General features: G+C 53.2%; 1 protein-coding gene and 1 long non-coding RNA gene across 2 annotated transcripts; one reads left to right on the forward strand and one right to left on the reverse strand.

The window, feature by feature from the left end:
* Nucleotides 1-3,497: 3,497 nt before the first annotated feature.
* Nucleotides 3,498-17,013, forward strand: LOC144677034 (calpain-1 catalytic subunit-like). Its single transcript, XM_078537304.1, has 7 exons — nucleotides 3,498-3,576; nucleotides 6,721-6,785; nucleotides 10,484-10,552; nucleotides 14,188-14,266; nucleotides 14,983-15,102; nucleotides 16,581-16,639; nucleotides 16,732-17,013. The coding sequence occupies exons 1-7, from the start codon at nucleotides 3,498-3,500 to the stop codon at nucleotides 16,753-16,755; spliced, it is 495 nt and encodes a 164-aa protein (XP_078393430.1). The 3' UTR covers nucleotides 16,756-17,013.
* A 976-nt stretch (nucleotides 17,014-17,989) lies between these two features.
* Nucleotides 17,990-34,956, reverse strand: LOC144677035 (uncharacterized). Its single transcript, XR_013575481.1, has 3 exons — nucleotides 34,862-34,956; nucleotides 28,845-29,049; nucleotides 17,990-18,225 (listed from the first exon to the last, which is right to left on the reverse strand). It is a non-coding gene; the product is annotated as an uncharacterized LOC144677035 (long non-coding RNA).
* Nucleotides 34,957-54,894: the final 19,938 nt, after the last annotated feature.

The raw sequence follows: 54,894 nt of genomic DNA on the forward strand, positions 1-54,894 counted from the left end.
GGGGTGTTTGGGGTGATGTTTAGGGGTGTTTGGGGTGATGTTTAGGGGTGTTTGGGGTGATGTTTAGTGGTGTTTGGGGTGATGTTTAGGGGGTGTTTGGGGTGATGTTTAGGGGTGTTTGGGGTGATGTTTAGGGATGTTTGAGGTGATGTTTAGGGGTGTTTGGGGTGATGTTTCGGGGTGTTTGGGGTGATGTTTAGAAGGTGTTTAGGGTGATGTTTAGGGGGTGTTTAGGGTGATGTTTAGGGGGTGTTTGGGGTGATGTTTAGGGGTGTTTGGGGTGATGTTTAGGGGTGTTTGAGGTGATGTTTAGGGGGTGTTTGGGGTGATGTTTGGGGTGATGTTTAGGGTGTGTTTAGGGTGATGTTTAGGGGTGTTTGGGTGATGTTTAGGGGTGTTTGGGGTGATGTTTAGGGGTGTTTGGGGTGATGTTTAGGGGGTGTTTAGGGTGATGTTTAGGGGGTGTTTGGGTTGATGTTTAGGGGTGTTTGGGGTGATGTTTAGGGGGTGTTTAGGGTGATGTTTAGGGGGTGTTTGGGGTGATGTTTAGGGGGTGTTTGGGGTGATGTTGGGTGTTTAGGGTGATGTTTAGTGGTGTTTGGGGTGATGTTTAGGGGTGTTTGGGGTGATGTTTAGGGGGTGTTTGGGGTGATGTTTAGGGGTGTTTGGGGTGATGTTTAGGGGTGTGTGTTTAGGGGGTGTTTAGGGTATTGTTTAGGGGGTGTTTGGGGTGATGTTTAGGGGTGTTTGGGGTGATGTTTAGGGGGTGTTTGGGGTGATGTTTAGGGGTGTTTGGGGTGATGTTTAGGGTGTTTGGGGTGATGTTTAGGGGGTGTTTGTGGTGATGTTTAGTGGTGTTTGGGGTGATGTTTAGGGGTGTTTGGGGTGATGTTTAGGGGGTGTTTGGGGTGATGTTTAGGGGGTGTTTGGGGTGATGTTTAGGGGGTGTTGTGGGTGATGTTTAGGGGTGTTTGGGGTGATGTTTAGGGGTGTTTGGGGTGATGTTTAGGGGTGTTTGGGGTGATGTTTAGGGGTGTTTGGGGAGATGTTTAGGGGGTGTTTGGGGTGATGTTGGGTGTTTGGGGTGATGTTTAGGGGTGTTTGGGGTGATGTTTAGGGGGTGTTTGGGGTGATGTTTAGGGGTGCTTAGGGTGATGTTTGGGGGGGTTTGGGGTGATGTTTAGGGGTGTTTGGGGTGATGTTTAGGGGGTGTTTGGGGTGATGTTTAGGGGTGTTTGGGTTGATGATTAGTGGTGTTTGGGGTGATGTTTAGGGGGTGTTTGGGGTGATGTTTAGGGGTGTTTGGGGTGATGTTTAGGGGGTGTTTGGGGTGATGTTTAGGGGGTGTTTGGGGGGATGTTTAGGGGGTGTTTGGGGTGATGTTTAGGGGGTGTTTAGGGTGATGTTTAGGGGTGTTTGGGGTGATGATTAGGGGTGTTTGGGGTGATGATTAGGGGGTGTGTAGGGTGATGTTTAGGGGGTGTTTGGGGTGATGTTTAGGGGGTGTTTGGGGTGATATTTAGAGATGTTTGAGAAGATGTTTAGGGGTGTTTGGGGTGATGTTTAGGGATGTTAGGGGTGATGTTTAGGGGTGTTTGGGTTGATGTTTAGGGGTGTTTGGGGTGAAGTTTAGGGGGTGTTTGGGTTGATGTTTAGGGGTGTTTGGGGTGATGTTTAGGGGGTGTTTGGGGTGATGTTTAGGGTGTGTTTAGGGTGATGTTTAGAAGGTGTTTAGGGTGATGTTTAGGGTGATGTTTAGGGGTGTTTGGGGTGATGTTTAGGGGTGTTTGGGGTGATGTTTAGGGGGTGTTTAGGGGATGTTTAGGGGTGTTTGGGGTGATGTTTAGGGGGTGTTTGGGGTGATGTTTAGGGGTGTTTGGGGTGATGTTTAGGGATGTTTGAGGTGATGTTTAGAGGTGTTTGGGGTGATGTTTCGGGGTGTTTGGGGTGATGTTTAGAAGGTGTTTAGGGTGATGTTTAGGGGGTGTTTAGGGTGATGTTTAGGGGGTGTTTGGGGTGATGTTTAGGGGTGTTTGGGGTGATGTTTAGGGGTGTTTGAGGTGATGTTTAGGGGGTGTTTGGGGTGATGTTTGGGGTGATGTTTAGGGTGTGTTTAGGGTGATGTTTAGGGGGTGTTTGGGGTGATGTTTAGGGGTGTTTGGGGTGATGTTTAGGGGTGTTTGGGGTGATGTTTAGGGGGTGTTTAGGGTGATGTTTAGGGGGTGTTTGGGTTGATGTTTAGGGGTGTTTGGGGTGATGTTTAGGGGGTGTTTAGGGTGATGTTTAGGGGGTGTTTAGGGTGATGTTTAGGGGGTGTTTGGGGTGATGTTTAGGGGGTGTTTGGGGTGATGTTGGGTGTTTGGGGTGATGTTTAGGGGTGTTTGGGGTGATGTTTAGGGGTGTTTGGGGTGATGTTTAGGGGGTGTTTGGGGTGATGTTTAGGGGGTGTTTGGGGTGATGTTTAGGGGGTGTTTGGGGTGATGTTTAGGGGGTGTTTAGGGGATGTTTAGGGGTGTTTGGGGTGATGTTTAGGGGGTGTTTAGTGTGATGTTTAGGGGGTGTTAGGGTGATGTTTAGGCATGTTTGGGGTGATGTTTAGGGGGTGTTTGGGGTGACGTTTAGGGGGTGTTTAGGGTGATGTTTAGTGGTGTTTGGGGTAATGTTTAGGGGTGTTTGGGGTGATGTTTAGGGGTGTTTGGGGTGATGTTTAGGGGTGTTTGGGGTGATGTTTAGGGGGTGTTTGGGGTGATGTTTAGGGGTGTTTGGGGTGATGTTTAGGGGTGTTTGGGTGATGTTTAGGGGTGTTTGGGGTGATATTTAGAGATGTTTGAGATGATGTTTAGAGGTGTTTGGGGTGATGTTTAGGGATGTCAGGGGTGATGTTTAGGGGTGTTTGGGTTGATGTTTAGGGGTGTTTGGGGTGATGTTTAGGGGGTGTTTGGGGTGATGTTTAGGGGTGTTTGGGGTGATGTTTGGGGGGGTTTGGGGTGATGTTTAGGGGGTGTTTGGGGTGATGTTTAGGGGGTGTTTGGGGTGATGTTTAGGGGTGTTTGGGTTGATGTTTAGTGGTGTTTGGGGTGATGTTTAGGGGGTGTTTGGGGTGATGTTTAGGGGGTGTTTGGGGTGATGTTTAGGGGGTGTTTGGGGTGGTGTTTGGGGTGATGTTTAGGGGTGTTTGGGGTGATGTTTTGGGGTTGTTTAGGATGATGTTTTGGGGGTGTTTAGCACGTTGGTTAGGGTGGTGGTTAGAGGTATTTGGGGTGATGTTTTGGGGTGTTTAGGATGATGTTTTGGGGGTGTTTAGCACGTTGGTTAAGGCGGTGGTTAGGGTATTTAGGGATGGCGCTTTGCGTTGGGATGGTGTATTGGGATTGGGAGTTTGCAGATGGGGGTATTGATGCAGCAACAATTTGTTGTGGGTCTTGTGGAATGGTTTGTTCTGGGATTGGGAAGGAGTTTTGAGGATTTTGATTAGGGTAAAATTCATCAGGTTGAAAATGAAATTTTCTCTCACTCAGGGACAAGAAATTTCTGCTTTTGGTCTGCAGCGAATTCTAAACAAAGTGGTTTCAAGTCGTAAGTGAAAAATTGGTTAGGGTTATTGGGGCTCGGGCTGACAACGTGCTGTGTATCTCCGTACTGACACCGTGCTGTGTATCTCCGTACTGACACCGTGCTGTGTATCTCTCCGTACTGACAACGTGCTGTGTATCTCCGTACTGACACCGTGCTGTGTATCTCTCCGTACTGACACCATGCTGTGTATCTCTCCGTACTGACACTATGCTGTGTATCTCTCCGTACTGACACCGTGCTGTGTATCTCTCCGTACTGACACCGTGCTGTGTATCTCCGTACTGACACCGTGCTGTGTATCTCCGTAATGACACCGTGCTGTGTATCTCCGTACTGACACCGTGCTGTGTATCTCTCCGTACTGACACCGTGCTGTGTATCTCCGTACTGACACCGTGCTGTGTATCTCTCCGTACTGACACCGTGCTGTGTATCTCTCCGTACTGACACCGTGCTGTGTATCTCGCCGTACTGACACCGTGCTGTGTATCTCTCCGTACTGACACCGTGCTGTGTATCTCCGTACTGACACCGTGCTGTGTATCTCCGTACTGACACCGTGCTGTGTATCTCTCCGTACTGACACCGTGCTGTGTATCTCTCCGTACTGACACCGTGCTGTGTATCTCCGTACTGACACCGTGCTGTGTATCTCCGTACTGACACCGTGCTGTGTATCTCCGTACTGACACCGTGCTGTGTATCTCTCCGTACTGACACCGTGCTGTGTATCTCTCCGTACTGACACCGTGCTGTGTATCTCCGTACTGACACCGTGCTGTGTATCTCTCCGTACTGACACCGTGCTGTGTATCTCCGTACTGACACCGTGCTGTGTATCTCCGTACTGACACCGTGCTGTGTATCTCTCCGCACTGACACCGTGCTGTGTATCTCCGTACTGACACCGTGCTGTGTATCTCTCCGTACTGACACCGTGCTGTGTATCTCTCCGTACTGACACCGTGCTGTGTATATCCGTACTGACACCGTGCTGTGTATCTCCGTACTGACACTGTGCTGTGTATCTCCGTACTGACACCGTGCTGTGTATCTCGCCGTACTGACACCGTGCTGTGTATCTCCGTACTGACACCGTGCTGTGTATCTCCGTACTGACACCGTGCTGTGTATCTCCGTACTGACACCGTGCTGTGTATCTCCGTACTGACACCGTGCTGTGTATCTCCGTACTGACACCGTGCTGTGTATCTCCGTACTGACACCGTGCTGTGTATCTCCGTACTGACACCGTGCTGTGTATCTCTCCGTACTGACACCGTGCTGTGTATCTCCGTACTGACACCGTGCTGTGTATCTCTCCGTACTGACACCGTGCTGTGTATCTCTCCGTACTGACACCGTGCTGTGTATCTCCGTACTGACACCGTGCTGTGTATCTCCGTACTGACACCGTGCTGTGTATCTCCGTACTGACACCGTGCTGTGTATCTCCGTACTGACACCGTGCTGTGTATCTCCGTACTGACACTGTGCTGTGTATCTCCGTACTGACACCGTGCTGTGTATCTCCGTACTGACACCGTGCTGTGTATCTCCGTACTGACACCGTGCTGTGTATCTCCGTACTGACACCGTGCTGTGTATCTCCGTACTGACACCGTGCTGTGTATCTCCGTACTGACACCGTGCTGTGTATCTCTCCGTACTGACACCGTGCTGTGTATCTCTCCGTACTGACACCGTGCTGTGTATCTCTCCGTACTGACACCGTGCTGTGTATCTCCGTACTGACACCGTGCTGTGTATCTCTCCGTACTGACACCGTGCTGTGTATCTCGCCGTACTGACACCGTGCTGTGTATCTCTCCGTACTGACACCGTGCTGTGTATCTCTCCGTACTGACACCGTGCTGTGTATCTCTCCGTACTGACACCGTGCTGTGTATCTCCGTACTGACACCGTGCTGTGTATCTCTCCGTACTGACACCGTGCTGTGTATCTCTCCGTACTGACACCGTGCTGTGTATCTCCGTACTGACACCGTGCTGTGTATATCCGTACTGACACCGTGCTGTGTATCTCTCCGTACTGACACCGTGCTGTGTATCTCTCCGTACTGACACCGTGCTGTGTATCTCCGTACTGACACCGTGCTGTGTATCTCCGTACTGACACCGTGCTGTGTATCTCTCCGTACTGACACCGTGCTGTGTATCTCCGTACTGACACCGTGCTGTGTATCTCTCCGTACTGACACCGTGCTGTGTATCTCTCCGTACTGACACCGTGCTGTGTATCTCCGTACTGACACCGTGCTGTGTATCTCTCCGTACTGACACCGTGCTGTGTATCTCCGTACTGACACCGTGCTGTGTATCTCCGTACTGACACCGTGCTGTGTATCTCTCCGTACTGACACCGTGCTGTGTATCTCTCCGTACTGACACCGTGCTGTGTATCTCTCCGTACTGACACCGTGCTGTGTATCTCTCCGTACTGACACCGTGCTGTGTATCTCCGTACTGACACCGTGCTGTGTATCTCCGTACTGACACCGTGCTGTGTATCTCTCCGTACTGACACCGTGCTGTGTATCTCTCCGTACTGACACCGTGCTGTGTATCTCTCCGTACTGACACCGTGCTGTGTATCTCTCCGTACTGACACCGTGCTGTGTATCTCCGTACTGACACCGTGCTGTGTATCTCCATACTGACACCGTGCTGTGTATCTCCGTACTGACACCGTGCTGTGTATCTCCGTACTGACACCGTGCTGTGTATCTCTCCGTACTGACACCGTGCTGTGTATCTCCGTACTGACACCGTGCTGTGTATCTCCGTACTGACACCGTGCTGTGTATCTCTCCGTACTGACACCGTGCTGTGTATCTCTCCGTACTGACACCGTGCTGTGTATCTCTCCGTACTGACACCGTGCTGTGTATCTCTCCGTACTGACACCGTGCTGTGTATCTCCGTACTGACACCGTGCTGTGTATCTCCGTACTGACACCGTGCTGTGTATCTCTCCGTACTGACACCGTGCTGTGTATCTCTCCGTACTGACACCGTGCTGTGTATCTCTCCGTACTGACACCGTGCTGTGTATCTCTCCGTACTGACACCGTGCTGTGTTTCGCTGTGTAATTATACTGTGCTGTGTTTGTTCACGTCTAGGCTCGGACATTAAAACTGATGGATTTGGCCTGGAAACCTGCCGCAATATGGTGAACCTCATGGATGTATCCTTAACTCACTATTGCTGATAGGCCATCTCCTGTTGCCTGGCCTGCTATTGTGCAAGTTTCTCAACGGGCTGAATGGCCTTCTCTTCTTACTTTCAAACTGACCCAAGCGACTGGGTGGCCTTCTGCTGTTCCTGTGCAACAGGTTTGAGGGGTTTAATGACCTCACAGTCCTCTGTAACGATAACAGGGACCTGGCTGAAGGAAGGGCAGAACTGGGTGTTAAATATTCCTGGGTACAAGGTGTTTAGAAAAGATAGGAAAGGTAGGAAAGGAGGAGGGGTGGTGGTATCGGTTAAGGAGAGCATTGCAGTGCTGGAGAAAGAGGATGTCCCAGAGGGTTCAAGGACAGAATCAATTTGGCTCAAGCTAAGGAACAAAAAGGGAGCAATTACATTGCTCGGTGTAGTCTATAGACTGTCAAACAGTGAGAAGGACCTAGAGGAACAAATCTGCAGGGAAATTACAGACAGATACAAGCATTATAGAGTAGTTATAATGGGGGACTTTAATGACCCGAATGTAGACTGGGACAGTGGTAGTGTAAAGGGTGGAGAAGGGCAAAAGTCCCTAGATTGTGATCAGGAGAATTTTCTACAGCAGTATGTGTCCAATCCAACAGGAAATGACGCACTGTTAGACCTGGTTCTTGGAAATGAGGTGGGCCAAGTAGATCAAGTGTCTGTAGGGTAACATTTAGGAGGCAGTGATCATTGTATTGTATGTTTTAGGATGATGATAGAAAAGGACGATAGGCAATCCAGAGTAAAAATAATTAACTGGACAAGAGCCGACTTCAATGGGGCAGGAACGGAGCTGGGCCAGATAGACTGGAACGAAAGATTGGCAGGAAAAACTGTAGCTGAACAATGGGCTACCTTCAAAAAAGAATTGGTTCAGGCACAGTCAAGGTATATTCCATCGAAAGGGAAAGGCAGGACTAACAAATCCAGAGCTCCCTGGATGAAAAAGGAGATTGAAATTAAGATAAAGAAGAAAAAATGCACTTGTGACAGGTGTCAGGTAGAAAATACAATTGAGAACCAAGAGGAGATTCACCAGGATGTTGCTGGGATGAAACATTTAAGTTATGAAGAGAGGTTGGATAGACTTGGGTTGTTTTCATTGGAGCAGAGAAGACTGAGGGGCGACCTGATCGAGGTGTACAAGATTATGAGGGGCATGGACAGGGTGGATAGGGAGCAGCTGTTCCCCTTAGTTGAAGTGTCAGTCACAAGGGGACACAAGTTCAAGGTGAGGGGCAGGAGGTTTAGGGGGGATGTGAGGAAAAACTTTTTTACCCAGAGGGTGGTGACGGTCTGGAATGCGCTGCCTGGGAGGGTGGTGGAGGCGGGTTGCCTCACATCCTTTAAAAAGTACCTGGATGAGCACTTGGCACCTCATAACATTCAAGGCTATGGGCCAAGTGCTGGTAAATGGGATTAGGTGGGTAGGTCAGGTGTTTCTCACGTGTCGGTGCAGACTCGATGGGCCGAAAGGCCTCTTCTGTACTGTGATTCTGTGAATACAGAAGGTTCAGAGGGGAGGTGAAAAAGCATATTAGAGAAACAAAGAGGGATTGTGAGAAAAGACTGGCAGCCAACATAAAGGGGAATCCCAAAGTCTTCTATAGGCATATAAATAGTAAAAGGGTGGTAAAAGGAGGGGTAGGGTCGATTAGGGACCTAAAAGGGAATTTACACATGGATGAAGGGGCCATGGCTGAGGTATTAAATGAATACTTTGCATCTGTCTTTACCAAGGAGGTAGATGCTACCCAGGACATGGTGACAGATGAGGAAACTCTGTCACGAGAAGGGTGCAGAATTGATAAGGAGGAAGTGTTGAATAGATTGTTGGTACTTAAAGTTGACAAGGCACCGGGATCGGATGAGATACATCCAAGGATATTGAAGGAAGTGAGAGTAGAAATTGCAGGGGCAATGGCCATAATCTTTCAGTCTTCCCTAGACTCAGGGGTGGTGCCAGAGGACTGGAGAATTGCAAACATTACTCCCTTGTTCAAAAAAGGTTGTAAGGATAAGCCCAGCAATTACAGACCAGTCAGTTTAACTTCAGTGGTGGGCAAGATTCTAGAAACAATTATTCGGGATAGAATTAGCAGTCACATGGAAAAATATGGGTTGATAAGGAAGAGCCAGCATGGATTTCTAAAGGGGAAATCGTTTTTAACTAACTTGCTGGAGGTTTTTGAAGAGGTAACAGAAAAGGTCGATGAGGGTAATGCTGTTGCTGTGGTGTACATGGACTTTCAAAAGGCATTTGACACAGTGCCACACAACAGACTTGTGAGAAAAGTTATTGCTCATGGAATAAAAGGGACAGTAGCAACGCGGATACAAAATTAGCTGGAAAATAGGAAGCAGAGAGTAATGGTCAATGGATATTTTTCAGGCTGGAGGAAGGTTTGTAGTGGAGTTCCCCAGGGGTCGGTATTGGGACCCTTGCTGTTCCTGATATATATTAATGACCTAGATCTTGGTGTACAGGGGACAATTTCTAAGTTTGCAGATGATATGAAGTTTGGGAGTGTTGTGAACTGTGAGGAGGGCAGTGGGGAACTTCAAAAGGACATAGACAAGATGGTGGAGTGGGGAGATAGGTGGCAGATGTAGTACGATGCAGAGAAATGTGAGGTGATGCATTTTGGTAGGAAGAACATGGAGAGACAATATAAAATAAGGGGTGAAATTTTTAGGAGCAGAAATACTTGGGTGTATATGCTCATAGATCATTGAAGGTGGTAGGACAGGTGGAGAGAGCAGTTAATGAAACATATGGTATTCGAGGCTTTATTAATAGGGGCATAGAGTACAAGAGCAGGGAGGTTATGCTGAATTTATATAAGACACTAGTTAGACCTCAGTTGGAATATTGTGTACAGTTCTGGGCACCGTGTTATAGGAAGGATGTGAACACATTGGAGAGAGTGCGGAAGAGGTTTACAAGAATGGTTCCAGGGATGAGAAACTTCAGCTATGAGGATAGATTGGAGAGGTTGGGACTGTTCTCCTTGGGGAGAAGGCTGAGAGGGGATTTGATAGAGATGTTCAAAATCATGAGGGGGCTGGACAGAGTAGATAGAGAGAAGCTGTTCCCACTTGTAAAAGGATCAAGAACGAGAGGGCACAGATTTAAAGTGATTTGCAAAAGAAGCAAATGTGACGTGAGAAAAAAACCTTCACCAGAGAGTGGTTCGGGTGTGGAATGCACTGTCTGGAAGTGTGGGGGAGGCAGGTTCAATCGAGGCATTCAGGAGGGCATTAGATGATTATTTGAATAGAAACAATGTGCAGGGGTACGGGGAAAAGGCAGAGCAATGGCACTAGGTCATAACGATCATTTGGAGAGCCGGTGCAGACACGATGGGCTGAATGGCCTCCTTCTGTGCCATTAAAATTCTTTGGTTCTGTAACACTCTCAAGGGGCTGAATGGCCTCCTCCTGTTCCTGTGTAACAGGCTCGAGAGGAGCTGAGTGGCCTCCTCCTGTTCCTGTGATTACACTCGAGGGGCTGAATGGCCTCCTCCTATTCCTGTGATTACAGACTCGAAGGGCTGAATGGCCTCCTCCTGTTCCTGTGATTACAGACTCGAGGGGCCGAATGGCCTCCTCCTGTTCCTTGTGATTTAACTCTGTGCCACCAAACGTTTTGCTTAACTGAGTGACCAACAGAAAGACGGAAATGGCCAACTGGGATTGGTGGAATTCAAGACGCTGTGGGACAAGATTCAGAAATTTCTGGTAAGGTTGGTGTGGTCAGATTGAAACCAGTAATGAGGGTGTGGGAATTGTGAGTTACAGTATTAACCTGTGTTTCTCTCACCCTTTAACATATCATAATGTTGCAGGGCATTCACTGCTGTATCGCTATCACCTAATTTAACACAGAGCAACATAAGTGATATCAAGACAGATCTTTTCATTTTTACATTTAAATTTTTAAAAATTCATTCACGGGATGTGGGCTTCTCTGGCTGGGCCCAGCACTTATTGCCCATCCCTAATTGCCCTTGAGAAGGTGGGGGTGAGCTGCCTTCTTGAACCGCTGCAGTCCATGTGGTGTAGGTACACCCACAGTGCTGTTAGGGAGGGAGTTCCAGGATTTTGAACCAGCGACAGTGAAGGAACGGCGATATATTTCCAAGTCAGGGTGGTGAGTGACTCGGAGGGGAACTTCCAGGTGGTGGTGTTCCCATCTATCTGCTGCCCTTGTCCTTCTAGGTGGTAGTGGTTGTGGGTTTGGAAGGTGCTGTGGAAGGAGCCTTGGTGAGTTGCTGCAGTGCATCTTGTAGATGGTCCACACACTGCTGCTACTGTGTGTCGGTGGTGGAGGGAGTGAATGTTTGTGGATGTGGTGCCAATCAAGCGGCTGCTTTGTCCTGGATGGTGTTGAGCTTCTTGAGTGTTGTGGGAGCTGCACTCATCCAGGCAAGTGGGGAGTATTCCATCACACTCCTGACTTGTGCCTTGTAGATGGTGGACAAGCTTTGGGGAGTCAGGAGGTGAGTTACTTGTCACAAGATTCCCAGCTTCTGACCTCTTGTAGGCACAGTATTTATATTCAATAACCTGCTCACTGATGCCCAGTTTGGGTTCTGCCAGGGCCACTCAGCTCCTGACCTCATTACAGCCTTGGTTCAAACATGGACAAAAGAGCTGAACTCCCGAGGTGAGGTGAGAGTGACTGTCCTTGACATCAAGGCAGCATTTGACCGAGTGTGGCATCAAGGAGCCCGAGCAAAACTGGAGTCAATGGGAATCATGGGGAAAACTCTCCACTGGTTGGAGTCATACCTAGCACAAAGGAAGATGGTTGTGGTTGTTGGAGGTCAATCATCTCAGCTCCCGGACATCACTGCACGATGATTGGCAGACAAGTGGCAAGTAACATTCGCGCCACACAGGTGTCAGGCAATGACCATCTCCAACAAGAGAGAATCCAACCATTGCCCCTTGATAAAACAAAAACAGAATTACCTGGAAAAACTCAGCAAGTCTGGCAGCATCGGCGGAGAAGAAATCAGTCAACGTTTCGAGCCTCCATGGCCCTTCGGCAGAACTGCAGCCGTTTTTTAGCGAGGTAGAGGTCAATGCGCCAGACAACAACAGTACCACCCTTGTCAGCGGGTTTGATGACAATGTTGGGGTTGGACCTGAGAGAACGGAGTGCAGTGAGTTCAGAGAGAGACAGATTAGAATGGGTGAGAGGAGCAGAGAAATTGAGACGGCTAATGTCACGCCGACAGTTCTCAATGAAAAGATCAAGAGAAGGTAAGAATCCAGAGGGAGGGGTCCAAGTGGAGGGAGAATATTGGAGGTGGGTAAAAGGATCCGTTGAACGGGGAGAGGACTCCTGCCCAAAGAAGTGAGCACGGAGACGAAGACGGCGGAAGAAGAGTTCAGCATCATGCCGAGCCCGAAATTCATTGAGATGAGGGCGTAAGGGTATGAAACTAAGTCCTTTGCTGAGCACTGAACGTTCAGCATCGGAGAGGGGAAGGTCAGGGGGTATAGTGAATACGCGGCTGGGATTGGAAGATGGGGTGAGGACGGAGGGACAAGCAGGGGTGGAGGGTCCCAGATGGGTGTTGGAGTCGATGAGTTGTTGGAGCTTGCGTTCCTTTGCACTTGAGAGAAAGAGAAAAAGTTTCTTGTTGAGGCGACGGATGAGGCGAAGAATAAAATGAAACTGGGGGCACGCGCAGCTTTGAAAAAGGGTGCGGCGGTGCTGCTGGAGGGAGAGGTCGAGTGTGTTCATACGGCGGCGCATGGCACTGAGTGTAGATCTCAGAATGCGACGGGAACAGCAGTCCGAGAAACGTTTTATGTCCCGGAGATACCTGTAATCCTGGGTGGGTTCGAAACAAGAGGGATGGAATTTCAGTTGAAATCCACGTGGGGTGAGTCGGAGACGGAGACAGTCACTGAGAAAGGAGATATGGCTGTGAAAGCGGGTTTTAGTAAACACCTTGTCAAACACCAGGAGAGAAATGGAAAGCAATGAAGGTGAACAGGGAAAAAGAGACAGTCGGAAATCCTGTCGGAGGACAGAACCGTACTTCTTCCAAGAGGGCATTTTTTTGAAGAGAGGTGGCAGTCAATTAAACACAGAGATAAAAACAAAAAGCTAAAAGCTACTGCGGATGCTGGAAATCCAAAACAAAACAAAAACAGAATTACCTGGAAAAACTCAGCAAGTCTGGCAGCATCGGCGGAGAAGAAATCAGTCAACGTTTCGAGCCTCCATGGCCCTTCGGCAGAACTGCAGCGAACTGGCTGCAGTTCTGCCGAAGGGCCATGGAGGCTCGAAACGTTGACTGATTTCTTCTCCGCCGATGCTGCCAGACTTGCTGAGTTTTTCCAGGTAATTTTGTTTTTGTTTTGTTTTGGATTTCCAGCATCCGCAGTAGCTTTTTGTTTTTATTATTGCCCCTTGATGTTCAATAGCATTCCCATCACTGAATCCCCCACTATCAACATCCTGGGGGTTACCATTGACCAGAAACTGAACTGGACTAGCCATATAAATACTGTGGGTACAAGAGCCGGTCAGAGGCTGGGAATCCTGCAGTGAGTAACTCATCTCCTGACCCCCCAAAGCCTGTCCACCATCTACAAGGCACAAGTCAGGAGTGTGATGGAATACTCCCCACTTGCCTGGATGAGTGCAGCTCCCACAACACTCAAGAAGCTGGACACCATCCAGGACAAAGCAGCCGCTTGATTGGCACCACATCCACAAACATTCACTCCCTCCACCACCGATGCACAGTAGCAGCAGTGTGTGTACCATCTACAAGATGCACTGCAGGAACTCACCAAGGCTCCTTAGACAGCACCTTCCAAACCCACGACCACTACCATCTAGAAGGACAAGGGCAGCAGATAGATGGGAACATCACCACCTGGAAGTTCCCCTCCAAGTCACTCACCATCCTGACTTGGGAATATATCACCGTTCCTTCACTGTCACTGGGTCAAAATCCTGGAACTCCCTCCCTAACAGCACTGTGGGTGTACCTACACCACATGGACTGCAGCGGTTCAAGAAGGCAGCTTACCACCACCTTCTCAAGGGGCAACTAGGGATGGGCAATAAATGCTGGGCCAGCCAGCGAAACCCACATCTTGTGAAAGTTAAAGGGGATTATCAATGGTTAACCCCCAGGATGTTGATGTGGGGGGTTTAACAAGGGAAAGACATTGACTGTAAAGGAAGATGTTTTGACCATGTCTTTAGAACAAGCCATCCAATGGTGAACAATGGCACGTTGACAGTGATGAAGCTGTATTTATTAGCAATGTTCGGTAATGGGTTTCCAAGGGGTTGCAGGGTAGCATTGGATTCAAACAATTTGCGTTGTTAATTTTTACAGAAAATCTACAAGAAGAATGATCTGGACCAGTCAGGCACCATGAGCTCCACTGAGATGCGAGTTGCTGTGGAGGAAGCTGGTGAGAATACATTGCAGCATGGGTTAAAGGAACAGGAGGAGGCCATTCAGCCCCTCGAGCCTGTTACACAGGAACAGGAGGAGGACATTCAGCCCCCTCGAGCCTGTTACACAGGAACAGGAGGAGGCCATTCAGCCCCTTGAGCCTGTTACACAGGAACAGGCGGAGGCCATTCAGCCCCTCGAGCCTGTTACACAGGAACAGGAGGAGGCCATTCAGCCCCCTCGAGCCTGTTACACAGGAACAGGAGGAGGCCATTCAGCCCCACGAGCCTGTTACACAGGAACAGGAGGAGGCCATTCAGCCCCCTCGAGCCTGTTACACAGAAACGGGAGGAGGCCCATTCAGCCCCCTCGAGCCTGTTACACAGGAACAGGAGGAGGACATTCAACCCTCGAGCCTGTTGCATGGGAACAGGAGGAGGCCATTCAGCCCCACGAGCCTGTTACACAGGAACAGGAGGAGGCCATTCAGCCCCCTCGAGCCTGTTACACAGGAACAGGAGGAGGCCATTCAGCCCCCTCAAGCCTGTTACACAGGAACAGGAGGAGGCCATTCAACCCCCTTGAGCCTGTTACACAGGAACAGGAGGAGGCCATTCAGCCCCCTTGAGCCTGTTACACAGGAACAGGAGGAGGCTATTCAGCCCCTGAAGGGTGAGGTCAGTGCTGGTCACAGTATAAATTTGAGTATTCTGTATCTTTCTGTCTCTCCAGGTTTTCACCTGAATAACCAGTTATCCCAGATCATTGTGTCCCGATATTCTGACCTGGATAATCTCACCCTCGATTTTGACAACTTTGTTTCCTGTCTTATTCGCCTTGAGGCCATCTTCAGTAAGTCTCAAGCTCACCCAGCGTTTCCAAACTGCAACTCCAGCAAGAGCAATGGGTGGGCAGCCTTGGGGTTGGGGCCAGCAGTTGGGTTGGGTGTTTGGGGTCAGCAGTTGGGTATTGGGCAGTTGGGGTCAGCAGTTGGGTATTGGGCTTTTGGGGTCAGCAGTTGGGTATTGGGCGTTTGCGGTCAGCAGTTGGGTTGGGCGTTTGGGGTCAGCAGTTGGGTATTGGGCGTTTAGGTTCAGCAGTTGGGTTGGGCGTTTGGGGTCAGCAGTTGGGTATTGAGGTCAGCAGTTGGGTTGGGCGTTTGGGGTCAGCAGTTGAGTTGTGCGTTTGCGGTCAGCAGTTGGGTATTGGGCGTTTGGGGTCAGCAGTTGGGTATTGGGCGTTTGGGTTCAGCAGTTGGGTATTGGGCGTTTGGGGTCAGCAGTTGGGTATTGAGGTCAGCAGTTGAGTTGTGCGTTTGCGGTCAGCAGTTGGGTATTGGGTGTTTGGGGTCAGCAGTTGGGTATTGGGTGTTTGGGGTCAGCAGTTGGGTATTGGGCGTTTGGGGTCAGCAGTTGGGTTGGGCGTTTGGGGTCAGCAGTTGGGTATTGGGCTTTTGGGTTCAGCAGTTGGGTTGGGCGTTTGGGGTCAGCAGTTGTGTTCAGCAGTTGGGTATTGGGCGTTTGGGGTCAGCAGTTGGGTATTGGGCGTTTGGGGTCAGCAGTTGGGTTGGGCGTTTGGGGTCAGCAGTTGGGTATTGGGCGTTTGGGGTCAGCAGTTGGGTATTGGGTGTTTGGGGTCAGCAGTTGGGTATTGGGCGTTTGGGGCCAGCAGTTGGGTATTGGGTGTTTGGGGCCAGCAGTTGGGTATTGGGCGTTTGGGGTCAGCAGTTGGGTATTGGGTGTTTGGGGTCAGCAGTTGGGGTCAGCAGTTGGGTTGGGCGTTTGGGGTCAGCAGTTGGGTATTGGGTGTTTGGGGTCAGCAGTTGGCTATTGGGCGTTTGGGGTCAGCAGTTGGGTATTGGGTGTTTGGGGTCAGCAGTTGGGTATTGGGCGTTTGGGGTCAGCAGTTGGGTATTGGGTGTTTGGGGTCAGCAGTTGGGTTCAGCAGTTGGGTATTGGGCGTTTGGGGTCAGCAGTTGGGTATTGGGCGTTTGGGGTCAGCAGTTGGGTATTGGGTGTTTGGGGTCAGCAGTTGGGTTCAGCAGTTGGGTATTGGGCGTTTGGGGTCAGCAGTTGGGTATTGGGCGTTTGGGGTCAGCAGTTGGGTATTGGGCGTTTGGGGCCAGCAGTTGGGTATTGGGCGTTTGGGGCCAGCAGTTGGGTATTGGGCGTTTGGGGCCAGCAGTTGGGTATTGGGCGTTTGGGGCCAGCAGTTGGGTATTGGGTGTTTGGGGCCAGCAGTTGGGTATTGGGTGTTTGGGGCCAGCAGTTGGGTGGGCGTACAGTGGTTGCTTTGTTGGCTGCCTCTCACTGATCCTCTGTCTCTTTCAGAAATGTTCTACTCTCTGCCCAAAGATGGAGATGGAGCCATTGAGCTCAATCTGAACCAGGTGAGAAGGTGAAGGGGAGGTGACCATGTCTGCACTGTGACCTCGTTCCCATCCCAGCCCCACACTAACCGCTCTCTCTCTCTCCTCCGCAGTGGCTGAGCCTTGTCATGGGCTAGTGCTTCTGATTGACGGTGGGTTGTGAGGACCATCGCTGGATCTGGGGTGTTCAGTCAGACCCTCGTGGGTGGGGCTGTAATCAGAGTCTCCAATCCGTGTCGTCTCCCTTCTGTCCGAGGGACACATTCTCATATCCCTCAGGATTAAAGCTTTTCAGTTCTGGCTGTGTCTATGGGATCTTCTTCTTCACCGCTTGCTTCTCCTTCAGTGCTCAGCACTGGATCCAGCAGCCAATGTATTCCACTCGGATCTGCTGACTGGATCTGGTCACGTGGGACTGCGATCCAATCACTGTTATATGATTCTCAGCATGGCTTTGAGGCTCAGGTAATTCTAGGCTCCTCTCTGTGGGATATGGGCTCTGTTAATGTTTCTAATTAAATAAAAACAGGTTGAAAACTCCAGAAGTGCTCAGTGTTGTGAGTTATTGTTACACTTGGTGATGGGATTTGAGAAGACAGTTCTCACTCCTGGTGGATGGGTGAATACAGAATTCTCACAACCCATTCTGCAGTTCACAATCTTTTAGCACAGGGAGAGGTGGATGAAGAACCTTTCAATAATGAGCTGGGGTCAGGGCGTGGGGAGAGAGCAGAGCCATGGTGATAATCTCTCCGTCTGGTGTGGGACACAGTGATTCATAGAAAATACAGCATTTATTGAACAAAGTAGAGGCTGCAGCAGTGCCTCCAGCCAGGGGGCAGTGCAATGCAGTTCCTGCACTGAGGAATGTCACAGCTACAGAATCCCAGTTCACTCCCTCCCAAAACCCAGCCCCACAGAATCCCAGCTCACTCCCTCCCAGCCCCACAGAATCCCAGTTCACTCCCTCCCAAACCCCAAAACCCAGCCCCACAGAATCCCAGCTCCCACCCCCAAAACCCAGCCCCACAGAATCCCAGTTCACTCCCTCCCAGCCCCACAGAATCCCAGTTCACTCCCTCCCAAAACCCAGCCCCACAGAATCCCAGTTCACTCCCTCCCAAAACCCAGCCCCACAGAATCCCAGTTCACTCCCTCCCAAACCCCAAAACCCAGCCCCACAGAATCCCAGCTCCCACCCCCAAAACCCAGCCCCACAGAATCCCAGTTCACTCCCTCCCAAACCCCAAAACCCAGCCCCACAGAATCCCAGTTCACTCCCTCCCAAACCCCAAAACCCAGCCCCACAGAATCCCAGCTCACTCCCAGCCCCACAGAATCCCAGCTCACTCCCTCCCAGCCCCACAGAACCCCAGCTCACTCCCTCCCTACCCTCTGAGAGTTCTCCCCTGCCCATACACAGAGAGCCTCGGCAGTAAGTCAGATGATATAGTAAATGGGGTTCTCCTCCGTTTCTCCCTCCTCACTCTGTTCCTCCATTTCAGAATTCTCAAGGTCCGAGCTGCCCAGTGTGCTAATGGACTGGACTGAAGCCCCATCAGCGCAGCTACTGCTGTCAGTGTCTATCAGAGAGATTGTCTTCAGTGCTGGGGAATGAGAAAGAGACAAGATGGTTTGCTGATGAAAGGTTATAAGTCCTGCTTCTCCCACCACAGACGCTGTCTGCCCTGCCCAGTATTCCCAGCATTTCTAGTTGTTTGCAGGTTTCCAGCATTAGTATTTAGCTTTTGTTGGGGAGGGAGAGAGGGAGAGAAAGAGAGAGAGAGAGAGAGACATTAAGACTCTGACGGAGAGAGAGACATCGCACAATAACACAGACAACAAATTCATAAGGTCCTAACAACCTAAGTAATAGGAGCAGGAGGAGGCCATTCGGCCCCTTGAACCTGCTCCCCCATTCAATAAGATCTTGGTTGATCTGATCATGGCCTCAACTCCACTTTCCTGTCCCTCCCTCCCTAACCCTCGACTCCACTTTCCTGTCTGTCCCTCCCTCCCTAACCCTCGACTCCATTTTCCTGTCTGTCCCTCCCTAACCCTCGACTCCACTTTCCTGTCCCTCCCTCCCTAACCCTCGATTCCACTTTCCTGTCCCTCCCTCCCTAACCCTCGACTCCACTTTCCTGTCCCTCCCTCCCTAACCCTCGACTCCACTTTCCTGTCCCTCCCTCCCTAACCCTCGACTCCACTTTCCTGTCCCTCCCTCCCTAACCCTCGACTCCACTTTCCTGTCCCTCCCTCCCTAACCCTCGACTCCCTTGTCGATGAGAAATCTGTCTAACTCAGCCCTGAATCTATTCAATGAGCCTCCACTGCTCCTGGGCTAGAGAATTGCAAATATTAACCAGCCTGAGACTGAGGAACTCACAGACTTATAGAGGTTTAAAGCACAGAAGGAGGCCATTCGGTCCATCATGCCCACGCCAGTCAACAAAGATCTGGCTACACTAACCCCATTTTCCAGCTCTTGGCCCATAGCCCTGAATATTTTTAAGGCAGAGCTGGATAGATTCTTGATTAACAAGGGGGTGAAAGGTTATCGGGGGGAGGCAGGAATGTGGGGTTGAGGTTACATTCAGATCAGCCCCGATCTTACTGAATGGCAGAGCAGGCTCGAGGGGCCGAGTGGCCACTCCTGTTCCTAATTCCTATGTTCGTATAAGCCCAACCAGCAAAACCTTTCCTCATAAGACAACCCCCTTCATCCCTGGAATAAGTCGAGTGAACCTTCTGTGAACTGCCTCCAATACAAGTATATCCCTCCTCAGGTAAGGAGACTGAATCTGTGCACAGTGCTCCAGGTACACTCTCACCCAATGACCAGTCCAGTTGGAGAGGGACTTTCCTACCTTTCTACTCCGCCCTCCGTGCAGTGAAGGCCAACATGTAATTTGCCTTCCCAATCACTTGCTGCACCTACATGTTAACATCTTGTGATTCATGTACCAGGACACCCAGGTCCCTCTGCACTGCAGCATTCTCCAGCCTCTCTCCTTTTAAATAATAATCTGCTTTTCTATTCTTTCTGCTAAAGTGGACAGTCTCACATTTTCCCACATTAGACTCCATCTGCCAACCTTTTGCCCACTTGCTTAATCTATCCATAGTCCTTTGCACACTCTTTGTATCCTCCTCACAACTTGCTTTCCTATTTATCTTTGTATCATCAGCAAATTTGGCTACAATTTTTTAAAAATTCATTCACAGGATGTGGGTGTCCCTGGCTGGGCCCAGCATTTATTGCCCATCCCTAGTTGCCCTTGAGAAGGTGGTGGTGAGCTGCCTTCTTGAACCACTGCAGTCCATGTGGTGTAGGTACATCCACAGTGCTGTTAGGGAGGGAGTTCCAGGATTTTGACCCAGCGACAGTGAAGGAACGGTGATATATTTCCAAGTCAGGGTGGTGAGTGACTTGGAGGGGAACTTCCAGGTGGTGGTGTTCCCATCTATCTGCTGCCCTTGTCCTTCTAGATGGTAGTGGTTGTGGGTTTGGAAGGTGCTGTCTAAGGAGCCTTGGCGAGTTCCTGCAGTGCATCTTGTAGATGGTACACACACTGCTGCTACTGTGCGTCGGTGGTGGAGGGAGTGAATGTTTGTGAATGTGGTGCCAATCAAGCGGCTGCTTTGTCCTGGACGGTGTCCAGCTTCTTCAGTGTTGTGGGAGCTGCACTCATCCAGGCAAGTGGGGAGTATTCCATCACACTCCTGACTGAGAGTCATAGAGCCATAGAGGTCTATAGCACAGAAAAAGGCCCTTTGGCCCATCGAGTCTGCGCCGGTCAAACAAGTACCTAACTATTCTAATCCCATTTTCCAGCACTAGGCCCATAGCCTTGTTGCCATGGGCATCGCAAGTGCACATCCAAATATTTCTAAAATGTTATGAGGGTATCTGCCTCTACCACCCTTTCAGGCAGTGAGTTCCAGATTCCCACCACCCTCTGGGTGAAAAAATTCTTCCTCATATCCCCTCTAAACCTCCTGCTCCTTACCTTAAATCTATGCCCCCTGGTTATTGATCCCTCAACCAAGGAGAAAAGTTCCTTCCTGTCTACCCTATCTATGCCCCTCATAATTTTATACACCTCAATCATGTCCCCCCTCAATCTCCTCTGCTCCAGGGAAAATAACCCCAGTCTATCCAATCTCTCCTCATAACTAAAACTCTCCAGCCCAGGCAACATCCTGGTAAATCTCCTCTGCACTCTCTCTGGTGCAATCACATCCTTCCTATAATGCGGATTCCAGAACTGCACGCAGTGCTCTAGCTGTGGCCTAACCAGCGTTTTATACAGTTCCAGCATAACCTCCCTGCTCTTATATTCTATGCCTCGGCTAATAAAGGCAAGTATCCCATGTGCCTTCTTAACCAACTTATCTACCTGTCCCACTACCTTAAGGGACCGGTGGACATGCACACCAAGGTCCCTCTGATCCTCGGTACTTTCCAGGGTCCTAACATTCATCGTGTATTCCTGTGCCTTGTTTGTCCTGCCCAAGTGCATCACCTCACACTTATCCGGATTAAATTCCATTTGCCACTGATTAGCCCATCTATACCCCCTGTAATGTAAGGCTATCCTCCTCACTATTTATCTCCCCACCAATTTTTGTGTCATCCGCGAACTTACTGATCAACCCTCCCACATTCAAGTCTAAATCGTTTATATATACCACAAACAGCAAGGGACCCAACACCGATCCCTGTGGAACCCCACTGGACACAGGCATCCAGTCACAAAAACACCCCTCGACCATCACCCTCTGCTTCCTGCCACTCAGCCAATTCTGGATCCAATTTGCCAAATTGCCTTGGATCCCAGGCGCTCTTACCAAAGGTGTGATAGGTTTAGAGGGAGCGGAATTCTTAAAATGCATCCAGGAGAGCTTTTTAAGCCAGTACATAGAAGGATGCATTTTAAGAATTCCGCTCTCTCTAAACCTATCACACTATGACTAATATCAGTCTCTCATGCAGCACCTTATCAGAATCCTTGCTGAAGTCCAAGTCGACTACGTTAAATACACTGCCCTCACCTACACACCTGGTCAGCTCTTCGAAAAATTCAATCAAATTGGTCAGACATGATCTCCCCTTAACAAAACCATGCTGACTGTCCTTGATTAATCTCTGCCTCTCCAAGAGTTGATTAATTCTGTCCCTCAGAATTGCTTCCAATAGTTTCCCCACCACTGAGGTTAGACTGACTGGCCTGTAGTTCCCTGGTTTATCCCTTCCTCCCTTCTTGAATAACAGTACCACACTGGCTGTCCTCCAGTCCTCTGGCACCTCTCCTGTGGCCAGCGAGGTATTGAAAATTATTGCCAGTGCCCCTGCTATCTCCTCCCTTACCTCACTCAACAGCCTGGGATACATTTCATCCGGGCCTGGAGATTTATCTACTTTTAAGCCTGCCAGACCACTTAGAACCTCCTCCCTTTCTATGCTAATTTCTTTAATTATATCACAGTCCTTCTGCCTGATTTCCATACCCATGTCGTCCCTCTCACTTGGGAACACCAACACAAAGTATTCATTTAGAACCCTACCTACGTCTTCCGGCTCCACACACAAATTACCACTATGGTCCTTAATGGGCCCTACTCTTTCCCTAGTTATCCTCTTACTCTTAAAGTACTTGTAAAATAACATTGGATTTTCCTTTATTTTACCTGCCAATGTTTTTTCATGTCCCCTTTTTGTTCTCCTAATTTCCTTTTTAAGTTGCCCCCTACACATTCTATACTCCTCTAGGGCTTCCGCTGTTTTGAGCCCTCGGTATCTGCCATAAGCCTCCCTTTTTCTCTTTATCCAATCCTGTATATCCCTCGACATCCAGGGTTCCCTGGATTTGTTGGTCCCATCCTTTGTCTTTACTGGAATATGTTGGCCTTGTACTCTCTCTATTTCCTTCTTGAATGAGTCCCACTGCTCTGACGCAGATTTACCTAAAAGTAGCTGCTCCCAGTCCATTCTGGCCAAATCATCTCTGATCTTATTAAAATTGGCCTTCCCCCAATTTAGAACTCTGATTTCTGGCCCATCCTTGCCCTTTTTCATAACAACCTTGAATCTAATGGAGTTATGATCACTATCTGCAAAATGCTCCCCCACTGTAACCTCTACCACTTCCCCGACTTCATTCCCTAAAATTAAATCCAGGACCACCCCCTCTCTTGTAGGACCTTCTACGTACTGGCTTAAAAAGCTCTCCTGGATGCATTTTAAAAATTCCGCTCCCTCTAATCCTATCACACTATGACTAACCCAGTTAATGTTGGGGAAGTTGAAGTCCCCACTATTACTACCCTATTATTGTGCCTTGTAGATGGTGGACAGGCTTTGGGGAGTCAGGAGGTGAGTTACTCATCGCAGGATTCCCAGCCTCTGACCTGCTCTTGTAGACACAGTACTTATATGGCTAGTCCAGTTCAGTTTCAGGTCGGTAACTCCCAGGATGTCGATAGTGGGGGATTCAGTGATGGTAATGCCATTGAACATCAAGGGGCGATGGTTAGATTCTCTCTTGTTGGAGATGGTCATTGCCTGACACTTGTGTGACACGAATGTTACTTGCCACTTGTCAGCCCAAGCCTGGATATTGTCCAGGTCTTGTTGCATTTGGACATGGACTACTTCAGTATCTGAGGAGTCGCGAATGATGCTGAACATTGTGCAATCATCAGCGAACATCCCCACTTCTGACCTTATGATGGAAAGAAGGTCATTGAGGAAGCAGCTGAAGATGGTTGGGCCGAGGACACTACCCTGAGGAACTCCTGCAGTGATATCCTGGAACTGAGGTGACTGACCTCCAACAACCACAACCAGTTTCCTTTGTGCTCGGTATGACTCCAATCAGTGGAGAGTTTTCCCTGATTCCCATTGACTCCAGTTTTGCTGGGGCTCCTTGATGCCACACTCAGTCAAATGCTGCCTTGATGTCAAGGGCAGTCACTCTCACCTCACCTTGGGAGTTCAGCTCTTTTGTTCATATTTGAGCCAAGGCTGTAATGAGGTCAGGAGCTGAGTGGCCCTGGCGGAACCTAAACTGGGCATCAGTGAGCAGGTTATTGCTAAGCAAGTGCCGCTTGATAGCCCTGTTGATGACCCCTTCCATTACTTTACTGATGGTGGAGAGTAGACTGATGGGGTGGTAATTGGCTGGGTTGGATTTGTCCTGCTTTTTGTGGACAGGACATACCTGGGCAATTTTCCACATAGCCGGGTAGATGCCAGTGTTGTAGCTGCACTGCAACAGCTTGGCTAGGGACACGGCAAGTTCTGGAGCACAAGTCTTCAGTACTATTGCCGGAATATTGTCAGGGCCCATAGCCTTTGCACTGTCCACAGTCCCTTCATCCAAGTCATTAATATAGATTGTAAATAGTTGATGCACCAACACTGTTCTCTGTGGCACTCCACTCGATACAGTTTGCCAACCTGAAAATGACCTATTTATCCCGACTCTCTATCTCCTCTTCATTAACCAATCCTCCAATCACACCCGTATATTACCCCCAACACCGTGATCTTGTGCAGTAACCTTTTATGTGGCATCTTATCAAGTGCCTTTTGGAAATCCAAATACACATCGACAGGTTCACCTTTATCCACCCTGCTTGACACATGGAATCACAGAATCACACAGTGCCGAAGAGGCCCTTCAGCCCATCGAGTCTGCACCGACGCGTGAGAAACACCTGACCTACCTACCTAATCCCATTTACCAGCACTTGGCCCATAGCCTTGAATGTTATGATGTGCCAAGTGCTCATCCAGGTACTTTTTAAAGGATGTGAGGCAACCCGCCTCCACCACCCTCCCAGGCAGTGCATTCCAGACCGTCACCAACCTATGGGTAAAACAGGTTTTCCTCACATCCCCCCCTAAACCTCCTGCCCCTCACCTTGAACTTATGCCCCCTTGTGACTGACCCTTCAACTAAGGGGAACAGCTGCTCCCTATCCACCCTGTCCATGCCCCTCATAATCCTGTACACCTTGATCAGGTCGCCCGTCAGTCTTCTCTGCTCCAACAAAAACAACCCAAGTCTGTCCAACCTCTCTTTGTAACTTAAATGTTTCATCCCAGGCAACATCCTGGTGAATCTCCTCTGCACCCCCTCCAGTGCAATCACATCCTTCCTATAATGTGGCGACCAGAACTGCACACAGTACTCCAGCTGTAGCCTCACCAAGGTTCTATACAACTCCAACATGACCTCCCTACTTTTGTAATCTATGCCTCGATTGATAAAGGCAAGTGTCCCATATGCCTTTTTCACCACCCCACTAACATGCCCCTCCGCCTTCAGAGATCTATGGACACACACGCCAAGGTCCCTTTGTTCCTCAGAGCTTCCTGGTGTCATGCCGTTCATTGAATACTTCCTTGTCAAATTACCCCTTCCAAAGTGTATCACCTCACACTTTTCAGAGTTAAATTCTGTCTATATCTTCCTGTAGCCCAAGACACTCAACCTCACTGTTAACCACCCAGCCAATCTTTGTGTCATCCGCAAACTTACTAATCCTACCCCCCACATAGTCATCTATGTCGTTTATATAAATGACAAATAATAGGGGACCCAGCACAGATCCCTCTGGTACGCCACTGGACACTGGCTTCCAGTCACTAAAGCATCCTTCTGTCATCACCCTCTGTCTCCGACAACTAAGCCAATTTTGAATCCACCTTATCAAATTACCCTGTATCCCATGTGCATTTGCCTTCTTTATAAGTCTCCCATGTGGGACCTTGTCAAAGGCTTTGCTGAAACCCATATAAACTACATCAACTGCACTACCCTCATCTACACACCTGGTCACCTCCTCAAAATATTCAATCAAATTTGTTAGGCATGACCTCCCTCTGACAAAGCCATGCTGACTATCCCTGATCAAACCTTGCCTCTCCAAGTGGAGATAGATTCTCTCCTTCAGAATTTTCTCCAATAGTTTCACTACCACTGACGTGAGACTCACTGGCCTGTAGTTCCCTGGCTTATCTCTACAACCCTTCTTAAATAGCGGAACCACATTAGCTTTTCTCCAGTCCTCTGGCACCTCCCCCGTGGCCAGAGAGGAATTAAAAATTTGGGTCAGAGCCCCTGCGATCTCCGCCCTTGCCTCCCTCAGCAGTCTGGGACACAAATCATGCGGACTTGGAGATTTGTCCACTTTTAAGCCTGCCAACACCTCCAATACCTTGTCACTCCCTATATCAATTTGCTCAAGAACCTCGCAGTCTGTCTCCCCGAGTTCGATACCTTCATCCTCATTCTCTTGGGTGAAGACGGATGTGAAGTATTCATTCAACACTCTAGCGATGTCCTCTGGCTCCACCCATAGATTGCCCCCTTGGTCCCTAATGGGCCCTACTCTTTCCCTGGTTATCCTCTTCCCATTGATATACTTATAGAATATCTTGGGATTTTCCCTACTTTTACCAGCCAGAGCTTTCTCATATCCCCTCTTTGCTCCCCTTTCTTAATTGCATCGTCTGTACTCCACTAATGCCTCTGCTGATTTGCTTCCCTTGTACCTGCTAAAAGCCTCTCTTTTCCCTCTCCTCATACCCTGAATATCTCTGGTCATCCATGGTTCTCTGGGCTTGTTACTCCTTCCTATCACCCTAGAGGGAACGTGTTGACCCTGTACCCTCCCCATTTCCTTTTTGAACACCCCCCCACTGTTCCTCTGTAGATTTCTCCACAAGTAGCTGTTCCCAGTCTACCTTGGCCAGATCCTGCCTTATTTTACTAAAATCCACTCTCCCCCAATCCAAAATGTTTTTTTTGCAACTTGTCTATTTCTTTGTCTATAACAAACTTAAACTGTACCATGTTGTGGTCGCTATCACTAAAATGCTCGCCCACCACCACCTCAGCCACCTGTCCGGCTTCATTCCCCAGAATTAGGTCCAGCACTGCGCCGTCCCTTGTTGGACCCTCTACATATTGACATCCTCAAAGAACTCTAATCAATTTGTCAAACATGAATTCCCTTTCACAAAGCCATGCTCACTCTGTCTGACTGTGTTATAAGTTTCTAAATGTCCTGCTATTCCCTCCTTAATAATGGATTCCAGCATTATTCCAATGACAGATGTTAGACAACTGGCCTATAGTTGCCTGCTTTCTGTCTCACGCTGTCTTGAGTAGAGATGCTACTTATGCCTGTTTCCAATCCACTGGGGCCTTTCTTTTGCAGCCACTTCCTTTAAGAGCTGAGGATTGCGGCCATCAGGTACAGGGAACTTGTCAGCCTTTAGTTCCATTAGTTTTCTTAGTAGTTATTTTCGAGTGATGGTGATTGTTTTATGTTCCACCCTCCCTTTTGCCCCTTGACTTGCTACTATTCCTGCTATTTGTCCTTCTACTGTGAAGACAGATACAAAACCTTTATTCAAAGCCTCTGCCATTTCCTCATTCCCCATTCTTAATTCCCCAGTCTCACCCTCTAAGGGACCAAAGCTGACTGTTGCTACTGTTAGAATCAAACAATGCTTAGAGCACAGGGAGAGCTCATTCAGCCAGTCATGTCTGCTGACCCTCTGGAGGAGTAATTCACCCAGTGCCTCACCCCTGCCTTTTCCCCATAACCTTCAAAATCGTTCCTTCTCAGATAATGTTCCAATTTGCTTTTCAAAGCCTCGATTGACCCTGTCTCCACCTCACTATCAGACAGTGCATTCCAGATCCTAACCACTCGATTGACCCTGTCTCCCCAACACTCTCAGACAGTGCATTCCAGATCCTCACCACTCGATTGACCCTGTCTCCACCACACTCTCAGACAGTGCATTCCAGATCCTAACCACTCCATTGACCCTGTCTCCACCACACTCTCAGACAGTGCATTCCAGATCCTAACCACTCGATTGACCCTGTCTCCACCACACTCTCAGACAGTGCATTCCAGATCCTAACCACTCGATTGACCCTGTCTCCCCCACACTCTCAGACAGCGCATTCCAGATCCTGACCACTCGATTGACCCTGTCTCCCCTACACTCTCAGACAGTGCATTCCAGATCCTAACCACTCGATTGACCCTGTCTCCACCACACTCTCAGACAGTGCATTCCAGATCCTAACCACTCGATTGACCCTGTTTCCCCCACACTCTCAAGCAGTGCATTCCAGATCCTAACCACTCGATTGACCCTGTCTCCCCCACACTCTCAGACAGTGCATTCCAGATCCTAACTACTCGCTGTGTGAAACATTTCCCTCATGTCACCATTGCTTCTTTTGCCAATTTCCTTAAATCTGTTCTTTCTGGTTCTCACTCCTTTCGCCAATAGGAACAGTTTCTCCCTATCTACTCTGTCTAGACCCCTCATGATTTTGAATACCTCTATCAAATCTCCTCTCAACCTCCTCTTCTCCATGGAGAACAGTCCCAACTTCTCCAATCTATCTACATAACTGAAGTCCCTCATCCCTGGAACCATTCTCATGAATCTGTTTTGCACCCTCTCTAATATCTTCACATCCTTCCTGAATTGTGGTGCCAGAACTGGACACAATACTGAAGACGAACAAGTGTTTTATACAGGTTAATGTAACTTCCTTGCTCTTGTACTCTCTGCCCTCTCTTGCTTTTTGTGCCCTTGTTGAAGCTTTTACCGTCTATTTCTAAATCGCTTGTTTGTTTTCACACACACATTCTATTTGAGTCATCCAATACTGGATTTCAGAACTTTCCCAATGTTCTAGCCTATCACTAATCTGTACACCTTTTCTTTCAATCTGATTCCAAAAAGTGCATTCGTCTCAGAGTCTTTCTTCCTTAATGGGGAATATATCTTTGTTGAGAGTTATGAAAGATCTCCTTAAATGTCTGCCGCTGCTTATCTATCGTCTTACCTTTTAACTCTATTTTCCACACCCACTTTAGCCCTTTTATTCCTTTGTAATTGCCTTTGGTTTCAGATCAAGTTTCTCACTCTCAAATGGAACGTGAAATTCTCTCATGTTATGATCACTCTTGCCTAGAGGATCCTTTACTACGAGATCATGAATTAATCCTGTCTCATTATACGTTACCGGGTCTAAAATAGCTGGTTCTGCACAGTGACCGAGAGAGAGAGGGAGAGAAAACTTGCACTGTGGCTGAGCGAGAGAGACAGAATTCGCAGTGTGTCTGAGAAAGGTGTGACTAATCTGCGATCACTCAACTGCATTCCTCTGCTCACCTTTCCTCTCTTTGATGAGCTGTGTTCTGCGCTCTCTCACTGCCTCACTCAGACTCTCCAGCATACGTTCAATGCAGTTATCCAGGACCACGGAACGTGTCTGTGAATGGATGGTCTGTCTACAGATCGGACATTCTTCTTTCCTCTTCCTCCATTCCAGGATACAGTGACAGCAAAAACTGTGCGAACAGTTCAGAGTGACTGCCTGAGAGGTGAGAGAGAGAGAGAGAGATTCAGACTGAGAGCAAACAGAAAGAGAAACCGAGATAGAGAAAGAGATAAAGAGCGACAGACAGAGAAAGACAGGTAGGTAGAGAGAGAGAGAGAGAGACAGACAGAGAGGGAGAGAGACAGGCAGAGAGGGAGAGAGAGAGAAACAGACAGAGAGGGAGAGAGACAGGCAGAGAGGGAGAGAGAGAGAAACAGACAGAGAGGGAGAGAGACAGACAGAGAGGGAGGCAGAGAGGAAGGGAGCGAGGCAGAGAGGGAGAGAGAGAGGCAGAGAGGGAGAGGGAGGGAGGCAGAGAGGGAGAGAGAGGGAGACAGACAGAGAGAGAGAGAGGCAGAGAGGGAGGCAGAGAGGGAGAGGGAGGGGGACAGAGAGGGAGAGAGGCAGAGAGGGAGGGAGGGAGGCAGAGAGGGAGAGAGAGAGGCAGAGAGGGAGAGGGAGGGAGACAGAGAGGGAGGGTGGCGGGGGAGAGGGAGGGAGGGGGGTTGGGGAGAGGGAGGGGGGTGGGAGAGGAAGGGGGGGGTGGGAGAGGGAGGGGGGCTGGGAGAGGGAGGGGGGCTGGGAGAGGGAGGGGGGCTGGGAGAGGGAGGGGGGCTGGGAGAGGGAGGGGGGCTGGGAGAGGGAGGGGGGCTGGGAGAGGGAGGGGGGCTGGGAGAGGGAGGGGGGCTGGGAGAGGGAGGGGGGCTGGGAGAGGGAGGGGGGCTGGGAGAGGGAGGGGGGCTGGGAGAGGGAGGGGGGCTGGGAGAGGGAGGGGGGCTGGGAGAGGGAGGGGGGCTGGGAGAGGGAGGGGGGCTGGGAGAGGGGTGGGGGTGGGGAGAGGGGGAATGGGGAGTGGGGGTGGGGAGAGCGGGTGGGGAGTGGGGGTGGGGAGAGCGGTTGGGGAGAGCGGGTGGGGAGAGCGGGTGGGGAGAGCGGGTGGGGAGAGCGGGTGGGGAGAGCGGGTGGGGAGAGCGGGTGGGGAGAGCGGGTGGGGAGAGCGGGAATGGGGAGAGCGGGAATGGGGAGAGCGGGAATGGGGAGAGGGGGAATGGGGAGAGGGGGAATGGGGAGAGGGGGAATGGGGAGAGGGGGAATGGGGAGAGGGGGAATGGGGAGAGGGGGAATGGGGAGAGGGGGAATGGGGAGAGGGGGTGGGGAGAGGGGGTGGGGAGAGGGGGTGGGGAGAGGGGGTGGGGAGAGGGGGTGGGGAGAGGGGGTGGGGAGAGGGGGTGGGGAGAGGGGGTGGGGAGAGGGGGTGGGGAGAGCGGGTGGGGAGAGCGGGTGGGGAGAGCGGGTGGGGAGAGCGGGTGGGGAGAGCGGGTGGGGAGAGCGGGTGGGGAGAGCGGGTGGGGAGAGCGGGTGGGGAGAGCGGGTGGGGAGAGCGGGTGGGGAGAGCGGGTGGGGAGAGCGGGTGGGGAGAGCGGGTGGGGAGAGCGGGTGGGGAGAGCGGGTGGGGAGAGCGGGTGGGGAGAGCGGGTGGGGAGAGCGGGTGGGGAGAGCGGGTGGGGAGAGCGGGTGGGGAGAGCGGGTGGGGAGAGCGGGTGGGGAGAGCGGGTGGGGAGAGCGGGTGGGGAGAGCGGGTGGGGAGAGCGGGTGGGGAGAGCGGGTGGGGAGAGCGGGTGGGGAGAGCGGGTGGGGAGAGCGGGTGGGGAGAGCGGGTGGGGAGAGCGGGTGGGGGAGAGCGGGTGGGGAGAGCGGGTGGGGAGAGCGGGTGGGGAGAGCGGGTGGGGAGAGCGGGTGGGGAGAGCGGGTGGGGAGAGCGGGTGGGGAGAGCGGGTGGGGAGAGCGGGTGGGGAGAGCGGGTGGGGAGAGCGGGTGGGGAGAGCGGGTGGGGAGAGCGGGTGGGGAGAGCGGGTGGGGAGAGCGGGTGGGGAGAGCGGGTGGGGAGAGGGGGGAGGGGGAGGGGAGAGGGGGGAGTGGGGGTGGGGAGAGGGGGAGGGGGGAGTGGGGGTGGGGAGAGGGGGAGGGGGGAGTGGGGGTGGGGAGGGGGGAGCGGGGGAGGGGAGTGGGGGTGGGTGGAGCGGGAGTGGGGAGAGGGGGGAGGGGAGAGGGGGAGGGGGAGTGGGGGTGGTGACAGGGGGAGGGGGGAGTGGGGGTGGGGAGAGGGGGAGGGGGATGGGGATGGGGAGTGGGGGAGGGGGAGTGGAGGTGGGGAGAGGGGGAGGGGGAGTGGGGGTGGGGAGAGGGGGAGGGGGAGTGGAGGTGGGGAGAGGGGGTGGGGAGAGCGGGTGGGGAGAGGGGGAGTGGGGGGAGGGAGTGGGGGGAGGGAGTGGGGGGAGGGAGTGGGGGGAGGGAGGGGGGGCCGGGGAGAGGGAGGGGGGGCCGGGGAGAGGGAGGGGGGGCCGGGGAGAGGGAGGAGGGGGTGGGGAGAGGGAGGGGGGGCCGGGGAGAGGGAGGGGGGGCCGGGGAGAGGGAGGAGGGGGTGGGGAGAGGGAGGAGGGGGCGGGGAGAGGGAGGAGGGGGGCGGGGAGAGGGAGGAGGGGGGCGGGGAGAGGGAGGGGGAGTGGGGAGAGGGAGGGGGCGGGGAGAGGGGAGGGGGCGGGGAGAGGGGGAGGGAGGTGTGGGGGTGGGAAATACAGGACTGAAGGTGTTGTATCTGAATGCACGCAGTATACGAAATAAGGTAAACGAGCTTGTGGCGCAGATTGAAATTGGCAGGTATGATGTGGTGGGCATCACGGAGACATGGCTGCAAGGGGATCAGGACTGGGAGCTAAATATCCAAGGATATACATCCTATCGAAAAGATAGACAGGTTGGGAGAGGGGGTGGGGTTGCTTTGTTAGTAAGAAATTAAATCGATAGCAAGAAACAACGTAGGGTCAGATGATGTAGAATCTGTGTGGGTAGAGTTGAGGAACCGCAAAGGTAAAAAAACCATAATGGGAGTTACGTACAAGCCTCCGAACAGTAGTCAGGATGTGAGGCACAAGATACACCAGGAGATAGAAAAGGCGTGTAAGAAAGGCAATGTTACACTGATCAAGGGGGATTTCAATATGCAGGTAGACTGGGAAAATCAGGTTGGTAGTGGATCCCAAGAAAAGGAATTTGTGGAATGTCTACGAGATGGCTTTTTGGAGCAGCTTGTGGTGGAGCCCACTAGGGAACAGGCAAATCTAGATTTAGTGATGTGATGTGTAATGAGGCATATTTGATAAGGGAGCTTAAGGTGAAGGAATCCTTAGGAGGAAGTGACCATAATATGATAGAATTTACCCTGCAATTTGAGAGGAAAAAGCTGGAATCAGATGTAACGGTATTACAGTTGAATAAAGGCAACTACAGAGGCATGAGGGAGGAGCTGGCCAGAATTGACTGGGAGATGAGCCTAGCAGGAAAGACAGTGGAACAGCAATGGCAGGAGTTTCTGGGAGTAATTTGGGAGACACAGCAAAAATTCATCCCTAGGAAGAAGAAGCATACTAAAGGGGCAAGGAGGCAACCATGGATGACAAGGGAAGTCAGGGACAGCATAAAAGCTAAAGAGAAAGCATACAATGCAGCGAACAGCAGTGGGAAACCAGGGGATTGGGAAGCCTACAAATACCAACAGAGGACAACTAAAAAAGAAATAAGGAGGGAGAAGATTAAATATGAGGGTAAACTAGCCAGTAATATAAAAGAAGATTGCAAGAGTTTTTTTTAGATATATAAAGGGTAAGAGAGAAGCAAGAGTGGACATTGGGCCGCTGGAAAATGATACTGGAAAGGTAGTAGTGGGGAACAAAGAAATGGCGGAGGAACTGAATAGGTACTTTGCGTCAGTCTTCACGGTGGAAGACACGAGTAACATCCCCAAAGTTCAAGAGAGTCGGGGGGCAGAGGTGAGTATGGTGGCCATTACCAAGGAGAAGGTGCTAGGAAAACTGAAAGGTCTGAAGGTGGATAAATCACCTGGACCAGATGGATTACACCCCAGAGTTCTGAAGGAGATAGCTGAAGAGATAGTGGAGGCGTTAGTGGTGATCTTTCAGGAATCACTGGAGTCAGGGAGGGTCCCAGAGGACTGGAAAATCGCTAATGTAACCCCCCTGTTTAAGAAGGGAGTGAGGCAAAAGACGGGAAATTACAGGCTGATTAGCCCGGCCTCAGTCGTTGGTAAGATTTTAGAGTTCACTATTAAGGATGAGGTTTCAGAATACTTGGAAGTGCATGGTAAAATAGGGCAAAGTCAGCATGGTTTCATCAAGAGGAGGTCATGCCTGACAAATCTGTTAGAATTCTTTGAGGAGGTAACAAGTAGGTTAGACAAAGGGGAGCCAATGGATGTTATCTACTTGGACTTCCAGAAGGCCTTTGACAAGGTGCCGCACAGGAGGCTGCTCAGTAAGATAAGAGCCTATGGTGTTAGAGGCAAGGTACTAGCATGGGTAGAAGATTGGCTGTCTGGCAGGAGGCAGAGAGTGGGGATAAGGGGGTCCTTCTCAGGATGGCGGCCGGTGACTAGTGGAGTTCCGCAGGGGTCAGTGTTGGGACCACAACTTTTCACTTTATACATTAATGATCTAGATGAAGGAACTGAGGGCATCCTGGCTAAGTTTGCAGATGATACAAAGATAGGTGGAGGGACAGGTAGTATTGAGGAGGTGGGGAGGCTGCAGAAGGATTTGGACAGGTTAGGAAAATGGGCAAAGAAGTGGCAGATGGAATACAATGTGGGGAAGTGTGAGGTCATGCACTTTGGTAGGAAGAATAGAGGCATAGACTATTTTCTAAATGGGGAGAGAATTCAGAAATCTGGAGTGCAAAGGGACTTGGGAGTCCTAGTCCAGGATTCTCTTAAGGTTAACTTGCAGGTTGAGTCGGTAGTTAGGAAGGCAAATGCAATGTTGGCATTTATTTCGAGAGGACTAGAATATAAAAGCAGGGATGTGTTGCTGAGCCTTTATAAGGCTCTGGTCAGACCACATTTAGAATATTGTGAGCAATTTTGGGCCCCGTATCTCAGGAAGGATGTGCTGGCCCTGGAGAGGGTCCAGAGGAGGTTCATGAGAATGATCCCAGGAATGAAAGGCTTAACATATGAGGAACGTTTGAGGACTCTGGGTCTATACTCGATGGAGTTTAGAAGGATGAGGGGGAATTTGATTGAAACTTACAGAATACTGAAAGGTCTGGATAGAGTGGACGTGGGGAAGATGTTTCCATTAGTAGGAGAGACTAGGACCCGAGGGCACAGCCTCAGAGTAAAGGGAAGACCTTTTAGAACAGAGATGAGGAGAAACTTCTTTAGCCAGAGAGTGGTGAATCTATGGAATTCATTGCCACAGAGGGCTGTGGAGGCCAGGTCATTGAGTGTATTTAAGACCGAGGTAGATAGGTTCTTGATTGGTAAGGGGATCAAAGGTTACGGGGAGAAGGCGGGAGAATGGGGTTGAGAAATATCAGCCATGATTGAATGGCGGAGCAGACTCGATGGGTCGAATGGCCTAATTTCTGCTCCTATGTCTTATGGTCATATGGTGGGGGTGGGGAGAGGGGGATGGGAGAGGGGGAGTGGGGACAGGGGGGTTGTGGGTGCGGGGAGAAGGGGCAGGGGGAGGGGGGAACGGGGGGAGGGGCGACGGGGAGAGAGAGAAATAGAATGGGAAGGACTGGGTAGGTCTGTGGCGTTGTTGTTCGGAGATGGGCTGGGGGAGGTGAGAGGGGTCAGTGGGATCATATTTGGGTGGTTGGGGATTGAAGGTAGCTGAGCAGGTGACATCAGCAGGATTGGAGGGGTCTGGGATGGGAGGCTGGAGTGACAATCAGAAGGGGTGTGTGGGGTGGTAACACAGAGAGGGTTGCTGTACCCAGGGCGCTCTACCTCAATGAGGTGCTCGGAGCAGATGATACACTGCAGCTCATTCTCCAGGACATCAGTGAAATGTGCTGCTGCTTCATCTTTCTGTACCTTCACCTGCTCAAACAGACAGAATTCCATCGATGTTACACCAATGCTCACCAATGCTCAGTTACAGACCAACCTGTCTAATGGTCAGTTACTGACCAACCCACACCTCCAACGGTCAGTTACTGACCAACCCACACGTCCAACGGTCAGTTACTGACCAACCCACACGTCTAACGGTCAGTTACTGACCAACCCACACGTCTAACGGTCAGTTACTGACCAACCCACACGTCTAACGGTCAGTTACTGACCAACCCACACGTCTAACGGTCAGTTACTGACCAACCCACACGTCTAACGGTCAGTTACTGACCAACCCACACGTCTAACGGTCAGTTACTGACCAACCCACACGCCTAACGGTCAGTTACTGACCAACCCACACGTCTAACGGTCAGTTACTGACCAACCCACACGTCTAACGGTCAGTTAATGACCAACCCACACATCTAAAGGTCAGTTGCTGACCAACCCACAGATCTAACCGCTGCAGTCCATGTGGTGTAGGTACACCCACAGTGCTGTTAGGGAGGGAGTTCCAGGATTTTGACCCAGCGACAGTGAAGGAACGGCGATATATTTCCAAGTCAGGATGGTGATCGACTTGGGAGGGGAACTTCCAGGTAGTGGTGTTTCCATGTGTCTGCTGCCCTTGTCCTTCTAGATGGTTGTGGTCGTGGGTTGGGAAGGTGCAATCTATGGAGCCTTGGTGAGTTCCTGCAGTGCATCTTGTAGATGGTACACACACTGCTGTTACTGTGCGTCGGTGGTGCAGGGAGTGAATGTTTGTGGATGTGGTGCCAATCAAGCGGCTGCTTTGTCCTGGATGGTGTCCAGCTTCTTGTGTGTTGTGGGAGCTGCACTCATCCAGGTAAGTGGGGAGTATCCCATCACACTCCTGACTTGTGCCTTGTACATGATCGACAGGCTTTGGGGAATCAGGAGGTGAGTTACTCGCTGCAGGATTCCCAGCCTCTGACCTGCTCTTGTAGCCACAGTATTTATATGGCTAGTCCAGTTCAGTTTCTGGTCAATGGTAACCCCAGGATGTTGATAGTGGGGGATTCAGTGATGGTAATGCCTTTGAATGTCAAGGGACGATGGTTGGATTCTCTATTGTTGGAGATTGTCATTGCTGGACACTTGTGTGGCGTGAATGTTACTTGCCACTTGTCAGCCCAAGCCTGGATATTGTCCAGGTCTTGTTGCATTTGGACATGGGCTGCTTCAGTATCTGAGGAGTCGCGAATGGTGCTGAACATTGTGCAAACATTGTGCAAACATCAGCGAACATCCCCACTTCTGACCTTATGATGGAAGGAAGGTCATTGATGAAGCAGCTGAAGATGGTTGGGCCGAGGACACTACCCTGAGGAACTCCTGCAGTGATGTCCTGGAACTGAGGTGACTGACCTCCAACAACCACAACCATCTTCCTTTGTGCTAGGTATGACTCCAACCAGTGGAGAGTTTTCCCCAATTCCCATTGACTCCAGTTTTGCTAGGGCTCCTTGATGCCACACTCGGTCAAGTGCTGCCTTGATGTCAAGGGCAGTTACTCTCACCTCACCTCATGAGTTCAGCTCTTTTGTCCATGTTTGAACCAAGGCTGTAATGAGGTCAGGAGCTGAGTGGCCCTGGTGGAACCCATACAGCGTGTCAGTGAGCAGGTTATTGCTAAGCAAGTGCCGCTTGATAGCACTGTTGATGACCCCTTCCATTACTTTACTGATGATGGAAAGTAGACTGATGGGGCGGTAATTGGCCGGGTTGGATTTGTCCTGCTTTTTGTGTACAGGACCTACCTGGGCAATTTTCCACATAGCCGGGTAGATACCAGTGTTGTAGCTGTACTGGAATAGCTTGGCTAGGGGCGCGGCAAGTTCTGGAGCACAAGTCTTCAGTACTATTGCCGGAATATTGTCAGGGCCCATAGCCTTTGCAGTATTCAGTGCCTTCAGCCGTTTCTTGATATCACATGGAGTGAATCAAATTGGCTGAAGACTGGCATCTAGGGACCTCTGGAGGAGGCCGAGATGGATCATCCACTCGGCAGTTCTGGCTGAAGATTGTAGTAAATGCTTCAGCCTTATCTTTTGCACTGATGCGCTGAGCTCCCCCATCATTGAGGATGGGGATATTTGTGGAGCCTCCTCCTCCAGTGAGTTGTTTAATTGTCCACCACCATTCACAACTGGATGTGGCAGGACTGCAGAGCTTAGATCTGATCCATTGGTTGTGGGATCGCTTAGCTCTGTCTATCACTTGCTGCTTATGCTGTTTGGCACACAAGTAGTCCTGTGTTATAGCTTCACCAGGTTGACACCTCATTTTTAGGTATGCCTGGTGCTGCTCCTGGCATACCCTCCTGCACTCTTCATTGAACCAGGGTTGATCCCCTGGCTTGATGGTAATGGTAGAGTGGGGGATATGCCGGGCCATGAGGTTACAGATTGTGTTCGAGTACAATTCTGCTGCTGCTGATGGCCCACAGCGCCTCATGGATGCCCAGTCTTGAGTTGCTAGATCTGTTTGAAATCTATCCCATTTAGCACGGTGGTAGTGCCACACAACACGATGGAGGGTATCCTCAATGTGAAGGTGGGACTTTGTCTCCACAATGACTGTGCGGTGGTCACTCCTACCGATACTGTCATGGACAGATGCATCTGCAGCAGGCAGGTTGGTGAGGATGAGGTCAAGTATGTTTTTCCCTCTTGTTGGTTCCCTCACCACCTGCCGCAGACCCAGTCTAGCAGCTATGTCCTTTAGGACTCGGCCAGCTCGGTCAGTAGTGGTGCTACCAAGCCACTCTTGGTGATGGACACTGAAGTCCCTCACCCAGAGTACATTCTGCGCCCTTGCCACCCTCAGTGCTTCCTCCAAGTGATGTTCAACATGGAGGAGCACTGATTCACCAGCTGAGGGAGGGCGGTACGTGGTAATCAGCAGGAGGTTTCCTTGTCCATGTTTGACCTGATGCCATGAGACTTCATGGGGTCCAGAGTCGATGTTGAGGACTCCCAGGGCAACTCCCTCCCGACTGTATACCACTGTGTCACCACCTCTGCTGGGCCTGTCCTGCTGGTGGGACAGGACATACCCAGGGATGGTGATGGTGGTGTCTGGGACATTATCTGTAAGGTATGATCCCGTGAGGATGACTATGTCAGGCTGTTGCTTGACTAGTCTGTGAGACAGCTCTCCCAATTTTGACACTAGCCCCCAGATGTTAGTAAGGAGGAGTTTGCAGGGTTGACAGGGCTGAGTTTGCAGTTGTTGTTTCCGGTGCCTAGGTCGATGTCGGGTGGTCTGTCCTGTTCTCCTGGTAAAACTGAGTGGCTTGTCCGGGCAAATGGCAGGAAGTTATCAATCCCATTGCTGTGCGTCTGGAGAGAGGTGTCGGCCAGACCAGGTTAGTACAGCAGATTTCTTTCACTAAAGTGATGCAGATGGGTTTTGATGACAATGTTTCCATGCTCACTATTACCGAGACAAGCCTTTATGTTCCACAGTATGAACTGAATTAAAATCCGTCCAGCTGCTGTGGTGGGATTTGAACCCATGTGCCCAGAGTGTTGGCCTCAGGATGACCAGCGCAGTGAGATCAGCACCATGCAATCACTACACCCAATATACTTACAGTGCAGCAAGGTCAAAGGAATCTCTCTGGGCAGATTGTTGGGATGAAGGGGTTGGTGGTATGAGGAAAGATGGAGCAGGTTGGGGCCGGACACATTGTGGGAGAGCAGAGAGAGGCGATCTTATTCAAACATTAAACAATTGAGAGGGAGTTTGACAGGAGAGGTGCTGTGGGTAGGGTGGGTAAGGTATTTGGGTCGGGGGGGTAGGGTGGGTAAGGTATTTGGGTCGGGGACGTAGGGTGGGTAAGGTATTTGGGTCAGGGGCGTAGGGTGGGTAAGGTATTTGGGTCAGGGACGTAGGGTGGGTAAGGTATTTGGATCGGGGGGTAGGGTGGGAATGGTATTTGGGGTGGGGGGGGTAGGGTGGATAAGGTATTTGGGTCGGGGGGTAGGATGGGTAAGGTATTTGGGTCGGGGGTAGGGTGGGTAAGGTATTTGGGTCGGGGGGGTACAGTGGGTAAGGTATTTGGGTCAGGGTGGGTAGGGTGGGTAAAGTATTTGGGTCAGGGGGGTAGGGTGGGTAAGGTATTTGGGGTGGGGGGGGGTAGGGTGGATAACGTATTTGGGTTGGGGGGTAGGGTGGGTAAGTTATTTGGGTCGGGGGGGTAGGGTGGGTAAGGTATTTGGGTCGGGGGGGTAGGGTGGGTAAGGTATTTGGGTAGGGGGGGAAGGGTGGGTAAGGTATTTGTGTCGGGGGGGTAGGGTGGGTAAGGTATTTGGGATGGGGGGTAGGGTGGGAAAGGTATTTGGGTCGGGGGGGTAGGGTGGGTAAGGTATTTGGGTCGGGGGGTGTAGGGTGGGTAAGGTACTTGGGTCGGAGGGGGGGAGTAGGGTGGATAACGTAATTGGGTCGGGGGGTAGGATGTGTAAGGAATTTGGGTCGGGGGGGGTAGGGTGGGTAAGGTATTTAGATTGGGGGGGGGAGGGTGGATAACGTATTTGGGTCGGGGGGTAGGATGTGTAAGGTATTTGGGTCGGGGGGGGGTAGGGTGGTTAAGGTATTTGGGTCGGGGGGGTAGGGTGGGTAAGGTATTTGGGTCGGGGGGTGTAGGGTGGGTAAGGTACTTGGGTCGGGGGGGTAGGGTGGGTAAGGTATTTGGGTCGGGGGTAGGGTGGGTAAGGTATTTGGGTCAGGGGGGGTAGGGTGGGTAAGGTATTTGGGTGAGGGGGGGTAGGGTGGGTAAGGTATTTGGGTCGGGGGGAGTAGTGGGTAAGGTATTTGGGTCGGGGGGGGCGGTAGGGTGGGTAAGGTATTAAGGTCGGGGGGGTAGAGTGGGTAAGGTATTTGGGTAGGGGGGGTAGGTGGGTAAGGTATTTGGGTCGGGGGGGGTAGGGTGGGTAAGGTATTTGGGTCGGGGGGTAGGGTGGGTAAGGTATTTGGGTCGGGGGGAAGGTGTGGGTAAGGTATTTGGGTCGGGGGGGTAGGGTGGGTAAGGTATTTGGGTCGGGGGAGTAGAGTGGTTAAGGTATTTGGGTCGGGGGGGTAGGGTGGATAAGGTATTTGGGTCGGGGGGGGTAGGGTGGGTAAGGTATTTGGGTCGGGGGCGTAGGGTGGATAAGGAATTTGGGTTGGGGGGGTAGAGTGGATAAGGTATTTGGGTCGGGGGGAGTAGAGTGGTTAAGGTATTTGGGTCGGGGGGGGGGCGGTAGGGTGGGTAAGGTATTTGGGTCGGGGGGGTAGAGTGGTTAAGGTATTTGGGTCGGGGGGGTAGAGTGGTTAGGGTATTTGGGTCGGGGGGGTAGGGTGAGTAAGGTATTTGGGTCAGGGGGTAGGGTGGATAAGGTATTTGGGTCGGGGGGGTAGGGTGGATAAGGTATTTGGGTCGGGGGGGTAGGGTGGGTAAGGTATTTGGGTCGGGGGGAGTAGAGTGGATAAGGTATTTGGGTCGGGGGGGGTAGGGTGGGTAAGGTATTTGGGTCGGGGGCGTAGAGTGGTTAAGGTATTTGGGTCGGGGGGGTAGGGTGGATAAGGTATTTGGGTAGGGGGGGTAGAGTGGATAAGGTATTTGGGTCGGGGGGAGTAGAGTGGTTAAGGTATTTGGGTCGGGGGGGGGCGGTAGGGTGGGTAAGGTATTTGGGTCGGGGCGGTAGGGTGGGTAAGGTATTTGGGTCGGGGGGGTAGAGTGGATAAGTTATTTGGGTCGGGGGGGTAGGGTGGGTAAGGTATTTGGGTCGGGGGTTAGGGTGGGTAAGGTATTTGGGTCGGGGGGTAGGGTGGGGAAGGTATTTGGGTCGGGGGGTAGGGTGGGGAAGGTATTTGGGTCGGGGGGGTAGGGTGGGTAAGGTTTTTGGGTCGGGGGGTAGGGTGGGGAAGGTATTTGGGTCGGGGGGAGTAGAGTGGGTAAGGTATTAGGGTCAGGGGGGTAGGGTGGGTAAGGTATTTGGTTCGGGGGGGTTGGGTGTGTAAGGTATTTGGGTCAGGGGGGTAGGGTGGGTAAGGTATTTGGGTCGGGGGGGGTAGGGTGGGTAAGGTATTTGGGTCAGGGGGGTAGGGTGGGTAAGGTATTTGTGTCGGGGGGGAGGGTGGATAAGGTATTTGGGTCAGGGGGGTAGGGTGGGAAAGGTATTTGGGTCGGGGGGGGGTAGAGTGGGTAAGGTATTTGGGTTGGGGGGGATTGGGTGGGTAAGGTATTTGGGTCGGGGGGGGGGTAGGGTGGGTAAGGTATTTGGGTCGGGGGGGGGTAGAGTGGGTAAGGTATTTGGGTCGGGGGGGGGGTAGGATGGGTAAGGTATTTGGGTCGGGGGGGGGTAGGGTGGGAAAGGTATTTGGGTCGGGGGGGTAGGGTGGGAAAGGTATTTGGGTTGGGGGGGTAGGGTGTGTAAGGTATTTGGGTCGGGGGGGTAGGGTGGATCAGGTATTTGGATTGGGGGGGGGGTAGGGTGCGTAAGGTATTAGGGTCGGGGGGGTAGGGTGGATCAGGTATTTGGATTGGGGTGGTAGAGTGGGTAAGGTATTTGGGTCGGGGGGGGGCGGTAGAGTGGGTAAGGTATTTGGGTCGGGGGGGTAGGGTGGGTAAGGTATTTGGGTCGGGGGTAGGGTGGGTAAGGTATTTGGGTTGGGGGGGATTGGGTGGGTAAGGTATTTGGGTCGGGGGGGGTAGGGTGGGTAAGGTATTTGGGTCGGGGGGGTAGGGTGGGTAAGGTATTTGGGTCGGGGGGGGGTAGGGTGGGTAAGGTATTTGGGTCGGGGGGTGGGGTGTGTAAGGTATTTGGGTGGGGGGGGGAAGGGTGGGTAAGGTATTTGGGTCGGGGGGGTAGGGTGGGTAAGGTATTTGGGTCAGCGGGGGTAGGGTGGGTAAGGTATTTGGGTTGGGGGGGATTGGGTGGATAACGTAATTGGGTCAGGTGGGTAGGGTGGGTAAGGTATTTGGGTCGGGGGTAGGGTGGGTAAGGTATTTGGGTCGGGGGGTAGGGTGGGTAAGGTATTTGGGTTGGGGGGGATTGGGTGGATAACGTAATTGGGTCAGGTGGGTAGGGTGGGTAAGGTATTTGGGTCGGGGGTAGGGTGGGTAAGGTATTTGGGTCGGGGGGTAGGGTGGGTAAGGTATTTGGGTCGGGGGGGGTAGGGTGGGTAAGGTATTTGGGTCGGGGGGTAGGATGTGTAAGGAATTTGGGTCGGTGGGGGTAAGGTGGGTAAGGTATTTGGATTGGGGGGAGGGTAGGGTGGATAACGTATTTGGGTCGGGGGGTAGGGTGGGTAAGGTATTTGGGTCGGGGGGTGTTAGGGTGGATAAGGTATTTGGGTCGGGGGGGTAGGGTGGGTAAGGTATTTGGGTCGGGGGGGTAGGGTGGATAAGGTATTTGGGTCGGGGGGGTAGGGTGGGTAAGGTATTTGGGTCGGGGGGGGTAGGGTGGGTAAGGTATTTGGGTTGGGGGGGTAGGGTGGGTAAGGTATTTGGGTCGGGGGGGTAGGGTGGATAAGGTATTTGGGTCGGGGGGGTAGGGTGGGTAAGGTATTTGGGTCGGGGGGGTAGGGTGGATAATGTATTTGGGTCGGGGGGGGTTAGGGTGGGTAAGGTATTTGGGTCGGGGGGTAGGGTGTGTAAGTTATTTGGGTCGGGGGGGGTAGGGTGGGTAAGGTGTTTGGGTCGGGGGGGTAGGGTGGATAAGGTATTTGGGTCGGGGGGGTAGGGTGGATAAGGTATTTGGGTCGGGGGGTAGGGTGGGTAAAGTATTTGGGTCGGGGTGGGGGTAGGGTGGATAAGGTATTTGGGTCGGGGGGTAGGGTGGGTAAGGTATATGGGTCGGGGGGGGGTAGGGTGGGAAAGGTATTTGGGTTGGGGGGGTAGGGTGGGTAAGGTATTTGGGTCGGGGGGGGAGGGTGGATAAGGTATTTGGGTCAGGGGGGTAGGGTGGGTAAGGTATTTGGGTCGGGGGGGGGGTAGGCTGGATAACGTATTTGGGTCGGGGGCGTAGGGTGGGTAAGGTATTTGGGTCGGGGGGGTAGGCTGGATAACGTGTTTGGGTCGGGGGGGTAGGCTGGATAACGTATTTGGGTCGGGGGGGTTAGGGTGGATAAGGTATATGGGTCGGGGGGGGGTGGGGTAGGGTGGATAAGGTATTTGGGTCGGGGGGGGGTGGGGTAGGGTGGATAAGGTATTTGGGTCAGAGGGGTAGGGTGGGTAAGGTATTTGGGTCGGGGGGGTAGGGTGGGTAAGGTATTTGGGTCGGGGGGGTAGGGTGGGTAAGGTATTTGGGTCGGGGGGGTAGGGTGGGAAAGGTATTTGGGTCGGGGGGGTAGGGTGGGTAAGGTATTTGGGTCGGGGGGGTAGGGTGGGTAAGGTATTTGGGTCGGGGGGGTAGGGTGGGTAAGGTATTTGGGTCGGGGGGGTAGGGTGGGAAAGGTATTTGGGTCGGGGGGGTAGGGGGGGTAAGGTATTTGGGTCGGGGCGTAGGGTCGATAAGTTATTTGGGTCGGGGGGTAGGGTGGGTAAGGTATTTGGGTCGGGGGGGTAGGGTGGGAAAGGTATTTGGGTCGGGGGGGTAGGGTGGGTAAGGTATTTGGGTCGGGGGGGTAGGGTGGGTAAGGTATTTGGGTCGGGGGGGTAGGGTGGGTAAGGTATTTGGGTCGGGGGGGTAGGGTGGGAAAGGTATTTGGGTCGGGGGGGTAGGGGGGGTAAGGTATTTGGGTCGGGGCGTAGGGTCGATAAGTTATTTGGGTCGGGGGGTAGGGTGGGTAAGGTATTTGGGTCGGGGGGGGAGGGTGGGTAAGGTATTTGGGTCGGGGGGGGAGGGTGGGTAAGGTATTTGGGTCAGGGGGGTAGGGTGGGTAAGGCATTTGGGTCGGGGGGGTAGGGTGGGTAAGGTATTTGGGTCGGGGGGGTAGGGTGGATAAGGTATTTGAGTCGGGGGGTTAGAGTGGGTAAGGTATTTGGGTTGGGGGGTAGGATGGGTAAGTTATTTGGGTCGGGGGGGTAGGGTCGGTAAGGTATTTGGGTCGCGGTGGGTAGAGTGGGTAAGGTATTTGGGTTGGGGGGTAGGGTGGATAAGGTATTTGGGTTGGGGGGTAGGGTGGATAAGTTATTTGGGTCGGGGGGTAGGGTGGATAAGTTATTTGGGTCGGGGGGTAGGGTGGGTAAGGTATTTGGGTTGGGGGGTAGGGTGGATAAGGTATTTGGTTCGGGGGGGTAGGGTGAATAAGGTATTTGGGTCGGGGGGGTAGGGTGGATAAGGTATTTGGTTCGGGGGGGTAGGGTGAATAAGGTATTTGGGTCGGGGGGGATAGGGTGGATAAGGTATTTGGGTCGGGGGGGAGGGTGGGTAAGGTGATTGGGACGGGGGGTAGGGTGGGTAAGGTATTTGGGTCGGGGGGTAGGGTGGGTAAGGTATTTGGGTCGGGGGGGGCGGTACGGTGGGTAAGGTATTTGGATCGGGGGTAGAGTGTGTAAGGTATTTGGGTCGGGGGGGGTAGGGTGGGTAAGGTATTTGGGTCGGGGGGGGTAGGGTGGATAAGGTATTTGGATGGGGGGGGGTAGGGTGGATAAGGTATTTGGGTCAGGGGTAGGGTGGGTAAAGTATTTGGGTCGCGGGGTAGGGTGGGTAAGGTATTTGGGTCAGGGGTAGGGTGGGTAAGGTATTTGGGTCGGGGGGGTAGCGTGGGTAAGGTATTTGGGTCGGGGGGGTAGGGTGGATAAGGTATTTGGGTCAGGGGGGTAGGGTGGGTAAGGTATTTGGGTCGGGGGGTAGGGTGGATAAGGTATTTGGGTCGGGGGGGTAGGGTGGGTAAGGTATTTGGGTCGGGGGGGGCGGTACGGTGGGTAAGGTATTTGGGTCGGGGGGTAGGGTGGGTAAGGTATTTGGGTCGGGGGGGTAGGGTGGGTAAGGTATTTGGGTCGGGGGGGTAGGGTGGATAAGGTATTTGGGTCGGGGGGGGGGGTAGGGTGGATAAGGTATTTGGGTCGGGGGGTAGGGTGGGTAAGGTATATGGGTCGGGGGGGGGTAGGGTGGGAAAGGTATTTGGGTTGGGGGGGTAGGGTGGGTAAGGTATTTGGGTCGGGGGGGGAGGGTGGATAAGGTATTTGGGTCAGGGGGGTAGGGTGGGTAAGGTATTTGGGTCGGGGGGGTAGGCTGGATAACGTATTTGGGTCGGGGGCGTAGGGTGGGTAAGGTATTTGGGTCGGGGGGGGGTGGGGTAGGGTGGATAAGGTATTTGGGTCGGGGGGGGGTGGGGTAGGGTGGATAAGGTATTTGGGTCAGAGGGGTAGGGTGGGTAAGGTATTTGGGTCGGGGGGGTAGGGTGGGTAAGGTATTTGGGTCGGGGGGGTAGGGTGGGTAAGGTATTTGGGTCGGGGGGGTAGGCGGGGTAAGGTATTTGGGTCGGGGCGTAGGGTCGATAAGTTATTTGGGTCGGGGGGTAGGGTGGGTAAGGTATGTGGGTCGGGGGGGGAGGGTGGGTAAGGTATTTGGGTCGGGGGGGTAGGGTGGGTAAGGTATTTGGGTCGGGGGGGTAGGGTGGATAAGGTATTTGAGTCGGGGGGGTAGAGTGGGTAAGGTATTTGGGTCGGGGGGTAGGATGGGTAAGTTATTTGGGTCGGGGGGGTAGGGTCGGTAAAGTATTTGGGTCGTGGTGGGTAGGGTGGGTAAGGTGATTGGGACGGGGGGTAGGGTGGGTAAGGTATTTGGGTCGGGGGGTAGGGTGGGTAAGGTATTTGGGTCGGGGGGGGCGGTACGGTGGGTAAGGTATTTGGGTCGGGGGGTGCGGTAGGGTGGGTAAGGTATTTGGGTCGGGGGGGTAGGGTGGATAAGGTATTTGGGTCAGGGGGGTAGGGTGGGTAAGGTATTTGGGTCGGGGGGTAGGGTGGATAAGGTATTTGGGACGGGGGGTAGGGTGGGTAAGGTATTTGGGTCGGGGGGGGCGGTACGGTGGGTAAGGTATTTGGGTCGGGGGGTAGGGTGGGTAAGGTATTTGGGTCGGGGGGGTAGGGTGGGTAAGGTATTTGGGTCGGGGGGGTAGGGTGGGTAAGGTATTTGGGTCAGGGGGGTAGGGTGGATAAGGTATTTGGGTCGGGGGGGGGTAGGGTGGGAAAGGTATTTGGGTTGGGGGGGTAGGGTGGGTAAGGTATTTGGGTCGGGGGGGGAGGGTGGATAAGGTATTTGGGTCAGGGGGGTAGGGTGGGTAAGGTATTTGGGTCGGGGGGGTAGGCTGGATAACGTATTTGGGTCGGGGGCGTAGGGTGGGTAAGGTATTTGGGTCGGGGGGGGGTGGGGTAGGGTGGATAAGGTATTTGGGTCGGGGGGGGGTGGGGTAGGGTGGATAAGGTATTTGGGTCAGAGGGGTAGGGTGGGTAAGGTATTTGGGTCGGGGGGGTAGGGTGGGTAAGGTATTTGGGTCGGGGGGGTAGGCGGGGTAAGGTATTTGGGTCGGGGCGTAGGGTCGATAAGTTATTTGGGTCGGGGGGTAGGGTGGGTAAGGTATGTGGGTCGGGGGGGGAGGGTGGGTAAGGTATTTGGGTCGGGGGGTAGGGTGGGTAAGGTATTTGGGTCGGGGGGGTAGGGTGGATAAGGTATTTGAGTCGGGGGGGTAGAGTGGGTAAGGTATTTGGGTCGGGGGGTAGGATGGGTAAGTTATTTGGGTCGGGGGGGTAGGGTCGGTAAAGTATTTGGGTCGTGGTGGGTAGGGTGGGTAAGGTGATTGGGACGGGGGGGTAGGGTGGGAAAGGTATTTGGGTTGGGGGGTAGGGTGGGTAAGGTATTTGGGTCGGGGGGTAGGGTGGGTAAGGTATTTGGGTCGGGGGGTAGGGTGGGTAAGGTATTTGGGTCGGGGGGTAGGGTGGGTAAGGTATTTGGGTCGGGGGGTAGGGTGGGTAAGGTATTTGGGTCGGGGGTGAGCGCTACAGTGGGTAAGGTATTTGGGTCGGGGGGGGGTAGGGTCGGTAAGGTATTTGGGTCGGGGGGGGGGGCGGTAGGGTGGGTAAGGTATTTGGGTCAGGGGGGGTAGGTTGGATAAGGTATTTGGGTCGAGGGAGGGGTAGGGTGGGTAAGGTATTTGGGTCGGGGGGGTAGGGTGGGTAAGGTGATTGGGACGGGGGGTAGGGTGGGTAAGGTATTTGGGTCGGGGGGTAGGGTGGGTAAGGTATTTCGGTCGGAGGGAGTAGAGTGGGTAAGGTATTTGGGTCGGGGGGGTAGAGTGGGTAAGGTATTTGGGTCGGGGGGGGCGGTACGGTGGGTAAGGTATTTGGATCGGGGGTAGAGTGTGTAAGGTATTTGGGTCGGGGGGGTAGGGTGGGTAAGGTATTTGGGTCGGGGGGGGGTAGGGTGGGTAAGGTATTTGGGTCGGGGGGGGTAGGGTGGGTAAGGTATTTGGGTCGGGGGGGGTAGGGTGGATAAGGTATTTGGGTCAGGGGTAGGGTGGGTAAAGTATTTGGGTCGCGGGGTAGGGTGGGTAAGGTATTTGGGTCGGGGGGGAGGGTGGGTAAGGTATTTGGGTCGGGGGGGTAGCGTGGGTAAGGTATTTGGGACGGGGGGGGGTACGGTGGGTAAGGTATTTGGGTCGGGGTGTGCGGTAGGGTGGGTAAGGTATTTGGGTCGGGGGGGTAGGGTGGGTAAGGTATTTGGGTCGGGGGGGGTAGGGTGGATAAGGTATTTGGGTCAGGGGGGTAGGGTGGGTAAGGTATTTGGGTCGGGGGGTAGGGTGGATAAGGTATTTGGGACGGGGGTAGGGTGGGTAAGGTATTTGGGTCTGGGGGGGTAGAGTGGGTAAAGTATTTGGGTTGCGGGGTAGGGTGGATAAGGTATTTGGGACGGGGGGTAGGGTGGGTAAGGTATTTGGGTCGGGGGGGTAGGGTGGGTAAGGTGATTGGGACGGGGGGTAGGGTGGGTAAGGTATTTGGGTCGGGGGGTAGGGTGGGTAAGGTATTTCGGTCGGGGGGAGTAGAGTGGGTAAGGTATTTGGGTCGGGGGGGGCGGTACGGTGGGTAAGGTATTTGGGTCGGGGGGTAGAGTGTGTAAGTTATTTGGGTCGGGGGGGTAGGGTGGGTAAGGTATTTGGGTCAGGGGGTAGGATGGGTAAGTTATTTGGGTCGGGGGGGTAGGGTGGGTAAGGTATTTGGGTCGGGGGGTAGGGTGGGGAAGGTATTTGGGTCGGGGGGGGTAGGGTGGGTAAGGTATTTGGGTCGGGGGGGTAGGGTGTGTAAGGTATTTGGGTCGGGGGGGGGGTAGGGTGGGTAAGGTATATGGGTCGGGGGGGGGTAGGGTGAATAAGGTATTTGGGTCAGGGGGGTAGGGTGGGTAAGGTATTTGGGTCCGGGGGGGGGTAGGCTGGATAAGGTATTTGGGTCGGGGGGGTAGGGTGGGTAAGGTATTTGGGTGCGGGGGGTAGAGTAGATAAGGTATTTGGGTCAGGGGGGGAAGGTGGGTAAGGTATTTGGGTCGGTCGGGGTGGGGTAGGGTGGATAAGGTATTTGGGTCAGGGGGGTAGGGTGGGTAAGGTATTTGGGTCAGGGGGGTAGGGTGGGTAAGGTATTTGGGATGGGGGGGTAGGGTGGATAAGGTATTTGGTTCGGGGGGGGTAGGTTGGGTAAGGTATTTGGGTCAGGGGGTAGGGTGGATAAGGTATTTGGTTCAGGGGGGTAGGGTGGATAAGGTATTTGGGTCAGGGGGGAGGGTGGGTAAGGTATTTGGGTCGGGGGGGGGAGGGTGGGTAAGGTATTTGGGTCCGGGGGGTAGGGTGGGTAAGTTATTTGGGTCGGGGGGGTAGGGTGGGTAAGGTATTTGGGTCACGGTGGGTAGGGTGGGTAAGGTATTTGGGTCGGGGGGAGTAGAGTGGGTAAGGTATTTGGTTCGGGGGGGTAGGGTGAATAAGGTATTTGGGTCAGGGGGGTAGGGTGGGAAAGGTATTTGGGTCGGGGGGTAGGGTGGGTAAGGTATTTGGTTCGGGGGGGTAGGGTGAATAAGGTATTTGGGTCAGGGGGGTAGAGTGGGTAAGGCATTTCGGTCGGGGGGGTAGGGTGGGTAAGGTATTTGGTTCGGGGGGGTAGGGTGAATAAGGTATTTGGGTCAGGGGGGTAGGGTGGGAAAGGTATTTGGGTCGGGGGGTAGGGTGGGGAAGGTATTTGGGTCGGGGGGGTAGGGTGGGGAAGGTATTTGGGTCGGGGGGTAGGGTGGGGAAGGTATTTGGGTCGGGGGGGTAGGGTGTGTAAGGTATTTGGGTCGGGGGGGTAGGGTGGGGAAGGTATTTGGGTCGGGGGGGTAGGGTGGGAAAGGTATTTGGGTCGGGGGGTAGGGTGGGGAAGGTATTTGGGTCGGGGGGGTAGGGTGGGGAAGGTATTTGGGTCGGGGGGGTAGGGTGGATAAGGTATTTGGGTCGGGGGGAGTAGAGTGGGTAAGGCATTTCGGTCGGGGGGGGTAGGGTGGGTAAGGTATTTGGTTCGGGGGGGTAGGGTGGATAAGGTATTTGGGTCGGGGGGGTAGGGTGGGTAAGGTATTTCGGTCGGGGGAGGGGGCGGAAGGGTGGGTAAGGTATTTGGGTCGGGGGGGGGGCGGTAGGGTGGGTAAGGTATTTGGGTCAGGGGGGTAGGGTGGGTAAGGTATTTGGGTCGGGGGGGTAGGGTGGGTAAGGTATTTGGGTCGGGGGGGTGGGGTAGGGTGGGTAAGGTATTTGGGTCAGGGGGGTAGGGTGGGTAAGGTATTTGGGTCAGGGGGGAAGGGTGGGTAAGGTATTTGGGTCAGGGGGGGAGGGTGGGTAAGGTATTTGGGTCGGGGGGGTAGGGTGGGTAAGGTATTTGGGTCGGGGGGGGGGGTAGGGTGGATAAGGTATTTGGGTCGGGGGGGAGGGTGGGTAAGGTATTTGGGTCGGGGGGGAGGGTGGGTAAGGTATTTGGGTCGGGGGGGTAGGGTGGGTAAGGTATTTGGGTCGGGGGGGGGGGGTAGGGTGGATAAGGTATTTGGGTCGGGGGGGTAGGGTGGATAATGTATTTGGGTCGGGGGGGGTAGGGTGGATAATGTATTTGGGTCGGGGGGGGTAGGGTGGATAAGGTATTTGGGTCGGGGGGTGTTAGGGTGGGTAAGGTATTTGGGTCGGGGGGTAGGGTGGGTAAGGTATTTGGGTCGGGGGGGTAGGGTGGATAAGGTATTTGGGTCGGGGGGGGGTGGGGTAGGGTGGATAAGGTATTTGGGTCAGAGGGGTAGGGTGTGTAAGGTATTTGGGTCGGGGGGTGTTAGGGTGGGTAAGGTATTTGGGTCGGGGGGGGTAGGTGGGTAAGGTATTTGGGTCGGGGGGGTAGGGTGGATAAGGTATTTGGGTCGGGGGGGGTAGGGTAGGTAAGGTATTTGGGTCGGGGGGTAGGGTGGGTAAGGTATTTGGGTAGGGGGGGTAGAGTGGGTAAGGTATTTGGGTCGGGGGGGGTAGGGTAGGTAAGGTATTTGGGTCGGGGGGGGTAGGGTAGGTAAGGTATTTGGGTCGGGGGGGGTAGGGTAGGTAAGGTATTTGGGTCAGGGGGGTAGGCTGGATAAGGTATTTGTGTCGGGGGGGTAGGGTGGGTAAGGTATTTGGGTCGGGGGGGGGGCGGTTGGGTGGGTAAGGTATTTGGGTCTGGGGGGTTAGGGTGGATAAGGTATTTGGGTCGGGGGGTAGGGTGGGTAAGGTATTTGGGTCGGGGGGGGGGCGGTTAGGTGGGTAAGGTATTTGGGTCGGGGGGGTAGGGTGGGTAAGGTATTTGGGTGCGGGGGGGGGTAGGGTGGGTAAGGTATTTGGGATGGGGGGTAGGGTGGGTAAGGTATTTGGGTCGGGGGGGGTAGGGTGGGTAAGGTATTTGGGTCGGGGTGTAGGGTGGGTAAGGTATTTGGGTCGGGGGGGTAGGGTGGATAAGGTATTTGGGTCGGGGGGGTAGGGTGGGTAAGGTATTTGGGTCGGGGGGGTAGGGTGGGTAAGGTATTTGGGTCGGGGGGTGTAGGGTGGATAAGGTATTTGGGGTCGGGGGGGGTAGGGTGGATAAGGTATTTGGGTCGGGGGGGTAGGGTGGATAAGGTATTTGGGTCGGGGGGGTAGGGTGGGTAAGGTATTTGGGTCGGGGGGGTAGGGTGGGTAAGGTATTTGGGTCGGGGGGGGTAGGGTGGGTAAGGTATTTGGGTCGGGGGGGTAGGGTGGGTAAGGTATTTGGGTCGGGGGGGTAGGGTGGAAAAGGTATTTGGAATGGGGGGGGGGGGGGGGGTAAGGTATTTGGGTCGGGGGGGGGCGGTATGGTGGGTAAGGTATTTGGGTCGGGGGGGGTAGGGGGGGTAAGGTATTTGGGTCGGGGGGAGTAGGGTGGGTAAGGTATTTGGGTCGGGGGGGGTAGGGTGGGTAAGGTATTTGGGTCGGGGGGGGGGTAGGGTGGGTAAGGTATTTGGGTCGGGGGGGGTAGGGGGGTAAGGTATTTGGGTCGGGGGGAGTAGGGTGGGTAAGGTATTTGGGTCGGGGGGGGGGTAGGGTGGGTAAGGTATTTGGGTCGGGGGGGGTAGGGTGTGTAAGGTTTTTGGGTCGGGGGGGAGGGTGGGTAAGGTATTTGGGTCGCGGGGGGGCGTAGGGTGGGTAAGGTATTTGGGTCGGGGGGTAGGGTGTGTAAGGTTTTTGGGTCGGGGGGGTAGGGTGGGTAAGGTATTTGGGTCGCGGGGGTAGAGTGGTTAAGGTATTTGGGTCGGGGGGGTAGAGTGGGTAAGGTATTTGGCTCGGGGGGGTAGGGTGTGTAAAGTATTTGGGTCGGGGGGGTAGGGTGTGTAAAGTATTTGGGTCGGGGGGGTAGAGTGGTTAAGGTATTTGGGTCGGGGGGGTAGGGTGGGTAAGGTATTTGGGTCGGGGGTAGGGTGGGTAAGGTATTTGGGTCGGGGGGAGTAGAGTGGGTAAGGTATTTGGGTCGGGGGGAGTAGAGTGGGTAAGGTATTTGGGTCGGGGGGGTAGGGTGGGTAAGGTATTTGGGTTGGGGGGAGTAGAGTGGGTAAGGTATTTGGGTCGGGGGGGTAGGGTGGGTAAGGTATTTGGGTCGGGGGGGTAGAGTGGGTAAGGTATTTGGGTAGGGGGGGTAGGTGGGTAAGGTATTTGGGTCGGGGGGGGTAGGGTGGGTAAGGTATTTCGGTCCGGGGGGTAGGGTGGGTAAGGTATTTGGGTCGGGGGGTAGGGTGGGTAAGGTATTTGGGTCGGGGGGGTAGGGTGGGTAAGGTATTTGGGTCGGGTGGGTAGGGTGGGTAAGGTATTTGGGTCAGGGGTGTAGGGTGGGTAAGGTATTTGGGTCGGGGGGGTAGGGTGGGTAAGGTATTTGGGTCGGGGGGGTAGGGTGGGTAAGGTATTTGGGTCGGAGGGGGGTAGGGTGTGTAAGGTATTTGGGTCGGGGGGGTAGGGTGGAAAAGGTATTTGGGACGGGGGGTAGGGTGGGTAACGTATTTGGGTCGGGGGAGTAGAGTGGGTAAGGTATTTGGGTTGGGGGGGAGGGTGTGTAAGGTATTTGGGTCGGGGGGGGGCGGTAGGGTGGGTAAGGTATTTGGGTCGGGGGGGGGCGGTAGGGTGTGTAAGGTATTTGGGTCGGGGGGTAGGGTGTGTAAGGTACTTGGGTCGGGGGGTAGGGTGTGTAAGGTACTTGGGTCGGGGGGGGGAGTAGGGTGGGTAAGGTATTTGGGTCGGGGGGGGGCGGTAGGGTGGGTAAGGTATTTGGGTCGGGGGGTGGCGGTAGGGTGGGTAAGGTATTTGGGTCGGGGGGTAGAGTGGATAAGTTATTTGGGTCGGGGGGGTAGGGTGGGTAAGGTATTTGGGTCGGGGGGTAGGGTGGGTAAGGTATTTGGGTCGGGGGGGAAGGGTGGGTAAGGTATTTGGGTCGGGGGGTAGGGTGGGGAAGGTATTTGGGTCGGGGGGGTAGGGTGGGTAAGGTATTTGGGTCGGGGGGAGTAGAGTGGGCAAGGTATTTGGGTCGGGGGGGGCGGTAGGGTGGGTAAGGTATTTGGGTCGGGGGGGTAGGGTGGGTAAGGTATTTGTGTCGGGGGGAGTAGAGTGGGTAAGGTATTTGTGTCGGTGGGGAGGGGGAAGGGAGGGTAAGGTATTTGGGTCGGGGGGTAGGGTGGATAAGGTATTTGGGTCGGGGGGAGTAGAGTGGTTAAGGTATTTGGGTCGGGGGGGGGCGGTAGGGTGGGTAAGGTATTTGGGACGGGGGGGTAGGGTGGGTAAGGTATTTGGGTCGGGGGGGGGTAGGGTGGATAAGGTATTTGGGTCGGGGGGGGTTAGGGTGGATAAGGTATTTGGGTCGGGGGGGTAGGGTGGGTAAGGTATTTGGGTTGGGGGGAGGTTGGATCAGGTATTGGGATTGGGGGGGTAGGGTGTGTAAGGTATTTGGGTCGGGGGGGGGTAGGGTGGGTAAGGTATTTGGGTCGGGGGGAGGGTAGGGTGGGTAAGGTATTTGGGTCGGGGAGTAGGGTGGGTAAGGTATTTGGGTCGGGGGGGGTAGGGTGGGTAAGGTATTTGGGTCGGGGGCGTAGGGTGTGTAAGGTATTTGGGTCGGGGGGAGGGTAGGGTGGGTAAGGTATTTGGGTCGGGGAGTAGGGTGGGTAAGGTATTTGTGTCGGGGGGTAGGGTGGGTAAGGTATTTGGGTCGGGGGGGGTAGGGTGGATAAGGTATTTGGGTCGGGGGGTAGAGTGGGTAAGGTATTTGGGTAGGGGGGTAGGGTGGGTAAGGTATTTGGGTCGGGGGGGTAGGGTGGGTAAGGTATTTGGGTTGGGGGGTAGGGTGGGTAAGGTATTTGGGTCGGGGGGGTAGGGTGGATAAGGTATTTGGGTCGGGGGGTAGGGTGGGTAAGGTATTTGGGTCGGGGGGGTAGGGTGGGTAAGGTATTTGGGTCGGGGGGGTAGGGTGGGTAAGGTATTTGGGTCGGGGGGGGTAGGGGGGGTGAGGTATTTGGGTCGGGGGGTAGAGTGTGTAAGGTATTTGGGTCGGGGGGGGCGGTAGGGTGGGTAAGGTATTTGGGTCGGGGGGGTAGGGTGGGTAAGGTATTTGGGTCGGGGGGGACGGTAGGGTGGGTAAGGTATTTGGGTCGGGGGGGTAGAGTGGGTAAGGTATTACGGTCGGGGGGGGTAGGGTGGGTAAGGTATTTGGGTCGGGGGAGTAGAGTGGGTAAGGTATTTGGGTCGGGGGGGGGGCGGTTGGGTGGGTAAGGTATTTGGGTCGGGGGGTAGGGTGGGGAAGGTATTTGGGTCGGGGGGGTAGGGTGGGTAAGGTATTTGGGTCGGGGGGGTAGGGTGGATAAGGTATTTGGGTCGGGGGGGGTAGGGTGGGTAAGGTATTTGGTTCGGGGGGGGTAGGGTGGATAAGGTATTTGGGTCGGGGGGGTAGGGTGGATAAGGTATTTGGGTCGGGGGGGGGAAGGGAGGTTAAGGTATTTGGGTCGGGGGGTAGGGTGGGAAGGTATTTGGGTCGGGGGGGTAGGGTGTGTAAGGTATTTGGGTCGGGGGGGGGTAGGGTGGGTAAGTTATTTGGGTCGGGGGGTAGGGTGTGTAAGGTATTTGGGTCGGGGGGGGGGTAGGGTGGGTAAGGTATTTGGGTCAGGGGGGTAGGGTGGGTAAGGTATTTGGGTCGGGGGTGGTAGGCTGGATAAGGTATTTGTGTCGGGGGGGTAGGGTGGGTAAGGTATTTGGGTCGGGGGTGGTAGGCTGGATAAGGTATTTGTGTCGGGGGGGTAGGGTGGGTAAGGTATTTGGGTCGGGGTGGGTAGGGTGGGTAAGATATTTGGGTCGGGGGTAGGGTGGGTAAGGTATTTGGGTCAGGGGGTAGGGTGGGTAAAGTATTTGGGATGGGGGGGTAGGGTGGATAAGGTATTTGGTTCGGGGGGGGTAGGTTGGGTAAGGTATTT

The sequence above is a fragment of the Cetorhinus maximus genome, unplaced genomic scaffold (assembly GCF_964194155.1).
Source record: "Cetorhinus maximus unplaced genomic scaffold, sCetMax3.hap1.1 HAP1_SCAFFOLD_2152, whole genome shotgun sequence".
Lineage (NCBI taxonomy): Eukaryota > Metazoa > Chordata > Chondrichthyes > Lamniformes > Cetorhinidae > Cetorhinus > Cetorhinus maximus.

Excerpts from the sequence above, each read along its gene's own strand:
- LOC144677034 (XM_078537304.1), top strand. The coding sequence starts at position 3,498 with ATGAAATTTTCTCTCACTCAGGGACAAGAAATTTCTGCTTTTGGTCTG. Across the intron at positions 3,577-6,720 it reads AAACAAAGTGGTTTCAAGTC|GCTCGGACATTAAAACTGAT; the intron begins GTAAGTGAAAAA and ends GTTCACGTCTAG. Across the intron at positions 15,103-16,580 it reads TCGCCTTGAGGCCATCTTCA|AAATGTTCTACTCTCTGCCC; the intron begins GTAAGTCTCAAG and ends TGTCTCTTTCAG.